This window comes from Triticum aestivum, chromosome 3D (assembly GCF_018294505.1).
Source record: "Triticum aestivum cultivar Chinese Spring chromosome 3D, IWGSC CS RefSeq v2.1, whole genome shotgun sequence".
NCBI lineage: Eukaryota > Viridiplantae > Streptophyta > Magnoliopsida > Poales > Poaceae > Triticum > Triticum aestivum.
In genome coordinates, this window is record NC_057802.1 from 610,410,834 (window position 1) to 610,482,922 (window position 72,089).

Genomic DNA, 72,089 nt, shown 5'->3' on the forward strand with positions numbered 1-72,089 from the left:
CAGCTCGCCGTGGCGGGTGGAGGGCTGGAGGCAAGGTGCCAGAGCGGATGTTGTGTGTGTGTGTGTGCGGGGAGGGGGGGGGGGGGGGGGGTGGGTCATCAATGTTGCGCAATGGAGTCGACGCAGCCAAGGCGGCGGAGGGCAGTGTCATCACTAGAGAAGACCATCTTGACAGCGAACATGAACGCGAGCAGAGATGCTTTGTTTTGCAACAAAGGGCCTGTTTCAATTGCAACAACGATCTTGTTGCAAAAGAGCCCTGTTGCAGCCTCGCCAAAAAAAAAAACCTCGTACAAAAATTCTGCAACAAAACTGCTGCTGTGAAAATTTTCTGTTGCAAGAAATACAGCTATAATGCCACATTTGTTGCCAAGATGGCTTGTCACGTTGGTTGATCAGATGGCAATCCGTAGCTTCATCCAATAGTGAGGGAGGCGGTCGAACTATATGAATTTTATCCGCCGGCCGACGGGTTGTGTCCCCCTAAAACATAGCGTACGATAGATAAATAAACAGTACTGGCAATTTGGATGGATAGTTCAATAACTAAGTTTTATGTTACTTTCCCTCAAGAAACAATTCCCTAAAAAAAAGCAACTATATGTTACTTTCTCAGATCAACAGCGCCACACCTCCAGCTAGCGTTCTTCTCATCGTAGGGACCCATACGGGCAAGCACCTCCATCATCATCCGAGTATGGTTTGTACGTACAGGAAGGTTATTTTCTTCTTCTTTAATATGGTGTCCGAGTAGTGTGCAGTATCAAAGTCCGATTCGATTCCTGCGTGGCATCAAACAAATAAATTATCTCCGGCCTTTACTGGCCTGCTCGTCGCGACCTATTCGTGGTGGCGAGTACCTCATCAACTACGCACAACCTATCGATCTACAATCGGATCAAGAAGCCTAGCTGGAACACGGATGGAGGAAACGACGCAGACAGCCGCCGGTATCCAAGGGACCTCGGCGATGGCGGCGGCGGAGCGGTGGTCCATGCTCCCCGACGACCTCCTCCGCCTGGTCCAGGGCAGGCTGCCCGGCACGGTTGACTGCGCCCGCTTCGCCGCCGTGTGCACCTCGTGGCGATCTGCGGGCTTGGCCACCCGGAGCGTGGATGGACAAGGCGAAGATTCGACGGCGACAAGGTCGTGGATATCACATTCTGCGATGGCCATCTCTATTGCCTCCTGGGACCTAGCAAACAACTTGTCAAGTGTGAGGTCAGCTTGACTGCATATGGTGTGGCGGGGTTCGGAGCTGTCCACTGGTTGGCCAAGCACAACCAACCATTAACGACTGAGACGGATGCCATGTACATTCTTGAGCTGCGTGGCAAGGTTGTGATGGTGGTGAGAACGACAAGTATGGGGAGCGAACAACCATGGCCATGCGAGCCTTTTTTTCTCGGTGTTAGTACTCGTTGATGCTGATACAGATGGAGTGGGGACGCGTCACTCATACAAGTGGGAAGAGGTGAGAAGCCTAGGCAACCACGCCTTGTTCTTAGGGCCGACGTGTGCCAAGGCAATGCACGTGCCGATGAGTAAGCGTGACTGCCCACGAAGAAACCACATCTACTACATTCACAATCGATACTACACACAGAGAAGTTTGGTGCCTAAAGATGCCAAGGAGTTCTTTACAAGTTCCAACAAATATGGTTACGGTCGCCGTGTGTATTACAAGAAAGAAAAAAGGAATGACAATGGCGTAGTTCCAACAAATATGGCTACGGTCGTCGTGTGTATTACAAGAAAGAGAAAAGGAATGACAATGGCGTGAATAAGATTACATCGGTAGAGTACTATTTATCTGGCAGTGGACATCCTCCCATGTGGCTTTTGCCTCCTGATCTTTAGCCAAGTTCTCTTGATCGATTTGGTGTTAGTTTTCCTATTTTATATCATGTGTTCTTGGTTTTCCTTCGCAACAATTATGTTACCATGAAAAGTATGCACTCGACAGTTTTAGGTTATCACCTCAGGCAACTCTTTGCAGAAATTTATGTTATCCAGCCTGTATATGTTTGGTCTTCTGTATAATTTTCAAATCTCCTTTTTTTTTACTTCTGTACAGGTAAAGAGAGTCTCTTTTTTCAATTTTTTATCTAGAGATGTAATATAGATATAAATCATCATAACTTAATTTTAATTCTGAAGTTAATTTTCATACATTCATGGTATAAAATCAATATCACTCATGCGTGAAATTAATTTTCATAATATATAACTTCACTATTGTAGACGTTGATATTTTTTATATAAATTTGGTCAAACTTTGCATAGTTTAACTTCAAACAATTTTTTTATTCGGAGTAAAAAGAAATAGGAGGGAGCACGTGTTTAGCTAGCTAGTCACACGGATGCATGCATGCATGGCGTGTGATGCAAACACAATTAGCAGCTACCCAACAGTTTATTTTTCTGTTCTGGAAATAAGCAGCTAGCTAGTGTTGGATCGTTTCTTGTTTTCGATCACAGCGAGTGAATGTGATTGGCAATTCGTTCAGTCTTGCGTGTGTACGGGCGTACGTAGGAATGACAGGTGCACTTAAATAAGATTGGATTGGGTTTTAAATTGGTTGATGAATGGATGGTTGATTGGGAAGCTCACTTGAGTATACAACAAAAACGTAAAATAAAAAGTGAGCTCGATCGGTACTTAAATGAACAGTTGTACCCTCCAAAGAAAGATTTCGATATCCTGGAATTGTGGAAAATATTGCATGCTCCACCTCTCAATGCAGAAATAATTTCAGAGCCAGCTTCCATGATGTCACCATCAGAGCTAAGCCTAGTATCAAAGAGGGGATATTATCCTGGCTAGACAGTATCTAGATTGTTATTGTTTTCCTTTTCTTTATCTTCTTATCCTTTTTGTGTATATACTCTCCCTATGTAAAGCATATCCTTTACATTATTAATGAAAATGATAATAAACTACTAGTAGTATAGTACTCCCTCTGTTCCTGGTCTTTCTAGATATTTCAACAAGTGACTATATACGGAGCAAAACAAGTGAATCTACACTCTAAAATATGTCTATATACATCCGTGTATAGAAGTCCATTTGAAATGTCTAAAAACACTTATATTTAGGAACGGAGGGAGTAGTAGGAAACTCCCTCTTAATAAATTTGTAGGAAAACGTTCCCTCAAAAAAAAAAACTAGTAGGAAAACGTTCCCTCAAAAAAAACTAGTAGGAAAACGAAGGGATGCAGTGGGCTGGGCTAAACCTTGGTAAGACAAGATGTGCCCAGAGAATGTAAAGCCCGTCCTAGTCCTTTACTGCATGCGCGTCGTGGCCCGTTAGGTTATCTCATCCTCCAATTCCTACCGGGCCAATAGTTCCTGTGCGACACATTTCACGTGAATTGGAAGGAGTGCGACGTGGTTGACGAAAATAGCCGTTTGCAACGCTTCAGAAGCCCAAATAGCCAAGGCCCACTCGGGCGATTAAAATGGTCGTCAACGGGAGTGAGATTATGTTTAAGACATGTGGGTCCCAGTTGACAGAGCATCTAGTTACGGCCCCACTTGACAGTGCATCAGGTGAGACGTGGCTCCGTGCCTGTCTGAATCAGGTGAGCAGTGACCCGTTGCTCCCTCCTCTTCGTTCTCGGCGGTGAGCCGGCAACGGCGCCGAAGCTTTTTTTCTCGGTGACAGCAGCGGCGGAGCTGTCGTTCTCGGTGACGGCGGCGGCTGTGGTGAGTAAATCCTGAACCCTTGTCCTGTTCCCCTCCTTGTCGAGTTAGATCTCACTGCATCGCCTCTGTTTCCTCTGTTTTTGGTCGATTTGATCCAGATTTGGGTGCGGGGGAGGCGGGCTGACCGCGATGGAGCCGCCAGAGACAACAAGGTCGACTAGGTATGTGCATCCTTTCCAACCTATGCGATTTGTGTGTCGTCCGCTTCCGCTAGCTCACACTGCCTACCATTGACAAACAGGGGTAGGACATTTGAGTTCACCGTCGAATTCTTTCCTTCTAAGGCGAAGCTAGGTGATGGTAGCGTGCGGGACATAGAGAGAGATACAATTGTGAAATGGGAGGTTGAATGTGCAGAGATTGATCCTCAGGAAATACAGAGCATGGAAGAGAGGGCCGTGCGAAATTTCGCGGAGAAAATTGGGGAGAGCATTTTTTGGGGTCCAGAGCAGGAGGTAGCATTGCTACGGTTTGATAATTGGAAGGGTGAGTATGTGAGAATTAAGAATGGTGAAGAAATGGTTGATGAAATCGATCGGCAAGACGGCAGTTTGGAACAATTGGAAAAGTCTAAAAACGAAACCCTTTATTTTGAAAAACAAAGGGCAATGAATCAGGTCCGACAGTAGCCTGTAAGAAAAGAAGTGTGCCTGCATCGATCGCATCAAGATTAATCTATGTTATTTTTCATACGCATTTCATTTCACTGGGCTGCGGTTGGCCGGTCACCCTTCTCTTGCCGTGGAAGGACTTTTGCCTGTGGTGTGGTCCAACCCGTGGGCGGAGTCGCCCTCATCCCCCCATTGCTCAGTGCTCCCTGCAGCTTCGCTGGGCTTTACCCGCGGTAGCCGGCATTAGGTAAAAGGAAAAGCTTCTCAAAAGCATCCAGAAATATCATAGAATGGTGATCGAGCTCTTCTCTTTCAGTATTATGAAATTCCATTCCCATTAGAATATTCATTCACAGATAATAAAAAAAGGAAAACTCTAATATAATAGAAAATGAAATGAAACGGTCGACCCAGACATAGAAGGTAATCGTTTTAGATAAGAATCAATCAGCAGGTGAAAGGCAAGCACTTCCTTCCCTGAATCCTACTCTTGCCCTAAAAAAGTACTAACTAAAGCCAAATCGAATGAAATATGCCTCTCTACGCGAATAAGCAGAAGTGAGCCCAATAGAACAGATCAGGAAAGGCAAACAGACTACCTTTCATGCAGAGCTCGTTGATCTGAAATTAGATTCTAAGGTTGGATATGTGCCCTCAAAGTTGGCTTCACAGATGGTAGATGATGATTGGGCTTCACAGAGACAGATAACGCCCATGTTTACGGGGAAGTGACAGTAATAGGGGGGTGGGGGTTGATCAAGATGTAGAAGAGGGTTGTGATGGTGCTGCAAGGGTTGTTTGTGTTGATTGGAATTCAGTACAATTAGAAGACACTACTGATTTGGTCATTGCACCAATGGCTGACACTGAGATGGCCAAAAAATTTGGCATTCCAGTAGATCCAGTAGATGATCAAGATGACGAAGAGAGGGATGAGTCTAGTTTGCCTAATGATGCTAACAGAGATGCTTGTGAAGATGTGGATGGACAGCTGATGAAAGATGCTGCCGATGATGCACATGATGATGAGCTTGTAAGTGTGTATGACAAAGAAAATCCTGTTATTGAAGTAGGCAGGTTGTTCCCAAGCATGAAGGAGTTTAGGATGTGTTTCAAGACTTATGCAGTCAAACATGAGTTTGATGCCAAGACTATGTGGACTGGCAGAAAGAAATTTTATGCAAGGTGCAGAGGTTTTGATGGAAGCCTCAGGCCTTGCAAGTGGTACATATCTGCTAGAATTCAACCTGATGGAAGTACCATTAGGGTTAATCAAATCCCAAATCCACATACTTGTATTACAAGTTCACAGAGAGTATCAACCATGACATCACTGCTTTGGATTGCAGAAAAGATCACTCCAATTTTAGCCAAGAAACCAAACACTACAGCAAAGAAACTTAAAGTGGACTTGGAAAAGCAGTACCCCATTAAGGTGAGGTATACCACAGTGTGGAAACCAAAACAGAGGACAATGAAAGAATTATATGGTGATTGGGCAAATACTTTTAGGATGCTTTATAACTTCAAAGCAGAGGTGGAAAAGAGGTCACCTGGGAGTGTTGTGGAGCTGGATACTGAGGTAACAGAGGATGGTAGAGTTCTTTTCTCCAAGTTCTTTATGGCTTTAAAGCCTTGCATAGATGGCTTCAAAGCAGGGTGCCGTCCATATTTGAGCATAGACTCATCTTTTTTGACAGGCAAATGGAATGGTCAATTGGCAGCATGCAATGCTTTAGATGGACACAACTGGATGTTCCCTGTTGCTATTGATTTGTTTCAGTCAGAGACAGAGGTTTCATGGACATGGTTCATGATGCAGTTGAAAAGATGCATAGGGCCAGTGTCACCTTTGGCAGTACACATAGATGCATGTAAAGGGCTAGATAATGCAGTGAAGAATGTTTCTCCTCATTGTGAGCAGAGGGAGTGCTTTGGCCATATGTGGATGAATTTAAATCAAAAAATTCAGAGGGGAAGAATTTGGGAGAATGTGGCCAGCAGCAAGATCTTACACCAAACAAACACATTCATATCATCTTGATAAGATAAAAGCAGCATGCAATGAGTGTGGTCCATGGTTGAACACCTATCATTCTCTATTGTGGTACAGGTCAGGATTTAACAGTGCCATCAAGTGTGATCATATCAACAATAACTTGGCAGAAAGTTTTAACAACAAGATAAAGCAGTTAAGGAACTTGCCTGTGCATGACATGGTTGACCAGATCAGGATCATGATCATGCGCATGTGGGAATTGAGAAGAAGGATTGGTGATTGTCTGCAAGGGGATAAGCTTCCTGCAGTGGTACAATAGGTGGTGAACAGGAGCAGGAATCTTACACATTTGTCTGTTGAAAAATCTTCATTGTGGGGTGCTGAAGTTAGAGATACCAAGACTGGAAGGAGGCATGTTGTTAACACTGAGTTGCATGACTGCACTTGCCTCGAGTGGCAACACACTGGAAACCTGGTGACCATGCCATACTTTTTCTTGGCCTCCCAACCCAAGATAAACATGCACCCATACTTGCATGAATACTACTCAGTGGCAAGATTCAAGGTTGCATATGCAACTCCAATTCCAGCACTTACAGATCAGTCTCAGTGGCCTGAAGTGGAAATTGAATTTTCCATGTGTCCTCCCTAACAAAAAGAAAAGCTGGCAGACCTAAAGAGAGTAGATTCAAGGCATGGTTTGAGAAAGGTGGGAGTAGTAAAAAGGGGAGGGGGAAGAAGGATGCAAAGCCAAAAAGGTCCCAAAAAGGTAACAAAAATATATGCAAGCTGTGCCAGGAACTTGGGCACCGAAAAGGATCTCCAAAATGTTGTTACACTCCTGAAAGGCCAAGTATGTTTACGTTTGTGTTTTTTTAATTTGGTTGTTGTATTTACTTACTAGCCAAATTACAAGCTTTGTTTTCCAGGAGGAAGTGTGGAGGTCAACCCCTTGTTGTTGAAGATTGCTGGACAATCAAAAAGGCAAGAATCAATGGCTGTAGAAAAAAGAGAAGTTATGGTGATGAACCCGAGTTGGATGATGCTGCGGTGCAAAATGAGCAAGAGTTGGATGATGTTGTGATGCAAAATGAGGCAGTCTTTGATCTTGTGATGCATCATGACCAACATTTGGATGATGATGTGGTATAGAATGTGGTGCAAACTGAAGCTGTTGTGGCAGATGTTCTGAGAACTAAAACTGAAACTGAAGATGTTCCGCAAACTGAAGTTGTTGCGGCAGATGTGATGCAAACTGAAACTGAAACTGAATATGTTCTGCAAACTGAAGCTGTTGTGGGAGATGTGATGCAAACTGAGCCTATATTGCAAGTTGTATTACCAATTGAAGCTACTGGAGTTGTTGTTGTGCAAACTGAGCCTCATGTAGTTGTTGTGGTGCCAACTCCAGCTGTCCTAGCTAGTCTAGTTATGAAAATCAAGCGTTTGAGTGAACTAGGTGTCGCACGATCAAAAAGTGGTACCAAGAAGAAGAAATCGAGTGCTAAGAAGAAGAAGTGAAAACTTCATTTGTCAAACTTGTGTAATGGTGATGTGTGTTGTAGAATAACAAACTTGCCTCAATTTGTGTAAACTGATATTTGTGTAATGCTATTTAAATTCTGGCCGAATTTCAAATTTGACCCAAGATTCAAGTTTGACTCAAAATTCAAATTCAAATTTGTTTAGTATGTGGTATTGATGGTACAATGCTTTAATATTAGTCATATGCATGTTAAGCGATCAATCCGAGCACTTATTGTTGATGTGAAAAACTTGCCTCAATGAGCTCCGAAGCTAGGCTAAACACACCATTCCTAAGCAAAAAAATTCGAACTTTTATAAATGGTCCAAAAATCAGAACTTGACATCTAGTGTGCAAATATAGGGTCCATGCCAAATATAGGATCATTTGGATAAACCATGACAAGCTTAGCCCTAAACCCTAGCTTGAATCACATGCAACCTCGTTCATGATAACTATGTTGTGTGAAGGGTTTTCATGAAAATACCCATAGACCAAGTTTCTTATTTTCCCAGCAACTCACTCACATAATATGATGATGGGTGAAAGTTTCATATTTTTATGATTTTTTTTAATTAGTGCTCAACCCTAGCTTGAGTCCTATGCAACCTCGTTCATGATAGCTATGTTTTGTGAAGGGTTTTTCATGAAAATACCCATAGACCAAGTTTCTTATTTTTTTCAGCAACTCACTCACATAATATGATGATGGGTGAAAGTTTCATATTTTTATGATTTTTTTTTTGAATTAGTTATGCTCAACCCTAGCCCTCAAAAACCTCTCAAAACCCCTCATAACCCTGAAACCCTGCATCCTTCCGAGCCGCTAGATCTCTGTTAGTGAACGGTCTGGATCAGGCGATAGGACCACGTCACTGATTCGCATGATGCTCTGTGACTGGCTGCATTCGACAACACTGGATAACCCCCCCCCCCCCATCTTCTCTGGATCGCTGGATCACTGCGCGTTCAACGGTGTGGATCAGCATGCAGTGCCACGTCAGCGATCCACGGGCTATGCTCTGATTTGCTGTAGTGGTTTTTAGAGGATGCAGTGCCATGCAGTAGCCGTTTGTTTTTTACGCTGCGGCGAATGGGCTAGTCGTTGTGCTCTGGTAAAAGAAGCCCACTCGTTAGACCTTTGGACCGAACGTTGCCTCCTCTAGCCAGGCCCTAGCCAGCAGGCTACATTGCCATGCATGCATGCACAGGCGGCACACACAGAGAAAACGGGGCAGGCGTGTCCCCTTGACCCACGACGGCACAGACGCGTGCGGGACGTTGCAGCATGGCAATTGATGCACGAGATAGAAGAACGGGCGGACATGACCCCTTGACCCGCGACCGATGGCACAGACGCGTCGCATCCTGGCTATTGATCCAGCGTTTGATGGCAGCCTTGGTTTCTCATGCTCGTGTACACACTTCGATGGCACGGACGCCGCCCGCTCATTAATTCGACCCGGTGAAACCACTCAAAGAAATCAAAAACCACATCGCACTTGGGCTATTTAAGCCACACCTATCGTCTTCCTCTCCCTCCTCATCCATACCCCTTCCCATCCTCTCCCATCTGCCCCCCTTCTTCCTTCTTCTCCACAAATCAAACCCGATCGAGCCACCATGCAGTTCACCAGGGCTACCTACCATGTGCCGTCCACCTTCCCCGAGAGGCTCTACCCTGCCGGAGTCCGGGTGGAGAACACCCTACGGGTGTGGGCGATCTCGAGGTGGAGGGGGGCAAGGGGGCTGACCGACTTCTTCCTCTCCTCCGGCTACCGCCACCTCCCGAGGGGCTCTCCGGTCATGTTTCGAGTCGAAGAGGTCAGTCACAATGGCTATCCTATCGGGCTCATCGTGAAATTCACCAATGCCTTCGACGCCTACTACCTCCTCGGCCGTGTTTTTTGGTGTGGATGTGAGTTCATTGCATTCACCATGTACAACATCTTCACCGACTTCGACAGCACCTTCCCCGCCGATGAGCGCATGCACACCCTCCCGTTCCCCATCGACGACGACGAGTGAAGGAGTTGGCCATGGAGGAGTTGTCCTTGGAGCAAGCAAGCAAGCTGGTGGTGTTTTATCTTATCTAGGGTGTCGTTTTATTATTGTAGTGTTGGGTTGAACTATGAACTTTCTATATAAGTTGTAATGGTACTATGTATGTCGTGCTTGGGACCCGTTTATCTATCTTAGTTGTAATGTGGGACTATCTATCTCATGCAATGCTACTACTTATGCTACTATATTGTGATGTGTTCTATCTGTTTTGTTTTTCTATCTAGTTGATATTGGTCAGTTGATATATATCGTGCTTGATGTTCTATCTAGTTGATCTATGTGTTACTAATAAAATGGGATAGATTCCACTATGGACATGCAAGTGTATGTGTACCCAATTTTTTTGCAAAAAAAAACATATCTTGGTGTGCTGCATGTGTGCATGCATGTATCTAGGCCCTGGCTAATAGGATCACCTTAGCTAGTAGGTGTAGGGTGCAAATTTTTGTGCAACCATGGACATGCAACTAATACAAATATATATTGGATTAACTGAAATGCCCAAAAGAAATATTTCTGTGCTCCTAAAAATATTGGTTTGAATTTTACCTCTGGCCATTATTTTTAGAGCAAAACATGAAAATTTTCTTGGACCTATTTCAAGCGAATTTTAACTTGATGATTTCCAAAAATGATTTCTGAGGCTTTCACAGATCCCCATTTAATTTGGGTTTCATGGAACCATAGACATGCATAAAAAGAATCACAAAACAATAGTGGGCAAGCAACAAATATGTAAAGAAAAACAAAAAAGTACAATACATACGGCCCAACATTTATTCGACAGAAAAATTTGGCTAAAGAAAAAACAAGTAAAGAAGTATATGAATGTTAAAGGTTTATTTGCCGAAGCAACATTTTATTCTGAGGTTTTAGTCGAAGCATTTTTATAAACATGGGTGCCTCTATGCTATAAAACTGGGCTGGTGCCCCTACGCGGGAGGGCTTGTCTCAATTTGGGTCTGCTTATTTTCTCACGGCTCAACATCTCTTCGGCAGCAAGATTTGTTTTTCTGAATTTGGGGGTTGTGCACTCTGTTAACTGAAGTTATGGCTATCCGAAGTGGTTTGATCCTAGCAGAAAAATTGGGTTGCACTAAACTCATCATCGAGTCTGACAGTATGTTGGCATTGGAGAACATCTCTGATCCAAATGCCTATATGGGAACTGATGTTCCAATCATTGCAGAGTGTTCTATCATTGCCATGGAGTTTGCTAGTATTGATTTTGTCCATTGCAGCAGAGAAGCAAATATGGTAGCAGATTGCTTGGCAAAACATTGTTTTAGAATTAATAAGTCTGAATCTTGGGAATCCAATGTCCCTGACTTTATTCTTCATCACTATGTAAACGACCTAGCTATTATTTGATGAATAAAGTTGTTATGATAAAAAAACTGAAGAACAAGAACAAAGCATGAACACTGAATATTTCTGCTTGGATTCAGTTACAAGAACTTGGCATGGCGCACATATTGCATCCTATGCCCTGACAGACCTAAATGCCCCCTCTAATGACGGATGAATAGCAAGTAAAACATAAATAGAGCAATGACACAACAATAACCCCCCCCCCCCCCTGCCATGATATTTGCTTGTTTCTGCAAATTGATCACCTCCATTTGATTTTTCTTGATCTTCTTCAGTTCCTCGGTCAGTTGAGACTCCAAGTGCGGTTCAGCATGGGTAGCATTGCGCGCATAGCTCGCCATCGGCACGACTCTGCCCGCCCCTCTGTCCGAGCTCCCAAAATTCTTCATCTGCGGCACCCCGCCCAAATTGAGCTCCCAGGTTGCGGCCCCGCTCGAATCAACGTAGCCCTCGAACTGAATCCTCTCAACATAATCATCCATCCACTCGAAATGTGTGCATTTCTTCAGGATCTGAAAACAACAACATGAACCCTAAATTCAAAATTCGAGGGGAAAAAACAAAATATGGAGAAATCAGAGCAAACGGCAGTGAAAGTACGGGCTAAGAACTGAGATCTAACCTTGCCATCCCTTCCTGCCATTGATTTGCTCAAGCACTTCACAAATTCCCGCCCAAGATTTCCATTCTCATTAGTCCTACTAACCCACTGTTTCAGAGGCTCTGCGCGTGGGCATGACGGGCACCTTGTGAGCGGCACTGGACCATACTGACGCCATTTTGAGTGTGTGGCGGAGGAGGTGGACATCTGGACTAGGTCGCCGGAGAAGAGGAAGAATGGGGAAAGGGGAAGCAATGGGCGGCGGCTGGCGGACGGGCACGGGCGAAGAGGTGGGTCCCGCGCTTACTGGACAAGTGTTGGGTTCCGCGCTTACGTGGATAAGTTGTGGGTCCAGCCCATAACAACTAATGAGGGCATCAGTTCAGCTTAAGGGACATGTTGTGTCTGGGCTATTTACTCGCTCAAAAGTGTCGCATCAAAGCCATTCCGTCGAACAACGTCTCACTCCTTTCAATTCCCACGAAAGATGTCGCACAGGAGCTATTCGCCCATTCCTACCATAGATCGAGGATGGAGCAGCTGACGCACACGGCCGCCGGTCTCGTCGGCTGCAGAGGCAGAGCGGTGGTCCAGCCTCCCCCATGACCTGCTCAACATAATCTACCTCCGTCTCGTCGCTGGTCCGGTGGACCGTGTCCGCTTTGCCGCCGTGCGCACGTCGTGGCGCGCCGTCGCATCAAGGCACCCGCCCCGCCACGTCCTCCCATGGCTGCTGGCGCGACAAGGCGAAGTACTTGTTGCCTCCAAGCTGCTGGCGCCGTCCTGCCACGCTTCCTGCTCCCAAGCAAGGCCATCGGCAAGCGCTTCGTTGGCAGCCACGACGACGGCTGGGTCGTCGCCTCCTGGGGTGGGACCGGTTGAGGGTCGTGAACCTATTCTCCGGTGCCGAGACGACGCTCACCCCATAGCAAATGAAGATCATAACGCGCCAGAGCTCCGACTCTGATAACCAGTTTGTTCCGCTTAAGGTAATAATCTCCTCGTCACCAACCTCACGCGACTGTATCCTCGCTGCCATCACCCAAAATTATGAACTCGTAATTTGCACGCTTGTCCGCCCATGGTGTGCATCGATGCCACAAAGCTTTCTTCAAGACAGGGTCGTGGATATTGTCTTCTGCAATGGCCATCTTTACTCCCTCATGTCAGTTACGACTTACGAACGAGATAGTTTGACATCTTGGACCAATATGGTGTGCTCATGTTCAGTCCCTGCCGGCTGTACATACAAAACAAGCTAGTCATACAGAAGCGCTACTTGGGGGCCGAGTATGATCCTGACGCGAATGCCATGTACATTCTTGAGCTACATGGGAAGCTTGTGGTGGGGACGAGGAGGACCATGGGCCCGCCGTCGTGGTGCTGCGACATCCGTGGTCCTTATTTTTGGTTTTTGATCTCGCTGATGCTAACACAGAAGGGGCAATGGCACACCGTACCTACAAATGCGAAAAGGTGACGAGCCTGGGCAACTATGCCTTGTTCGTGGAGCCGATGTGTGCCAAGGCAATTCACATATCGACGGGCGAGCGTGACGGCCTGCATAGAAACCGCATATACTACTCGCACCATGAATGCTGGAAACAAAATGAATGTCTACCTAGCAACGCCAAGGAGTTCCTAACGCGCTCCAACAACAATGGTTGGCGTGTGTACTACAAGGACGACGAAAGCTTTAACAATGGTGTTAAGGGGATCACGTCGGTAGGGTACTATGTGACAGGTGGTGATCATCCTCCCATGTGGATGTTCCCTCCAGATCTTTAGTCGAGTTTGTTTTGGTCTTACTTCTATTTTGTCATTTCGTGTTCGTGATATCAACAATATTATTATGACGAGATGTATGTCCCTGCCACAGGCATTCAGCCTTTTCGGTTATCTCTTCATGCAACTCTTACGGAAAACTGAAGTGTTATCTAGCTCGTACATGTTTGGTCGTTTGTGGATGCTCCATATTTTCCCTTTTTATTTTGTACATGTCAAGACTCAAGTGCTTCTGTTGATTGTTTCTTTCAGATATTTTCTAAGTTCCACCACTCGTTACTTATACCAATAAAAAGCCAGTATTCCATAAGTAGGGAACTTGACGACAACAATTGGCTAGTGGAACACGACCAGCTGCAAACCCAACCCGACAGCTCGCTTCGAGCCGGCTACGGGAAGTGTGTGCCTGCATTGCTTCTTCTTACTGAAAATACCAAACTAAATTGGTAGTTTGAAACCCACCATAGCCCCCGTGTCGTTTCTCTCCGCAGGGGCGACCTGGGCGGCGATATTTACTCCCCGGCCTGCTACGCTGCTGCTCCCATAGGAAGAAAATGAATAGGGTGATCTTTAAAATAGACTTTGAGAAAGCCTATGATAAAGTGAAATGTCCTTTTTTTTCCTTCGTATGAAAGGTTTCTCACCCAAGTGGATATCTTGGATCGAGTCTTTTGTCTCAAGAGGAAGTGTTGCTATAAAGGTAAACGATGATGTCGGATCTTATTTTCAAACGAAGAAGGGTCTTCGACAGGGCAATCCCATTTCCCCTATGCTCCTCAACATCATAGCTGACATGTTGGCCGCTCTAATTGATAGAGCCAAAGCAAATGGACAGATTAGTGGAGTAGTGCCACACCAAGTTGATGAAGGCCTATCTATTCTTGAGTATCACTACTAAGGAAAACGTTATACACAACATCTTAGTAGTAGCGCTGGATAAACAAACCGCGCTACTGCTATAACTTTAGAAGTAGCGCGTACTGGCAAAAAGCGCTACTGCTATGTCTGAACTGGGCGCACAAGGCTAGCCCAACTTAGCAGTAGCGCGTATCCTCGACCAGCGCTACTGCTATTCTCCTTAACTGTAGCACTTTTATCTGACCCGCGGTACTACTAACCCTACCTTATCCCCCCACGCGGCCGACCCTCTCTCTCTCACTCACTCTCCCTCCCAGTCACTCTCGCCCGCGCGCGCCGATACCCGTCGTCAGTCGCCTCCGCCGCCGTCGTCCGTCCGCCACCGAGGTACTCCCTCCTTACGTCCCTCCTCCTCCCACCGCGCCCTCCTCCCTCCTCCTCCCACCGCGCCCTCCTCCCTCCACCTCCGGCCGCCCCCTCCTCCCTCCTCCGCCGGCAGCCCTCCTCCCACCGCCCCTCCTCCAACTCCTCCAACCGCCCCTCCCTCCTCCTCCTCCGGCCGGCCCCTCCCCCTCCTCCTCCGGCCGTCCCCTCCCCCTCCTCTCTCCTCCCTCCCTCCCTTGTCTTTGTTCTTGCAAATCGTAGGTAATTTAAATGTAGATTTTAGAATGTAGACATCGTAGACTGTAGGTTTTTTAATAGAATATTTTTTTGACTATTTTAGGTGTTTTGAATAAAATAGAAGTAAGAAAATTTAGGGTAGAACTAGGGTAGTACAATTTTTAGCAAGTGTTTAATAGAAATAGTTTATTTAGTAAGTGATTAATATAACTAGTTTATTTATATTAAGTGCTTAATAGAACTAGTTTATTTAGTAAGTGCTTAATAGAACTAGTTTATTTATAGTAAGTGCTTAATAGAACTAGTTTATTTAGTAAGTAGTTAATAAAACTAGTTTATTTAGTAAGTAGTTAATAAAACTAGTTTATTTAGTGTTAGGATTATATATAAGATATTTTCAAATGTTTTTGTTCATATTTTCAACCATTGAAATGCAATGACCATCAATAAGTGGCCTATGTTTTGCCGGAGTGTTGATTAATTTCTGTTCCAGCAAATTTTAGGCGCTCGATATGTCCTCTTTTAGCAAAGGTCATGCCGGATATTTTGGGTTTTGCCGGATATTTTAGTTATAATCTTTGGATTTTGAACACAGGAGATGTCTGATGACGATGGGATCCCGGAGTGCGGGTACTGCTACGATGACCGGGGTGTGTGCGACAGGTTTCCTCACCCGCAAAATGATAGGTTTTTCACCGTGAAGCTGGAAGAGACCTTTGATGTTTGTATGGTACGCAACGACAAACATTTCATCGTAATTAATATCATCACTTGTGCTTCTTTTGTTCAACGTGTAATTTATGGATTTTTTTTCAATTCGATTAGTACATCCCATGCCATGCTAGACCATATGTATTGGAGAAGCTTGGTTTTGGTTTAGATGACTTTGAGAATGTGGAGACGAGGAGGGCTCACTTAAGAACTAAACATGGTTATGAGTTTCTGGTTAAGTTGTACAATGCGGTCGATCGCTCCCATTTCGGTTGCTCTAATTGGGAAGCTCTCTGCAAGGCATATGGATTTGAGGAGGGAATGCGAATAAGATTTGATACTCGTCCCGAAGATTATGATGATGATGATAATATCGACATCTGGGTGGATGTGGATATGCCTCCAGTTTTGCCTAGATGTGAGTTTGTCAAACTAGTTTGTTAAGTTCAGTAATTTATGTTGTTAATTTTAAAATATTTGGTGTTCGTCCCTACTAAACTTATTTATTTATAATTGTCAGCTTATTTCTTATCTTAAAGAAATACTCGGAAGGTAGTAGACATCACATACTACAGCTATGACTCCAAGCTTAATTGTGAGGAGAAAGGTTATCTTGTCTCATTCATAGAAGATGTTGAGGCCTTCAAAACCAGTCACTCTATCAGACCAAATTATACTAGATACGTGCCACTAGTCCATAAATTGCTTGATGGTAACTTCATTGCCAAAAACTTGGTAAGATTTTGTCAATGATGGTAACTTCATTGCATACATTATTCTTAAGTAAACTACATTGCTAACTATATATGTTACTATTACGTTCTTGAACAGAGGCTCCCGAAGCAGGTTGTGCCTGACATGCTATTTACCGAAGGTGATATGCATATGGTTAGCTTACGACCAACTCCTTCGAAGGCTTACCATACTGCATACTTGATATCTTCAAATGATGGAAGGCTCAAAATCAAAGAATAGAGCAAAGTGATGAATGCGCACACGCAAATAATTGGAGACAAAATGAATGTGCGCAAGCCACAAGTTGGAGATAGGTTTATGTCCATTCTCCATTATGGTGAAGGACCAGTTTATCTGTTTTATGGTATTTTAGCTAGGAGAGAGGAGTAGGTCCTAAGTATTAAGAACAATTAGTTAGTGTTGATTATATATGACTACAATGTCTTAGACTTGATGGTGATGCTGAGTAGGAGTAGTGATTATGAGTATTATGATGATGATGATGAGGAGTTGTTATTATAACTAGTGACCAAGTTGTTATATGATGTCTCATGGACGAAAATGATGATTATGAGGAGTTATATGACAATGATATATTATGATGATAAGTTGTTAATGATATGATGATGATGATGATGATGATAAGTTATTATGTCATTGGGTGAAAGAACCGCGGATTAATTTCAAATGGATGGATCCAAAGTGACCATTGATTACTTTGGATCCATGCACTTGAAACTAATCCAAAGTTCTTTCACCTAGTGATTTAATAACTCATTATAATATAAAAACAATCTCTAAGTTGCTATTGTATGAAAATTTGTATAAAGGTGTATGAATACGACCTAAAATTCAAAAGAAATAGAATACGGAATAATAGTAGTAGCGGTTGTTTTCGAAAGCGCTACTAGTAATTAGCAGTAGCGATTGATTTGGAAAGCGCTACTGCTAAGCTTTAGCTGTAGCGCCGTATCAGTAGCGCGCTTACCCGCGCTACTGATAGGCCAAAAACCAGCGCTACTGCTAGGCTTTTCCCTAGTAGTGTATGCAGACGATACAATTCTATTTATGGATCATGACCAAGAGAAGGCTTGCAACATGAAGATACTACTTTCTGCATTCGAGCAACTATCAAGTCTTAAGATTAATTTCCATATGCGTGAGTTATTCTGTTTTGTAGAAGCCCAAGCTATGGAGAATCAATACACCAAGACTTTTGGTTGTGCCTGTGAACTTCCATTAACGTATTTAGGTATATTCCTATTCATTATAGGAAACTGACAAATGCTGAATGGAAAGGGGTATCAGAACAGTTCGAGAAAAGACTATGTAGTTGGAAAGGAAAATATCTTTCTTCAGGAGGTTGCCTTACAGTGGTTAACTCGGTGCTTAGCAGTCTTCCTTGTATATGATGTCCCTTTTTGCTATACCAAGGGGTGTACTTAAAAAATGATTATTTTCGCTCTAGATTTTATTGTCAGAGTGACGATCAAAAGAAAAAATACCGATTGGTTAAATGGAACATTTTGTGCCGCCCTATAGAGGAAGGGGTCTGGGAATTCATGATTCTTTTGCGAGGAGGAATTCATGATTTGGACATGAAGAATGTCTCCTTATTAGGAAACTGGTTGTTTAAGCTACAGACAACTAATGGAGTGTGGCAACAGTTGATATGTAATAACTACTTATTTAGTAAGCCTTTTTCGCAAGTCATGTAGTCAACCTGACACCCATGCAAGTCAAAACTGATGCAACATGGATAGGACAGTGGGTGACACACTTAGAAAAAATTTAGAACCCAAATGTGCATTTTCATAGCATTAGGACTAACTTGACACTCCTCGAATAGTTTTAGGACATATTGTGTATTTTACTCTGTTTCGATTATGTCTTGCTGTGTCGCATGACCAACATGAATTATGTCAATGCCATAAGCATGTATGAGGCTGATCACGATGCTGCCTACCAGATGGACCTGTACGCGACTTCATGCAGTGCATGCGACTTATTCCATGTCCCGAGCGTCATCGCCAACATAGCGTGCACGCGACTTATTCCATGTCCCGAGCGTCATCGCCAACATAGCGTGCAAGCAACTTATTCCATGTCCCGAGCGACTTATTCCATGTCTCGAGCATCATCGTCGACATAGCGTGCATGGAACTTACTCCATCTAGTTTGAATAAGGTGCATGTTTATACATATATAGTAGAGGTCACACCAATCTGACTCAGCGATGTAGTGGTTCATGAATCAATACAACCCAAAGAGTCATCACTTTGTTCAATATATGCAGTTCTATATGGGTACTAGTAGGTTAGTCAAGATAAACAAACCTTCATATAACATGCACGCTGTCCAGCAGTAGGTAAATGTCTGCATCCCACACTCCTCAGCTAGACATGATTGATTGTGCCAAAATGTAGCTAGGTAGTAGATAGTCGTCATATGTATTGATCTTCTTCTTTTTTACGGGTAGCAACTAGTATATGTTTTGATTAAATAACCATACAGATATGGAAGTTAAGAGATGAATATTGTCATGAGGATTTTTGTATGCAAAGTCTACTTTAGGCTTGACATACGTATACCCAGGTGGCAATTAGTCAAATATCATCCATTTTTTCTTTTGTAAATGAAAAAAAAGCTAGCCGTTGTATCGACTGCTACACATAGCCATCATTTATTGCGTACTTTTAACATGAAGTTATATAAACGCGGATAGTTGAGGGTATTATTGGTGACATGCCCGTCCCATCCAGAAATTCTTGGTTAGTGGAGAACCAAACAACTTCTATAAATTTGTGATGCTAGTACTGAGTTGGGCCTCACAAACTATCATACTATCTTCTTGTTTATCAAGATGATAAATCTGTTTCTTTCCGTGTTTTCCATTGGCCACCGGAAGAAAATAGTGTGTTGTTATCTCCCTCTTGGATCTCTCTAACTTTAGCGCATTAGGACCGCTTATTTTCTTATTCTCTCATCGATCAACCACTCTCTTAGCAGCTCACGCTACCAAAGTAAGGGGATAGTGTGCTCTGCCTTTATGTCCAAGCCACTGATAGTGATAACAATCTTTATTGCTGTTCCTTATACTAGCCAACCGAGCTTTTGGCCCACTCCCAGGAGCTGTCTACGATATCTATATTTTTCAGCACCTTTCAATATATGAGTGAGGAACATCTATTCTCTTCAGCAATTTTGGTAGCCACCAAATCATAAAAGCCTTCCATACAGAGGCAGAATAACCCAAACGAGAAAGCGGCATAATTAGAGACATGTCCTACCGTGCGCGCCCGACGAAACAATTTCTCTCGAGCCAATGATCTCAGGAATTGTGGTATAAATAAAAAAGACCTCTAGCTTCGGAATTATCATTACTAGTTTCTTCTTGTGGTCTAATCAAGTCGATGTCACCCCCCCCCCCCCCCCCCCTACTACCACCACCAATTCAAACCCATCTCCTTTGGATCGAGTCAAATATCATGTGTGGTAGTACAGGCCATGACGTATGAGGGAAAATAAATAATACTACATAGTAGTTGGTGTCGCTTGTCAGCTGGTGCTAGTTTTGCTGAAAAAATGAATTATATCCACGTCGGACAAGCGGCACCTTCCTTTGCTCGCACTCAAACCACACTGGTCAACTTTCTGTTTTCTACAAAGCCGTAGTACATCGGGGAAGCATAGCATACACTTGCCTTCTGAAACCTTGCTCTCCTCTCATTTGGGCTTTGGCTACTTGATTTCTTCATCATGGTGGCCGTCCTGGATGCTTTCGCGGCCAAGCTGGCTATCATCCTAGCAGGTATGGCAAAGACTGAGTTAGAGATGCTCCTGGGTGTACCTGGCGAGATCACCAAGCTCGAGGCTACGCTCGGTGATCTCAGCCGCATCACGGCCGACGCCGAAAGGAGGCGCATCCACAACCCTGACTCGGGTGCAGAGGAGTGGGTCGGGGAGCTCAAGGATGTCATGTACGACGCCGACAACATACTTGACCTCTGCCAGATCTTGGAGGGAGAAGATGCATCCAAAGCTCCTTCTGGATGCTGGAACATCCCAATGTTGTTATGCTTCCACAACCCCGTTGCTGCACACAAGATTGGGAAGAAAATCCAAGCGCTCAACCAACGGTTGCTGGACATTGAGAAGAGGAGCACTCGCTATGCATTCATCTCCCAAGCAATGAACTCTTCATCAAGCAACTCTATTGATGGAGTTGACAGTTCTTTTATCAAAAGCAACCGCACAACTGGATCGGGCATCATCCGGTCTGATATTGTTGGAGAGAAGATCAAGGAAGATACAAGAAAGCTTGTTGATATTCTAGTCAACAAGGAAGAGATTCGTGCTGGATCAAGCAGTGACAGGTTTCCTGTTGTTGCTATCACTGGTGCTGGTGGGATAGGCAAAACTACCCTTGCTAGGATGGTTTTCAATGACACTGTGGTGAAGGATCACTTCCATAAGAGGATTTGGCTGAGTGTGAATAACAATAAAGAGGTCAACGAGATGACAGTCCTAAGAACCGTCTTATATGCTGTTGGAGGTAACCACAGTGACCTTCCTGACAACAAGGCCCAGCTGGAGAGTGCTTTGAATCTAGCAGTGAAGCAAAAGAAATTATTGTTGGTGATGGATGATGTGTGGAGCGCTAAGGTGTGGAATGAGCTACTTAGAGTCCCGCTCAATGATGGTGCTTCGGGAAGCTGGGTATTGATGACCACAAGAAATATAGAAGTTGCTAATATGATGAAAGCACATCACCTCCACCGAGTTGACAAGCTAGTGGGAGAAGACGTTTGGAACCTGCTTAAGAAACAGGTCAGCATCAAGAACCTTAACCTTTCAAGCATATTGCAAGTTAGGAGAGGCAAACAAAGTTTAGAGTAAACACACGGAGACAACAAATGCTTCTGTGAACAACACAAACAGTAATACCTCCGTGTCCTTCAGTTTTCTCTATCATTTTAGCAATATCATAATACTCCCTGAAGCCAGGTTTTGGGTCCCCTAGTATTTGTGTCAAACTTTAACCATCTATATAATTAAACAACTGGATTTGTATTTGAAAGAGGTTTCCCCAAGGTATAATTTTTGTGACATATCGTTTACATTTTCTTACTTAAATTTATGGTCTAACTTTGTCACGAAATAAGATAACACCTAATAAAACCGGACGGAAGGAGTAACAATAAAGAATTGGTATATATTGATCATTTAGATGTTTTACCCTATTGAAATAATATAACCTCATCCCTTTTTTTGCTGGTAATAATATAACCTTGTCTTCAATTCTATATACTAGCACATATGCCCGTGCGTTGCAACGGAAGAAAAAAATAATATGCATTTAAAGTTAGTGAGAATTCTATGTGCAAGCAAAACCCTGTGTGCACGTGAAAAAGGAACATTTAGCTTCTCGGTTTCGCCGGGTGTGAAGTAATCAATCCGCTATTTTTTCATTCATTGATCAAGGGCATTTAAGAGTTTTGTTACGTCAACGTACGCCAGAGAAGGCCCATGAATTATTCAATCGTCTTTTCCTTTCAATCAAGCATATTTTAAGGTATGAAATTTCTGAATATTGTACGAAACATGAACCATTTTTTAAATCCTGAACAGGTTTTTGAAAATTATGTACACTTTCAGAAAAATATGAACAAAATTTTAAACAGGAACATCTTTTCAGATTCACAAATATTTGTTGAAAACACCAACTTTTTTTATGAAAGCATGGACATTATTAGAATTCGTGAACATTTTTTTTGAAACCAGAACTTGTCTTGAAAATTCATAACATTTTTCGAAATTGTGTATCTTTTATACGCGAAAATTATTTTGAATTGTGAAAAAATCACTAAACCAAAAATATTTTTCGAATTTGGAGCATTTTTAAAATGCCATTTTCTTTTTAGAAATCTCGAACAATTTTATTAAATAATAAACAAATGTAAAATTTGGAAGCTTTTTTCAAGTTCAGAATATTTTTCAAAATAAGAACCAGATTTTGGGATTCTTAACATTTTCCAAAATTTAATTTTATTGAAACTCTGAACATTTTTTGAGAATTTTGAATTTATGAAATAAATTATATAATAAAAATAAACTTTGACGGGGAAAAGAGATACGGGAACGAGAATAAAAGTAGAAGTAAAACACAGAAAATGAATAAATGGGCAGCCCATTATTGGTTGTCGTGTCAAAGCTCTGACTATTTGTCGGCGCATGCGTAAAATAGTATATTTCTAGCTGCATGAGCTGAAAAATAAGTGGGGTGGCTTTGCTCGGCCACTGCACGTGGCCCACGTATTAATTTCTGGAAAAACCTTTTTTTAGCAGACAAACGCATAAGAATTTAGTACCACCTTGGATAGAAAAAAATTCTTTTCGGCGGTGAACCGATGAAACATTTTTCGAATTTGGAGCATTTTTAAAAAATGACATTTCTTTTTAAGCAATCTCGAACAATTTTACAAAGTAATAATAAAAATTAAAAAATGGAAAGCTTTTTTCATGTTCTGAATATTTTTCAAAATAACAAAATATTTTTGGGATTATTAACATTTTCCAAAATTTGTTTTCTTATTCTGAAAGTTATTTGAGAATTTTGAATTTATGAAATAAATTCTATAAGAAAAATAAACTTTAAAAGGGAAAAAGGAGATACGGGAAGGAGAATAAAAATAGAAGTAAAACATAGAAAACAAAAAAACTGGGCCAGCCCATTATTGGTTGTCCTGTGCGAAGATCCGACTATTTTATCGCCCTATGCGGAAAATAGAATTGTTCCAGCTGGGTGGGCAGAAAAATAAGTGGGCTGGCTTCGCTGGGCCACAGCTGGAAAGGCCTTTTTTTTCTAGTAGACAAACGCATAAAATTTAGTGCCACCTCGGATAGAAAAAAATTTCTTCGGCGGTGAACGTTGAGAAAATTGCCGAAACACACCTTGCTTTATTAGTAGGTATAGATATCGATATAGATTACCAAAGTAACCGAAATCGTCCTTGCAAAGAAGTAAATAATAAACATTATTTCATCAAATATGTTTGTTTATAACACTGAAATGGACAGTTACTTGCAAACTGAAGCCAACATACTAAAATGAGGTCTAACTTGTGGCTAGAGTTAGTATATTTGAAGAACAATATTTTAAGTTAAGGATCCCTTGGGACTCTATCTATGCTTATCAAATTCGCTGCCTTGCCGTTTTATAATTAAAAATGCAGGTGGGCAGTTTTCCCCAGTGTTTCAGAAAAAAAATACTGATTTTCAACATGGATAGGAAAACAAGTGCTAATGCAAGGACAGATCTCGGAGCTAGACCAACTAGATTTGTAAATTTGTGGCCCATGTGTACCATGGTGGTTTTGTAGTTTGAAGAAAAATAAATTAAAACTCACGGGACACCAGTGACAATTCCTTTTTTTCGGGTTCTGTTTGCCACATTTTGCATTGTATTGAGCATATCAACCACGATTTCTGCAAGTTTTTCCTTCCCCCCCCCCCCCATATGGACCATTCATATCTAAATTATCTCCTACGCAGCATAGATACTTAGTAATATAGTTGATCCATAATTCATAGTTGCTTTGAGATTCATTCTACTTTTCTGGTTGTTGTCAAAATCTATCTCATTTCAAAATGTTCATTCGGTTTTAATGCACTTGTTCTGGATCGGTTTACTGATGCACGATAAAACATTAAGATACACTCTGGAATGAAAAAAACAAACAATGTAACGCTTTGAAATGAGACAAATTCCAAAAACAGTCCAATAAATAGCACGAATCTCAAAGCGTCCACGGACAGTGGATTTTGTGCACAGGATATTCCGTGCACGGTAGAATTGCTTTTCTCTACTTAATAATACTTGGGGAGTTGTGATATACCTTTTAGGTTGCTACCGCCGGTAGTTGTGGAGCCTAGAATATGGAGGCCTAGATCTAGTCATGTGGGGCTCACCCTTGGGTAGGCACAATGGCTTAGGTACGTCGCCGTGGCATCAGTGAGTTCCTAAGTGAATGCTCTGCTATCAGGTGCTGATGGAGGCGATGCCTATGAGTGTCATGACCCTTTTCGAGGAGCCGTTGTGGGCTCCTTGCCCCATGCTAGGGCTTCACATGAAACTCATATCTAGTCGGTGGGACCCAACGGTGATGGTGTTTTGTGGTCTTACCCTCTTTGGGGTGTCATCGTGGAGCTCAATATCTTCTATTTTCAGTGTGGTGGCCTCTTAATAAACGCTTGCGTCATGGTGTAAAGCATCTACAGACTTAGCAGGGGATAGTGTTGTTCGCCAAAAAACATCTATGGGGACTCCAATTGGAGAGGTTCATGTAATGCTTCAATCTGACTGGCAATGGCTTCCGAGGATTGCCAACAACTTCACCAGCTACAAGTGGTGATTTATGGCCCAGTCGTTTTTATTCATCAATGGTTCGCAACAATTACTCATGACGAAGGTTTTAGATCCCAGATGAAATAAAATACTCATGGGGCATACAGATTTCCGGTTACCGAGGTAACTAGAAAATATCGGGCGGTTACCGAACAATTTTTTAGTATGATTTTTTTAAATGCTTTTGAAATTCAATCAAATTCATCCAAATTCAAATTTTCGGAATTTTTGCTCTGTATGGCGATTTCTCGTTGGTTACCAAGATTCACGGTTACCGCTATAGCTGAATTTTCTGCCCAGTAACAAGATGCCTGCTCCTGACATTAGGATTTAAAAATAAATGCATGCCTCCGTAATGATGCTTGCATTGGGAAATATTGAGGCACTTCTTTAATTTTGCAAGGAAATAGCAAAATGCCTGTGGGTCTTTTTGATGATTAGTTATCAGGCCAACTTCTTTGAACTTAGCTAAAGAGGTAACAGTTTCTCGCTAGTCAACAAATCCTCACAACAACGTCTTGATCACGCAGCTGCCACCTCCCCTAAGAAAAGCTTCGGTTTTCTCCGCCTCCCGTCGGCACCGCCGCCGGTCCACCTCATCTCCGATGGCCTTAGGGCCATGATGGTGTGGTGGATCCCGACCCTTGCCGGCGGGAGGGCTCAGTTTTTAGATGTCCCTTCGAGTTTAGTTAAGATTTGTATCCTGCTCAGGAAGATGAGATGGCGACGGCTCCCTAAAGAAGGAATAAGGTTCTCCCCGCTAGCGCCGGTCCTGGTGGGGTGTCTAGCATCGTCGGGGGGCGTGTGAGGGTGTGTCTCCGGCGGATCTGTCCTCGGTGGATTTGCTCGGATCTGGTCATTGTACGTCTATGTTTATGTGTCTTCAGGTTGGATCCTTCCGATCTACACCACTCTTCATCGGTTGCGGTTGTTGTTTTGCTGCGCTGGTCCTATGGGGCCTTAGCACGATGATAACTTCCCGTTCATCAATTACAACAAGTTTTGCCCGGGTCTGGCGAGGGAGGGGTGATGATGGCGGCGCGCCTTTGGCTCACTTGATGGTCTATGGATCTTTGTAATTTTTCTTATTTTTGTGCTCGTTGTACTACCATGATTGAGGATGAATAGATCAGAAGTTTTCTCGCAAAAAAAAGTTCGAGCTATATAGGATGAGACTTTTTTGGAAACAATATATGCACCACCTTCAACTCTTGCCAAAGACTAGATTACATCCCTCGACTATAAATCCAGAAAAAGTTGAGTTCATCCCTTAATACCAATCACTTCCATCCTTGAGATAATACCATTATAGTTTTGAACGACATAGCAGCTACATGCAAGTCAAATGACAAAGTGTTTGCCATATCAACTATATCCTCAAAAGATATATTAAGCATTCATGTAAACTGAAATACGTTCAATTTTTGTAAAGCTTCTAAATCAAAATAATTTTGGAAAAAAAGAAATAAATATCATAAAAGATCCAAAGTACCCATACTTAGTATTTTTTTTTAGATTTTTCATGTCTAGTTTTGTTGGATTTTCTCTTGTGCTACGATAATGTAGTAGCTTGCTCATGTGGCAGAAAATAGATTGTGATGTGGCCTGCACATAGGTGGCAGATCAGTGAAAATTATTGTGGTAGTATTATCCCACAGATGGATAATGCATGGTGTTGATAACTGCGGAACCAATATCGTTTTGGTTTACAATTATATGTTTTGTTTGTTGTCCTGTAACTCAAACTTATATAGTCATAATTAATGTTGTAGGTAGAATATTCATCTTCTATTTAAAAAATCTATATATACGTTCTATGTAGACAAAAAAATGTTAGCAAGGGATGATGAGCACCAGAGCTGCGGAGCTATGCGGCAATGCATCAAATAAATATTTGTAGTTTTTATTCTACAAAACCCTGCCTCTCAATCGCCTTTGCCTCTCTAATGTTCTAATTTTGTAACAGGTTGTTTTGAATGATAATGACGAATCTCTTGTTGAGGGATTAAAGGATATTGGGATGGAGATTATAGAAAGATGTGATGGTTTGCCACTTGCAGTTAAGGTGGTTGGAGGACTTTTGCTAAGCAAGGGAAAAACAAGAGGTGATTGGCTTGATGTTTGTAGTAATGTTGCATGGTCAATGACTACAATTAGCGATGATGTCAACCAAGCAGTGTATGTGAGCTATGAGGAATTACCACATGTTTTGAAGCAATGTCTTTTATATTGTTCACTCTTTCCTAAGGGTGTATTGATCAAGAGTGCGGATATAGTCAATATGTGGATTGCTGAAGGTTTCATACATATCACAAGTATGAAACAGCCAGAAGATCTGGGAGCGGAGTACTACAAACAATTAGTCTCACGGAATCTTCTAGACCCGGATTATCGTTTTTATGATCAAAAAGCATGCACCATGCATGATGTTATCCGCTCATTTAGTCAGTCTGTAGTGAAACATGAAGGTTTGTTTGTTGAGGAGGGGCTTAATCCAAGTTTTACTTCAGGTACTTCCAAGTTGCGGCACCTGTCCATATCAAAGAATGTAACTGAATGGGCTGCTTTTCACAAACAAGCCTCTCTACAAACACTGATATTATTCGAAAGCCCCAGGGTTGATTTAAAAGGTTTTTGGAACAACCTTTCTCTCCTACGAGTACTTAGTCTACAAGGTGTAAATGTTGTCGAGCTACCTGACTCGATAAGCAACCTCAAACATTTAAGGTACTTGGGACTTGCAGGTACAAGCATATCTGAGATCCCACAAGGAATAGGTGATCTGATGTTTATGCAGTTCATCGAACTTGCAGATTGTGTAAAAATTTCTCATGTTCCAGATAGCATCTTGAAGCTGCGAAAGCTAAGGTATATCAACTTTGCTGGCACCAACATAGCATCAATTCCCCGTGGATTTGGGAAGCTGGAAGATTTGGTCATGATATCTGGGTTTCCAACTCATTCAGATGATAATACAGATCAAGTATGGTCCAGTCTGGAAGAACTAGGGCCTTTGTCGAGACTCACAATGCTTGCCATAGAAAGTTTGGAGAAGGCATCTTCTGGTTTTGTGGCCGCTAGAGCAAAACTTAGTAGTAAAGCCCACCTAAGAATTTTGAACCTGGGATTTACTATTAGGCTAGCACAGAATAGGGAGGTGGAAGAGCAAAACAATGGGGAGCAAGAGAGAGTCGAGGAGGTTTTGGGTAATCTCTGTCCTCCAACCTGCATAGAACAGCTTGCCATCATTGGATACTTTGGACACAAACTTCCCCAGTGGATGAGAATGGTGTCAGTCTTTACCTTCTTAAAGCGGCTTGAGCTATCAAGTTACGCTTGCTATGAGCTGCCTTCCGGCTTAGGCCAACTCCCCTCTCTTGACTATTTTTGGGTTGACCAAGCTCCATTCATCCAATATATCGGTCATGGTCTTCACATGCCCTCAATTGGTGGTCGGGGCATCGGCCTAGATAAGATGCTTTCTGGTGGTGGTGTTGTTGTTGCATTTCCCAAGCTGAGGAAACTTGGGTTTCAGGGGATGTTGGGACTGACAGAGTGGGAATGGGAGCAGCAAGTCCCAGCTATGACAACTTTAGAGGTGCTTACAATTGTCAATTGTCAGCTCAAGTATCTCCCTCCTGGACTTGCACATCATGCAAATGCACTGCGGGAGTTGGATCTAAGAAACCTCTCGCACCTGCTCTCCATACACAACTTCCCTTCACTCGTTGAGCTTCGCATAGTTGACAACCGAACACTAGAGAGAATCAACAACAATCCAAATTTGCAGCACATTTACATTGTTAGCTGCCCAGGGCTAAAGGTATTGGAAGATTTGCCATCACTCAAGAGCATCGAATGGGTGGATGTGACTGCTCAAGTGCTCCCAGATTACTTCCGGCACTCAAAGTTAGATAAGTTGATTGTACAATGCTACATAAGCTTGCTCAAACTGATATCCTTACAAGATGCCAACTCTTCGGGATCCGAGTGGGGAAAGATCCAGCATGTTCAGCAACTAAGAGCAACTGGGTACATATCAGCGGAAGAAACACGATATATCTCCTACACCAAGGAGCCCTACTCCTACAAAACAGACATTGGTACGTAAGATCATCGATTAAATTGTTTTCATCGTGATGTTCTCGTTCTTCCTTTTCTGAAAATATATCATTTCGTTACTTGGTTGTAGAACGACTGGATGAATGTGTAAATGTGGTGGTTGAATAATAGAGAAACAATATCATGAAGGAAGAACCGTCGGCCTTTTTTACTTATGTCGTGACATATCATATTTTTCAAGCGGTGCATATGGTCAAAGGGCATGCATTTTTTTACTGGTATATGCAAAATAGCAGTGTTGTGCATCATTCTTTTTATGTATTTTGAATTCTCCTTGTTTTGCAGTGTCTAGCTCTTAGGCCATGTTTGTTTGGGCTTTTGCTTCTACTTTTGCAGCTTTTCCACTTTGGCCAAAAAGCCATAAAAGCTTCTAAATTGGTACTTTTGGAGCTTTTATGGCTTTTGATGTATCGATATAACAATATTTAGCTCCAAAAGCCATGAAAGCTCTAAAGCACCTATCTAGGAGCTTTTATGACTTTTTGGCCAAAGTGAAAAAGCTGGAAAAGCAAAAGCAAAAGCCCAAACAAAGAGGGCCTTAGTATTGCAAGTGTAGTACTGGACTCACTTTTTGTTTTCTGTCTTAAATATGTCCACAGTGGCCGGTGGCTGTGTCCACGTGGAGGCCTGGAGGGTGATCTTTCTTCAGGCGATAGCAGACACGACCAGGAAGGGTCTCTGCATGGTTTGTTCCCCGTACAACAGGGTGGACGACGCGAGGTTGTGACACAGATAGGTATAAGGATCTCCTGGACATCGCCTTTCATAACAATGTGCTCTATGGATTTACGTACTGTAGATTGTTCACATACATCTTTGAACTGCATGGCAAGCAGGTAGTGGTGGTGATGGTTAGACTGGGAGGCGCCAGCCGCCAGCTATAGAGCCCAGCATGTCGGGCCATGTAATACCACTTGGCCATAAAAAGAAGGGAGAAGGAACATTCTCGATAAACTCGTAGGTTCCTCCAAAACGTCTATCTTCTTGCAAACATGTGTAGCGATTGATAATCCAATGGTCAAAATCTGTAACTAATTAAGTTCAGGTCAGACGTCAATATGGATTGTAAGCATGTGTCTTGGAGGGTGAACAATTCAAAATTTTCAGAGACTATATATATTTTCAGAGATTCACACATACATGGCTTGATAAATATATGATCACCAAATAATAGTGTACTCAGTTTAGCGCATGATAGTTTGGGAGCCGAAGATTGTGACGATGAGTGGCTGGGAGGATGAGCGGGGAAAGATGTGCAATATATTGCACATTCTTTGAGCTCCTCTCCAACGTCGGCAAGCGGCGCCTAGACAAGGCCATGTCCGGCTTCCGGCTAGGATCTATGGTGGACGATGGATGTGAAAGACGGATAAGATAGGGGCACGGCAAATAAGCTTGCCGATGTACCAGATTGAGTCTGGGTCATGGATTTTATTTTGCGAACTAGATTTTTTGAAACCGGCCAGTTTTCGGTAATTTCCATGAAGTCCAAACATATTGAATAGCTTCCGGAAATGTCACTTTTTATTGAACTTTAATGTCTGAACGAGGTAAAATAAAGCTTGCATGTATACATGACAAAATTAACTTATTGGCCTGGCCCCTTGAAAAAAAATTCTTGGCCTGGTGGTAGATGCGGTATCGACTCCGGTCTAGGTAACTAGATTTTCTAAGAGATTGTAAGCCATTCTTTTTTCTTTACTTTCTGTAATATAGTTCATGAACGTAGGAGCTCAAATTTTGAAGCTCACAATTTAGTGAAGCATGCACTTACCCTGGGAGTTGGCCGCCATTTTGGTTGGGGCACCCGGGGAATCTTCCGTGCGTCCCTGTAAACATTATGACGAATTAATAAAGCTTCGTGGAATTGTCTCAGAAAAAATGGTAACTAGATTTTCTTTTTATCACTACTCCACTAAATAAAAAAAATAGGCCCACTGCAATAGGCAGGATTCGAACCGGAGCTCTCCAAAGTAGAGTACTCCGGGTGCACCAGGGATAGCAGAGGCGTTGGATGAAATATGTACTTGCATGGTGGAAGCTGAATGCCTCTATCCTGTGAAATTTGTAGAAAGCACCTCATATAAGTACAAAACAACTATAACTCTCTAATAGATTTGCTCCAAAAGATTTGCTGCCCCAATGTTGGAACAGAAAGACACGCATCTGATGTTCCTATGTACTGGTCGTTTCATGCTTATGCTTTAAGCTTCATCCAACAGATATAAATATGACAACATCTCTACAGGTCACACAGATAGGAGCATGTATTTTCAAAAATGATATAAAAGAATAAATACCGCACAAACATTTAGCGAGCTGATTTAACAAAGCTAATTGAAAGAAAATGAAAAATTATTAAGCCCCTCCCTTGCCGGAGCCGGGCAAACCTTGTTCTAGTAGATAGTCAGGAAGTCGTCGTGCTAAGGCCCCATAGGACCAGCGCACCGGAGTAGCAACCATCACCGATGAAGAAAGTCATAGATCAGAAGGATCAAACATGTAAACACCCAAACAAAGATGAACAAAGACCGCATCCACAGAAGACCAACACCGAAGACACTATCTTTTCCTTTACGGGTCGACTATGTAGTGATGTCCACCCGGCTAAACTCTATGGAGCCTAGTGTCTTGAGTGGACTATGTAGTGACTAGTCATTTTGTTTTCCTTTACGGGTCGATCCCCATGGATTGCCTTGGCAGTTGTTTGTACCTGGCAATGTATAATCTACCGTGAAGGGATATCCTGTGCATGCATCTTTCTGGGACATGCACTATAGTTGTGTAATATAAATGGTATAACCCATTGCACGTATCTCCCTTTTCTCTCATCCACTCCATTCCTTTTCCAAAAAAATTCCATGTTAGTATTATTTATATCTTTTTATATCAGAAGTACGATTTTATGATCTCTTTGCATATTTGTATTCCTGATGACAGAGCTTGGAAATGAGACCAATGTCGATTTTGACAAAATTTTAAATATAAATTTTAAAAACTGATGAAACTGTATGAAACTAGAAACAACAATAGAAATTTGCCTAGCAGATTGTACTTAATGTATCAAAATGTCACATAGGGATTTATTGTGTGTCAATGAGCATCGAAGTGATACATGGAGAACTTGGGAACACTTGGTAAATGTGCTTCAAACACACTATTATGAGTTTGCATTTAACATTCGTTCTTATCAAGTTTCTGTATAATTTTTCGTGTTCTAGAGTACATCAGTGTGTTCCATAGAGTTTAGCATGTTGCATGAAAAGGGCATAAGTTGTCAGCATTATGCCGAAAAGGTTCAATGTGGTTCTTCATGTTCTAGACAATATCAAAATATTTCTTTCGTATCAGTGTGCTTCAATAATAATATTGCGAGTTTGTATTATCAAAATATTGACATTCGTGCTTATCAAGTTTTATTAGTGTTTGACGTGTCCTGGAGTGCATAATCATGTTTCATAAAGTTTCACCATCTTTTAGAATTGAAATTTAAACTTTTCAAAATTTATCCAAGAGTGGTATTGCTTCAAAGCTCTTATTTTAAGGAACACAAACATTCAAACCGTTTATATACTAGCCTCTCTGTTTGAAAGATAAAATGGATTCAAGCTTGAAAATCATATGATAAAAGCATGGGTGGGTGGAGCATAGCTTGAAATCTCTACCACAAAGTTGTGGAGGAAATGTGGATATGCATGTAATCGTATCTCCTTATTAATACCAATATGGCCAGTGCCGTCGCGCGCGCGGCGCCTCCCATGCCACTGCTCCCGTGGCTTCTCCTATCGAAGTACGACGGCAATATAACCAAGTCGGCTTACTGCCCTGAGGACGGCACTGTCGTGACGGTGCCCAGAAAGTCCGTGGTGAGTTGGATCATCGGCGGCCATGACGGCGGCTGGCTTGTCTACTACCTCCTGGCTCTAAGGATCGTGAACCTGTTCTCCGGCGTAGAGGTGACGCTGGCCGAGAAGCAGAGGCAGGTCGTCCGTGCAACCCATGTCCATCTTTTGAAAATTGTATTCTCCCAGGCGCCAACCTCGGGTGACTGTATCCTCGCCGCCATGACACTCAGCTGCGGCGTTGCCCTCTGTAGACTTGGTTGTACCGAGGGCGGATGGACGATACAAGGATCTCCATCGGGAAACCTTGCCGACATCACCTTCTGCAACGGGAATCTCTATGCCCTATACTATCAAGGTGTACTCGTCAAGTTTGAGATTGGCGTGAACAAGGACGGTGCGCCCATGATCACTGATGCCCGTCCGTTGGTGGGCAACCATCCTAGAAGTATAGACTATGTCAAAGATTACCACATATTCGATATGAACGGAAAGCTTGCTCTGGCCTTCAAGACCACATGGTCTATAAGCTCGGAGCCTTTCTTCAAGGTGTCCCTGCTTGTTGACATCCATGATGATGGATCCAAGGCACATTACAAGCACAAGTGGCTAGAGGTGACAAATTTGGATGACTACGCCTTATTTTTAGGGAAGACATTCTCTAAGGTGGTGCACGTGCCAGCGGATACACATTGCAACATAAAGAGAAACCGCATATACTACACCCGTCATGGTTGCTTAGATAAACACGGTGTCATCCCTAGAAGCACCGTATTCTTGGCAACCTGGAATGACGGCGACCACCAGATATACTACATGGAAGATGACATGAAGAAAGACGTGGCTGGTGATGACCTGAAGGGGATCAGGTCGATAGAATACTTCCTGAAGGGTAGTACTAGTACAAATGGTGGCATGTGGGTTGTGCCTCCGGACATATAGCTAGCGCTAGTCTGGACTCTCTGGCTTTAGTGTATTGAGCTGTCTACAAATGTCGCGCTCACAAGTAATGAGCCTATTAAGGAATAATCTGCATCACATTAGCTTCCTTAACCTTTAGTCCTTTCTTAGATTGTTAGTGTTTTTCTTAAGTATCGTAAGGAGTTATAGGAGTAGTATCTTCTTTCCTTGTTATAGAAAAACAGCAACCTTGGAGGATTGATCAGTGAGGTAGGATCTTTGTCAAGAGAGAGCGGGCTTGCTGGGTTGCTGTTCACACATAAATGTTAGAAAGCTCACACGATGACTGAATGTAGTTATATTTTTTTGCGACGAAGGCACAAAGCCAAGTGTTAAGGAGCCGTACTAGGCTGGTTACAGTCTTCCAATAGTAGAGCTCTCAACTCAGTGGGGACGTCAGCAAGAAGCACCAGATGACCACATCCCCATGCTTCCTTGCATGCACAGCCAATTCGTGAGCAAACTTGTTATTGCTCCTTAACACTTGGGAGCAGTCAGACTCAATGCAGAGAGGGCCTTGTTAGACTCGCTTCAATTCTGTCAGCCCGACTTGCACAGCCAGCGCCTAAGCCTCCTCAACTTCCTGACAATGCAACAAACTCCTGCGGACCGACAGCGCAACATTATACCATCATTGTTCCTGACAACAATTCCGACACTAGAACTTGAATGGCCTGCGTCTTTGATGAATGATGCGTCTGCATTTAGTTTTCATACTCCTGCACTCGGTGGTGACTGGTGACCACTGATTGGCCACATCAGAATCATCATCATGCACTGAGCTTTTGCATTGTAGCATCCCTGTCTTCCGTCGGGAGTCTCCCTTCAGTGCTTGAGCTTGATATATCTCCTCCACGAAACAGATCACGAAGTTTTCTGAAATGGTCACAGATTCTTTACCATCCTCATGTACACAAGTGTTTTCTTTTTTGGGAAACAACAGGACTCTGCTGCGTATATTTTTTTAATTTTCAAACAAGAGTACAATGTAAAATAAAATAAACAAGAGAAAGAAAGAAAGAAAGAAAGGGCTATACACAAGAAAAGAAAAGCTAGGCTACCCTAGGGAGAAGGAGAAGAAAATACAATACAACAGCAAGGACCCAAAGGCCCATGAGGGGAGCTATCTAAAAGCTTCAGCCTAGGCTTCAAAGGTTGAATTCTTCTTCCTTGTAGCTGCCCTGTATTTAAGCCATTTGATCTCCTCCTTGAAACGCTGCCGACATATGTAAAGACTACGGGTGATGCCATTGAAGATGACACCATTCTTGTAAGTCAAATAGTCCAAGAGGCCAGAATACAATTTCTAGGCTGAAAGGAACCCCTATTAAAGTCTTTAGTGAGCAATTTCATCCTGAATTCCAGTGAAAGTTGGAGACCAACTTCGAATGAGATAAGTATAACAGAGCTTAGCAAACGAGCAGTGGAAAAAGAGGTGATCCCTGGTTTCAAGATTCTGCATGCTACACATAACACAAGAGTGGTTGGTAGACAGAAGGTCTATCTTTGAAGCATAGCACGAGTGTTGAGCCTATTGTCACTACTGGGAAAAGGCTGGTAGTTGGGCTCGCATTAGTTGCGGGTGAAGTTTAGCTCCTGCTAGGGGTTTAAAACCATGCCCGCTGCTTTGTCCTGCCTGCAATATATCGTCCAGATGAGGTATTGCAAGAGCAAAGTAATAACAAGAGAAACTGAGGCAAAGGGTAACCTGCCATTTTGTTCGGCTACAAAAATTTGATTTAACAAGAACCAAGAATACAACTTTGATTGCAGACTCATGTCAGATAATTTACCCCTAAGCGACGAGCACGAGAATAGAAGTTCAACTTGAATGTAACAAAGAAGACCAAAGAAATAATCAATCCAAAGTAGAATACAATACAATAGAAAGGAAAATAAGCTACTCCCTCCGATCCATATTAGTTGTACAAAATCAACGACAATTAATATGGATCGAAAGGACTTCATTTGAATTGGATAACATGCAACATTAACTCAACATCAATCGATAAAATCAAGACATCTTATATGAAGATACAGCTGAAAGCAGTAAGGATACAGCGGAAGCAGTGGTGCAAGCAGATTTGACGGACCAATTAAACAAGGAGAGAACATAAATGTTCCCATAGGTCCTCACGACCAGCATGGAAAAAGTGGCCAGCCAACAATGGAGAACCAGGATATCAATCTCCGAGCACTATAATGACTCCAATGCCATGAGAAACAGAGGAAAAGGGTAAGCGGCCAATTTTCTCGTCTAAACTATCACTAACTACCCACCTAGCCAAACCAAAAACAATCAAATATAGAAGTAACTTTGGTTGCTAGTTCAATTATAATCATTTTCCCAATGAGAAGGCCGACAAGAAAATTGGTGTGTCAAGCGCTCAATGAATTCGGCTAAAAATATAAACAGTTTCTAGGTACACAAACTGAGAGTAGACCACTAACATATTTTCCAGGTCAATGTGAGTCCAAAAGAATTCAAATAGTAAATAGAAATGAAACAGGGTAACCATATCCACAATACATTTTATTAATGCCTATCATCATAAAATGTGTATCAACCATGACTTTAACATAGTACCAATCTTGATTTGGGAACCTTATGACACTAATTGCTGATCTTGTAGTTGATAGTTCATACAAAAATTAAGGCCCATGGGTTATTGATGCAGTAATTCATGAGTTTCTGGATAATGCTGGGGTTGACCTATTCATCATTGATTCAGGACAAATCAATAGGATCAGAAGTGATCCACACTACTCTATTTCGTTGTTAAGGTTGTACATGTAGACACCGATGCCGTCTTCTATTCCGCAGAAGTAAAAAACACAATTGTTGTCGATAGAAAGAAACTTGTCGGCGTCAACATACACACACACCGGTGCCAAAGAAAAGTGAACGGCCAGACAAACAACTCACAGGTTCGACTGCCTTTCATTCAGTGTTCACCTTGAAAACGTTCATGCCGGGAATTGAGGGTTCATGATGAGTGAAAAGCAACATCTCCACTGCATATTCGAGGATGTAATACCCATTGTCATACACGAAATACTCTACATGGGTTAGATACGGTAGAAAATGAGTCTGGCTGAGAAGAGGTTTGATGTCCTCACGAGAGGACCGACCATCTCCTAATCTTGGGAAACAATGCCCTAAATGGTGCTTAGCACGTCCAGCAGGTTGTGCTCCACCAGGCTAAAACACTCGGCGCAAGGCTGGCCAACTTGAGGCCGAGTGTTTTATCTTGATGGAGCACAACCTGCCGGACGTACTAAGCACCAATTGGGGCATTGATTCCTAAGATCAGGAGATGGTCGGTGGTCTCGTGAGGCGCATCAAACCTCTTCTTGGCCGAACGCATTTTCTACCGTATCTAACCCCTATAGAGTATTTCGTGTATGCCAATGGCTATTACATCCTCGAAGCTTCAGGGGAGATGTTGCTTGTCACTCATTGTGAACCCCCAATTTGCAGCGTGAGTAGTTTCAAGGTGAACGCTGAAAGAAAAGTTCTCGAACCTATGAGTTTTTCGTCTAGCCGTTCACGCTTCCTTAGCAATAGGTGTGTATGTGTTAACGCCGACAAGTCTCCTCGCGGCGCCTTGCCCAGAAGGCTTCCTCGTTGGCGACGTCCTCCGGGTGGCGCCGGCGCCACTCCGCCATGGCCCGCTCGTCCTCCTCGGCGACGAGGAGGCGGCGCTGCCGCCGAGCGTGCTCCGCACGGTCCTGGTCCGTGATAAGACGAGGCGGAGGGGCGACGTCCTGCGCCTGCTGGCGCGTGTGGACATCCTGGAAATTCATCTGCTGGCGCGGCCTGTCCAGGCACCACGCCACCGCGTCGTAGGCGCGTGCGGCCTCGTGCGAGGTCTGGAACGTACCGAGGCCGAGCCGGACGTCGCCGGACTGAATCTCGGCGGAGTACCAGCCGTTGGGGCGCTGGCGGACGCCGCGGTAGCCCGATGCTCCTCGGCGGCGCGGCGCTGGCGGGGCGCTGGAGCGGCGAGGAAAGGAAGCGGTGGAGGCGTCGGAGCGGCGAAGAAGCTACGAGGCGCGCGTGGTAGTGTGGATAGGCGCGTGGCGAGCACCGCAATTTATAGGCGCGCCGGAAGCGGCACGCCAAAAGTACCGCGCGAGCTGCCGCCATTTCCCGCGCGCGCTTGTTTCCAGCCATCACTGGAGCGCGCGAAACCGTCCCGCGCACGCTAAAAACCAAGTTTACCGCACGCGCGCCTTTTGGTGCGGCGGTTGGAGATGCTCTAAGCGCGCGCATACGACACGGCAAAGCTGGTCGGCCACGTTTCCTGACGATCTCCTCGCAGTCGTCTACCACATGATCGCCTCCCAACTCGGCCGTGTACGCTTCGCCGCCATCTGCCGGTCGTGGCGTGCCGCCGCGCACTGTGCACCGCCCGTGCCGGCGCTCCCGTGGCTGCTCCTCTCGCCTCGGGACTGCAGCGGGACGAAGGCTCACCTCCACTGCCCCGAGGATGGCGCCGTCGTGCCCTTACGGCTCCCAAGAAAAGCCGTGATAAAGTGCATCGTCGGCTGCCACGATGGCGGCTGGGTCGCGTCCTCCCTACCGGACCCGTTCAGGATCATGAACCTCTTTTCTGGCGCCGAAGTGACGCTCAACAAAAAGCAGGCGATTATCTCCTGCACGAGCCGGTACCATGGCTCCGGCCAGTTTCAAATCTTGAAAGTTGTTTTCTCTGGACCGCCCACCTCAGGCGAGTGTATCCTTGCCGCCTTAACATACAATTGCGGCATCGCGCTCTGCAGAGTTGGATGTCCGAACACTGGGTGGTCGGTGGAAGGATGTCCTAACAAGCCGATTGTCGACATCTTATTCTGGAACGGCGAGCTCTATAGCCTACTCTCCGATGGGCACCTCATCAAAATCGAGATTGGCATGACTGAGGATGGTGCACCAGTTATCGCGGCTACGCATTGGTTAGTCATTCAAAGGATCGGCCGTAGCATCAGCGAGGGAAACTACAGGGACTATGTTAGTTACATCTTTGATCTAGAGGGCAAGTTTGCCATGGCACTGAGGCGCCAGTGGTTGCCAAACCATGACCCTTTCTTCAAGGTGTTCAAGCTCGTCGACATCCATGGACCATATGCATGTTACAAGCACAAGTGGTTGGAGGTGACAAGTTTGGGTGACCATGCACTGTTTTTGGGGGAGACATTCTCGAAGGCGGTGCACGTTGCAGGGAATATGCCAGGCAGCATAAAGATCTACTACTCACATAATTGTTGGTTAGGTCAGAACACCGTTGATCTCTAGTGACAAGGTATTCTTCACAATCTCGAATGACAATGTTGACCACACATACTACAAGAGAGACGACACAAATAATGAAGTCACTGACGATGGCGATTACGCGAAGAGGATCAGGTCAGTAGGATACTTCAAGAAGGGCTGTTTAGATGGTGGCATGTGGATTATCCCTCCAAATTTATAGCTAGTATTGACTTTGTGGTATTAGCCCATAATTACCTATGAGGTTGATATAATAAAAATGTAAGACAGATAACCAGGTTGTGTGTCACTTCATAGACAGGCTATAGTGTTATAAGCTCTTTTTTTTTTGAAGAGGGGCAAAAGATTTGCCTCATTCATTAAATAAGAGGAATAGAGTTTATATTCGTGTTACAACACAGACAGCGCCGCAACAACCAAAAAAAAGGTGACCAACTACTCTCGCGTCATCAAGTATCCCAACTTTCTAGCACCCGCAGTTACCCAAAGCGAGGCCTCCTTCTTGATGTTGGCGAGTAGTACCGTCGGTGGAGCACTCTTCTGACGGAACACCCGCGCATTCCTCTCGTTACAAATGGTCCAGGTGACGAGCATGGTGAGCGAGGCCATCGCCTTCCTGTTGGGGGAAGATGTGTCGGAGAGGCCCACCCACCACTCTTTGATGTTGTCCGAGAGGTGCCATAAGGAAGTATCGATGCAAGCTTATGGAGTATTTCTTCTTTACTTTGTACCCCCTCGGTTCGAAAATATACCAGTATTTGTGTTTTGTCTCATGCTCACAATTAAGTACTCCCTCTGTTTCAATTATCCTAAATCAAAAAAAATAGGTTTGACCAAGTCTATAGAAAAATATACCAATATATACAACACCAAATTAGTTTCATTAGATTCTTCATAAAGCATCTTTTCAAACATATGGCGGACGACTTGGCGATTCGAAGACTAGAGGAGGCCATTGGTAACGCTCGTGACCAAATAAAGGTTGCTGAAGGGTAGCTTCGCGTGCTTTTGTACCATCCGTCGGGTGCGTGTTGTGTTGTGTGTGGTCTCTGTCTTTTTGCCTTTTCCCTTTCTATGTGGCTGCTTGACCGGGTTATTGATTGCAGCTTGGTTCCTAGCCTTGGATGAGGAGGTCATAGGGGCTTCGTTGTACCTTCAGCAGCTCCATGACGTAGCGTGTTTTCCTCCCAGGGACTATTTTTTTGAGTGTGTCGTCCTGGGGCATGTCGTCGATCTACTCAATCGCGCTCACCAGGTTATAGGCTTGCAATGCTGGCGTAGACTCAAATGGGAAAGTTGATGGCATGTATCTATGTAGTGGGGGCTGCTCCTAAGGAGGGCATCTTTGATCTGTCCGTCCGGCTTGGCTAGGTCAATGCCGAAATGGTTCGACGGTGATGATTGGCTACATGTGAGGGAGCTCGGATAGCTTTGGCGCACTTTAAGGACATAGACTTCCACCACATCTCTTGGATGACGTTGTCCGATACGGATTGCTTCTTCTAGGAAATCTATCGACATGCCTTAAAGGGAGAGCAGCGTTGCAGATACGAGGAGATCTTGTATATGCAGTGAGCTGAACGCCCCATTTTTTTTATTTGGTGGCACAGGAAAAACTGATGGCAAGTTTGGGTGTTTGTGTTTTTGAAACCCTATAATTTCTTAATTGTTGAGATCACTTCCTTTATCTTTGATTCGAGTTCGTTGGTGGGCATTGATAGAAACACAATGTGCCGAAAGACCGGGCTCACATCTCCAAACACGTCGACCATGTGTGAGTGCCTGGCTTGGCAGGCGCGTCAGTCGCATCCTGCGGGATGTTTGGTCCATGCCCGGTGGTTGTCAGGTCGTGCCACGGCCTCTTGCCACCGCATGCCCTTGGCAGGATACCATGCTTTCATATGTCTGTCCGGTATTTGGACTTTGTGATCTGCCCGGATGCTCCCGAGTAGTCATTTAGTAGTTTGGAGTATTGATACCCGATTTCGATGGTTCGGGTCGCGTATCATCGGGACCGTGGCCAGCCTTTCTATCAACCAGCTCGTTCGGTTGCCCTGATCGGCCAAAGAAAGACATGCACAACGATCGTCTTTTTTTTGTCATTGGTAAATATACAAGGCAGATACATATGCAATACGAACATACTCACTTGCAGACCATTCACGAGAAACATCCTTGAAATAGCTAACCTAAATTTTTGCTGGTATTAGATGCTTCGCTTCTTTGCTGAATTTGGTCTTTGTGTCGATGGTTGCAGTTGTTTTCCTCAAATAGTTCACTTAACTTTCATTTTATGTTTCAAATTCTTTACTTCCGGGTAGAAGTTGGTCTTTTCGCCAATAACGCAGCAGGCCATCTGTCAAAGACAAATCATTAAAGAAAGCTATGGGCAATGATCATTGTCAAGGAAAATAAAAATGTAGTATGAACATAATCATTTGCAAAAAAATTGAGGACAAAATTCTTCAAATAGTTTGCTTAACTTCTGGAATGCAGTTGGTCTTTGCGCCAATTGGTGCAACGGGTCATCTAATAAAGTAAAAAATGGAATATATCTCGGAATGGCTATGAAAATGCCATAATAGGTAGTATGGTGGATGTTTTGAGGGGATAGGTGTTTTATGTACATGAGAACAAGAAGGGGTTCTTCCATAGAGTTTGGATATACCAGCCACGATTAGCACCATGTCTCGAGTTCAGAGCGGGCGATGCACGGTACCGTAGAGGCTAGCAAAATATGGATAGGTGGAAGTGTGTAAAAGGTCAAAAACTCATATTAGTCATAAAGAACCTAAATACTTATTGCAGGAGCCTAATAACCCCAAAAAGGTCAAAAACTTCGCACGCTGTTGTTTCTAGGGGCCGGCCCTTTTCGGGGTTTCACCCCCAAACGGTTTTGCAAAGATTCAAGAACTTTCCCTCCACCGGGTTTTTCTATTTTTCTTTTATTGTTTTCTTCGGCTTTTTTTTTCTTTTCCTTATCTCGTTTTTCCTTTTTCTTTTTGATCATTTTTCTCTTTTCTTTTCTGTTTTTCTTTTTAATTTTTATTATTGTTTTTCAATTTTCAAAAATCTTTTAAATTCATGATTTTTCAAGTCATTGTTTTTTTTGAAATGATGAACATATTTTTCGAAATCGTGGTTTTGTTTTTACACAAATTGGTGAACATTCTCTTAAATCATGAACATTTTTTAAACTCACAAACTTTTTTTTTGAAATCGTGGACATTTTATAGAATTCATGAACATTTTTTAGAAATTTGTGAACATTTTATTAAATCATCAAAATATATTTGAATTTGTGAACATTCTTTTGAAATCATGAACATTTTTTTGAATAATGGACTTTTTTAATTCAAGACTAATTTTTTGGAATCATGAAATTGTTTTACAAATTCATGAACGTTTTTCGAGTTTGCAAACAATTTTTTTTGAAACCGTGAACATTTTGAAATCATGAACATTTTTAAAATTTGTGCAGTTTTTTACAAATTTGTGAACATTTTTTGAATTCCCAAGCATCTTTTTGAAATCATGAATATTGTTTTAAAATCATGTTTGTTTTATTCAAAATTAACAACTTTTTCTGAAATTTAGAACTTTTTGATATCCCAAACTATTTAAAGAAAGGGAAAAACAAAAGGGAAAGAAGATTAAAAAAACAGCCGTCGGCCCGGCCAGCACATGGGCCGGCCCAGAAGGGCGCAAGGGTAGCCAGGGGTGCGCGCTGGCTTCATTCGCAGCGCGGTATGCGCGCTCCCCAATTATTTTCTTATTGATATTCCCTTCATATGATTTGCCTCTACTTTAGTCCAATTTTATTTATAGTATGGAAGTAATATTGATCAGAGGGAGGGAGTAATATATTTCTGCCATTGTTTCGAGCAGCATCTAGTATGCTCGATCTTTTTCACGTGCAGTAGAATCATGGTGGGTCTTACAGTATAAACCACAGAATATGATAACAAAATTTGCACGCAGGAATCATAATGAGGACTTACGAGAACAGAGGCTTACTGTAAATCTGATTACAAAATTTGCACGCATGAATAACTAATTACCACTTAAAAGATCAAATTCCGAGGGCAAGACGCCCGTCTCCCGTACATCGCCTGGATTTTCCAACATAAGGGGCGTTCATCCCGACCCATCCCATCACCTAACTTCTTACACCATATATGTAACATAATTATTTGTCAGGAAACCATACACAGCATGAAAGAATGAAACAAATGGTGAGGTTTCAAAGAGGGCGAGGAAAAAGCATTGCAAGCTCACAACCAAACCGGTGACCTTGGAAAGGAAAAAATTAGGGTGTGTGACCAGGACCGCCAATGCAGCGACCCGGCACACGACATGGAGAATTCGTCAGTGGACAACACACAATTCGGGGGCATGGGCAGCTCAAAACTCACTGCTCCAGCCCCTCAGACGCCTACTGAGGGTCCCCTTGACCCAGATAGGCTTACACTTACCGATGTCTCTTCTTAACATTGCGACGTGTGCGAGAGAGATCTTCATGTCTGAGATTTGCCTTTGAAAACCAATCTCGCCGTCCTTGCTTTCACCAACAAGCAGACATAACTACTGCATATTTGACAGCATAAGATTTTAAAAGAGCTGAAGAGCGATCTTGAGCCTATTCTGCTTCCACTTTGGTAGCTTTGCAAAAGCCTCCTTTGTCATGCCAAACTTCTCCCTGAACTCTGCCGAAGATAGATACGTCTGCAGATAAATGTGTCAGTGCCGTAGTGTTAGACTGTTAGGTTTGGAGGAGGCTTTTAGATGATTGAGTCAGAAGAACAGCAGCAGCATACCTCACGCCTGGTACTATCAATGTCTGTGACAGGATTGCTTGAAGATGTCCTCAAGCGATCATACGGATATGTAGGAAGCCCTTCCTCGTCTTCGGGTTGATCCTCCTTTACATCTTCCTGTATTGTCGGAGTCACAGTTTGCCCATCCTTCGCAGCAGGGGTACTTTCTTTGGCGTCTTCCTCTGGCTTAGGTTTGCTTGCTTCAGATTGTGGTTTCTTTACCTCAGGACTCGCTTGACATCAAAAAAACATAGCAGGTAAGAGAATTGTGCTTGCGACGCAGAAATGTATCTACTACTTGCTGAGGATGTTAGCATACCTTTAATTGACTTTGGTATCAGAGTTTGTCTAGGCCGCTCGAAAGAAGCAGACATTGCGGCGATCGAGGCAGCTCTCTGGGGTGGCTTCACAGGATCAGGGGAGGAAGACTTCGAAAATGATTTTCTTGCAACTGGTGGAGGGGTTGATAGATTTCGGGCATTTGAATTCTCAAAGGTGGCAGCCAATGCATTGAATGCCGGTGACCTTCCTCTAACTCTTACACGATCGGGGCTGAAAGACGTACTTCTCCGCTGAGATTTATCAGGCACACTTGATCTTCCAGTGTGCGATGATGTTGTTGTTCTTCTTTTAGGTTTCTGCAAATTATATAACCAAGAGTTAACCTTACTCTAAGAGAAAAAAAAAATTGGCTATTGAGATGATGAAAATGCATGCATTTGCCACCTGATAAGGCCAATCAGTCACCTAGTATGTTTATACACAATACAAAGTGGCCATTAAACGTTCAAATGTTACATCTGAAGATAGCATTTTTATCCTGGCATCTTTGTGGGTTTGATACAAAAAATGTATAAATAACTAGCAAATAATAGACACTCAAAGATGCATGACCAATGGCATCATGAGGTTATTTCAATGAGTTATAACTAATGAGTACCACCAGTCAATATCCTTTCCTTACTAATGTACCAATGGGGAATGCTGCAATAACTTGGGAGAAAGATACGACAGCTATGCTGGACATGCAGATGCAGCCAAGCTAGCCTTTGTTCACAACCACCTAACATACCAGGTTGAGAGACACTTTAGGAGGTTAAAAAAAATCAGAAGGTACGGAATCTTACATCTCTTCTTGGTTTTATTCCATCCTTCAATATAGACAGCCTCCTTTCAAATGAGTTGCCATGCATCTGAGACGATTTATAAGACAAAACACAATGAGGTTAGGTCCTGAAGTTACATGAAAGAGAAAACACACAAACCTACAAGGGAAAGGCTTACGGCTGTTTTTGCAGAATCCCAAGTGAAGAACCTGGTGAAAAATTGGGGCTCACTTCCTTCATTGATCACATAAAGTGGTGTTTCTCGTGATAAGTTTTCCATTGGAATGTCAAGTTCTAGAAATTTCTGGCAGAGAAGTAAGTTTTATGAATCCAACATAAACTAAAAAAAAGGAAATTTGCTTTCTCCACACAGAAAACCATGAAATTATAACGTACCTCTCCAATGCTCAAAGCTTGTGCACGTATTTTTGTGTCCACATTTTGTCCAACCCATATAAATACACATGAATGACAGTCCAAAATAAATATGTCCTCTGTCATCATATCATCTTGTGTGAAGTTGAATATCTCTCTAACCTGCAATATCAGGCGACTGCCATTAAATTTCATCACATTATCTTATTTTAGTCAAAGTACATATGAACTTTAGAGTTGCTCACCTTAAGCACCCCTTCATTAGCCCAATGTACGCCACAGAGAATACCAATTCAAAAGGAAAACACAGACCATTACATACTGAATGATAATGAAGACAAATAGATGCAAGAAATTTTATAAACTCTTTCTTACCTTTCAAAAAAGTACAACAAAATAAATGAGCGTCACTTTCTGGATCTCTTGCAATCTTCTGGCTGGAGTACTCGGATTTTATTCCAAGTATCTTCCAGAACTGATCATATTCTGATCCTTCCTTGAGCATTCTGGATTGGAGATTTGGCTGCACATAATATATTGGATGAGAAGGATGGGAATAATCGAAGTTTTGGTATATTGATAGTGTGGAGCAATCAGAACTGAAACCATGCTAGCATAAAGTACAAACATACATTACCACAACAACATGCATTTAAGGTGATACTGAAGTTGGCCAGATATGACTAGGAAGCACATGTCAGATGGCGAATATTTACTGCAATAACTACATAAAAATTGTGGAAAAAGCACCAGCAAAATCAGGAAACATAATTTATGTTTTATGAATATGTAAATCACACTGTACTCACTCCGTTCTTTTTACGCTGCATATTAGGTTTGTCTGAATTCAAACTCCAAAGTTTGACCAAGTTTACACAAAATATTATTAACATTCACAATACAAAATATATATAATTATATCCATCATGAAACATATTTTTTCATATTATATTTATTTGGTATTGTAGACGTTGATATTTTTTAATATAAATTTGTTCAAACTTTACAAAGTTTGACTTTTGACAAATCTAATACGCTGAGTAAGTAGAAACTTAGGGAGTACAAGATAGTCATGTACCAAAGAAACAAGAAAATATGAATAATTTTAACATGACATAGATGGATTTTAGTGACTATAGTATCCATATTATTTTAAAAAATGTTCAATCGCACTGATGATCATGAACACTTAAGTTATTTACGGTTGACAAACAAAAAACTGTCATATTGAATATAAGTCGATCATGTTGATGTGGCAACAGCTACATGAACGATCAAATGCATTTGCATGAAATGATTATATTGAAGGGCATTTCCCATAAGTCATACCTTGATCACATCTAGTTGCCTCTCAGCGAGCTCTTGGTCCATTGACGAGCTTAGATTCCCAATCCACGTAAATACCGTATCTCCATCATGCAGTATGTAACAGTACGACGAGTTCAGGGATGGTGCCACCTGGTAAGAAAAACCATATCATAGTTAAACATGTACAAGTACGGGCTAAAAAAAGTGGTCATAGCATTAGTTACAAAAAAAAGTGGTCATAGCATTAGTTACAAAAAGAAGTGGTCATAGCATAAACACAATGCCCTGTGCAGTGAAGATAGACCGAAACAGAAAGTACCGCATCAACTTGAATTGCTTGCATATTATCTGGTCCTGAACCTTGAACCCGGAACAGTGCAACCCCACTTTCTGAATATGTATCATCCTGACTGCCATTTTCTGAGACAAATTTCTTATACCCAGTGCTAGCACCACCCTGTGTTATTGAGTTTTTTCAGAAAAAAAAATGTAAAGGTGTGCAGCAGAAAGATATGTCCAGCAAAAGGTAGCACAGTGAAGCTTAACCAAACAAATTAGAAGGCTGACCTTGAATATAACCAAATTCTGAAATATTGGGAAAAACTCAATGGGCTCCTTTCCTTCATAAAGGCGAACCTGTGATAACCAGATTTATTGAGATTGAGAGCCAAGCAAGATTTTACGGATTTTTGAGTCTCAAACAAAGCTGAACTTTATTTACCAGAACTGCCTGGAATTTTAGAGACTCAACCATCTTATTAGCAAGTGAAGTGGCTGCAGCCCTCTCCTCCTGTCCTCACCAAAACAAAACATGTGTTTAGATAATTATTCACCAGCTTGAGAACTTGAGAGTACAAATGTGGCACGCTCATATTCTCATTACAAAAGAATGCTAAATACATTTCCATTTAAAATAGAATGAAGGCATCTTTGATACAGTACTGGTTTGCACAGCATGACAAAAACATATCCGAATTCGCAAAGAACAGAATGATTGCTGTCATAAATCTAGTAGATTATACTGTACTATACAAAGAGAAAACAAACCCGGGAGTCAACATAACTCACTATTCACTGATTCCTCTCGATCAGTCATCTATCTAGTACATTTACAAAAGATAGTAAATGTTAAAGATTACCTCAATACTCTTTTTTCCAAACCAAGTACCAATAAGGCATTCCTCCCCATCATCACCAGGGTAGCTATATTGGAAAATATAGCAATCTCCACTGTAGAATTTGCATTGTTCGGAGAATGAAAGAAAAGTTTTTTCGCTGTCATTTACGCGCCAAACCTGTAAGATTTACTCAACTTCAGATTATGTATGTCGAAATGGAATTTTAGCAACAATCTTGTTACAGGGTAGAAGTGTTTTTCTCACAACAGTTCAACAAACAAGAATGCGACAGCAATAACTGTTTTGGGTCTGGTTGCAAAACCATTAGCAAGAAAGGAAATTCAACTGACCTGCAAGTTCCCTGTGCAGTCAATCTGAGGTAGAGGCTCTTCCTTCACAGGAGCAGATTTTGCTACAGCCTTAACATTAAATCCTTGGCGTTTAAGAAGGGCTACAAAAGGAAATTGATGTGTCAACAAGTTTTAATAATGATAAGGAAAATAAACAATAATAACCGTGACTAATAACAAAAATAACCATCAATGCTAACCTGCAACTTTCCCTCTGCTCTCATCTGACACAACTGCCTCAGCTTTCTTGGGCCATTTATTAAACTTTGATCGGAATATAACCGTCTCAAATCCTTCCATGAGACGAATAATGTGAGATTTTGGTCGATCTCCTTCACGAAGTAATTCCTACAGAAGTGACAATACACCATCATGGAAAAGTGGATACTTGCCAACGCAAAAATCAAATTACAAATGGGCCTAACCAAAGCAATACGCCGTCACAGTTCCAGAAACAAAATGTTTGGTACATCAGCATAGTGATGGCATGTCTATCTTTTCTTAAGTTGTGGTAACTAATTAATATGGCTATGAACCAGAATTTCTGAATAATGTATGGCATGACATTAATTTGAGCTTGTAAATTATCAGCAACCATCAAAATCGTCCTGTTCAGAAGCAGAAAGGAGAAAATCTTACCTCAGCTGCCAATCCTGCTTGTTTCCGATCTTCGAGCGCTGTTTCTCTACCCATCCAGACATAAATTTCAGATCCGCAATCTAGAAGGTAGCATTTTGTTGAATCTAGCAGCGCTTTTGTTAGAACTTCATAATCCACAGAAACTGTTTGGCCCTTGTTGACCCTGAAAATATCAAAGAATGGAATATTGTATCAGAAGGGAAAACAGATACACAACAGAACTACGTGTTTAGAAGAGAGTGCATTGGGTAGAAGAAATGAAATTTCTGGGATTTATTTCCAGTGATATATTACCAGAGCAGCTTTGGAGGGAAAGCGGTATCTTTTCCATTAGGCTCAGAAAAGGTCTTTCGGGGAAGAGGAGCAAATCCCCCAAAGAGACCCCAGAATTCACCAGCATCAGCGTCTGCCATCAACTTTCCATCCTCTGTTTGAAAGAGTAAATTATAATCCTGGAAGAAGAATATTACTTTGTCCATTTAAGAAGTGTTTTCTGAAGAGTGAACTTACCAACTGCAGCTACATCACATTTTCCTTCATGGTTGGTGTCTTTGAGATATTGCACAACCTCAAGGGCTTTAGCCCTCTCTTGAATACTAGAATTCGATCCATTGAATTGGAATATCTTGGACTTTGTATCTAAAATAAATATGTCATCATGGTTGAGTGATGATCTTGCAAAAGGAACCTGTTGAGGAAAAGCGCAATGTGACATACATATTTGGTAGTCATCACCATGAAAGAACAGAGTGACAAATACATTCAGAAAAAAACTACAGGGAACACAGAAAAAAGTATCCACCTCTTTGACATGGACTGTATGCTTTCCTCTGCAGACAAATAATCGTGTTACATGCTCCCGTTCATTGATTTCAGTGTGCCTGAAACCAGATGCAATTCCACCTTCCTCTGGTATAATACAGGGTTTAAAGTAGGAAAGAAATTTCTCAGTCTCATTTCCCTGTACTTCACGGTATTGAACACCACGTCCGCCAAGAGCAACATCCAATTCCACAGTCTTGATTGCAGCTGTACCAGATTCATCCTGTTCATTAATTAAAATGCAACAAATAAGTTTGATATTTCATTAGCTAGGGTATCGACAAAAAGGATGAAAGCTTAAATGTAATAGCATACCTGACTGGTATCTTTACCAAGCCAATAATGGATATCATGCTGAAAAGAACCATTTTTACGGGCAGTTGTCTGTTCCAATGACAATGACAAAATAATTATTAGTCTTAATCAACATTATTACGCTGATGACATTAGCATCAACATTATTATGTTGCATACATAATATGCAGAAATAAAGAAATATAAAAAGGGAAATAATTCCTTCAGGTATAAAGGATCACATCATTATGGTAAGAAAAGATGCAGGATAAATCGATATTTAGTAAGGTTACAAGTTTATAAAAATGAAGGGATGAGACCAGTTGAATTGCTGACCCAAACAGCTCTGAACAACAGAACTAATCATGGACTTGGGCGCGCCTATAATTTGAGAAGGAGTAGTAGTACCTTTAGTATTATGTAGGAATCTCCTGCGAAAAATTTCCCATGTGATTCTCTGGGAACAGGAACGGCTTGCAACTTCTCAATCCGCCATATTTCCAGTCCACTGAGGGTTGTTAAGAACAACTAGGCAGGGACAACCTATATGTAAGCAATTTCAACACAATGCTGGCCTAACATATTCACTTACTTTCAGTGCAATATTTTCTCGCAGACTTTCATTCATCAAATGTGAAGCTGACCTATGTGTACTAAACATTCCCTACTGGGTGTGCATCATTAATTTAGAACAATTGTGCATGACAGTAATGAGAGATGGAGATATATGACATTCATAGGATAGAACGATATGGTAAAGATAAGTGAACATGACAATGTAAGCCGGTGGCGAAATAGGCAACCGAAGGATACTCTTTTTGACCAGCCCCTTGAAAAGCAGGATCTACATCCCTCATTGAAATCGCCATAGTACCCCTGGATCTCGGCGGACTAGTCTTTCCTGGTTTTTGCTTCAAGAGCGAAGAGAAGGTGTGCTGAAAACAGAAATTCATAGATAACTTAGTAGAAATTCCATTTTCAACAACAACAGATTTACAGCTCCAGGCAAGATCATTTACAAAAATCTTGAAGAAGAATATCCATAAAGAATGTAAACAACATTTTTATATATATTACTAGCTAGTAAAATAACCCAGATGAGGCAGACAACAGATGAATGGAAAAGCATACAATTGTTTCCAACTCAAACAGTTAACCAAGAGAAACAGAGCACCAAAAGCTTGAGATAATAGGGGCGAGCGGGCAGCAGTCCACAAGACATCCTTGGATATAATCAAATGTTTGGCAATTGCTAAACATCAGGCCTGATCCAATAACAGGAGTTGGCAATTGCTAAGCTTCAGGCCAGCTCCAATACATCTCCTGAGATGATGTAGGTACCGTACAATCAGATCCAATGTCAACCGACTTGAAGCATACACCAAGAGATGCTCTGATATCCAATTGCTAAAATTCACTGAACTATTCCGGACAGAAGTGGGCATCCTTTGCAGTGTGTCTGTAACACAGACAAGATGTGAACGCATCTCCAGTGTTCAATGAAGCTGCTTCAATCAGACTCTGCTTCCTTCCACCTGTGGCAACAATATGCAAGCATGCTCCCATCGGGCTCTGTATATGGACATCGTCGGAAGCCCACTTGCTATCAAGACTTGCGTCAAGAAAGTCGACTTGACAGGTTCTGGATATCCTTGTGCTGAAGCCAGAAGGTATACCCATTCCAGAAGCCGAGTTTGATCAACACAAGGAAGAAAAGTCAAACCAAGCAATGTGTCGTCGTTTGCACAACTCCAAGGCAAAATCCAAGTTAGCACTAAGCATGGCACCCTAGGAATGGACAAGCAATCCATCCACGTCAATCTCAGTAGCAGATAAGAAAGCCAGCCACGAGGAAAATGGGAACCAACACAGTACATGATCCCGGTAGAAGCTCCCGAGCACAGAATCCTCCTGACGGAACCATCTCTGCTCCTGGCGCGGTCCTGAGTTCCAGACGGGCAAACCAGATGGATAATGAGCGGAATCTGCACGCGAGACGAACAGGGGCGGCGGATCTGGACCCGGAAACTGCGGATCGAGGGATCTACCGAAGCCAATGGGGTTTAACAGACTAATCGCTGACAATCTAGCCCATTGCGGGCGGCAGAGCAGGAACGCGGCGCGGCGACTGAGGAAGAGGGGACAGCAACGGCGAAGAGGCGGCGGGATGGCGGGATGGAGGGGAGCTACAGCGGGGCGGCGGTAGACTAGTAGAGAGGAGTGGGGGAGAGATTCGGAGCGGCCCGGGGGTGGCAGATCGGGCGCCCCCGTTGACACGGCAAATCACGGGAGGGATCGCCGCTGGTACAGACAGACACGTACCTTACTGGCGGACCCCGGCGCGGCGGCGGCCATGGCGGCTCAGATCGGCCGGCCCCAGAGCAGAGCGGAGCAGAGAAGCAGCAGAATCACCACCCGCAACGGCCGGCGCGGCGAGAGATCGAGCGGGCGAGCTGGCTGAACAACCCCCACCCCGCACCCGGCGCTAAACAAAACAAATCTCCCACCCCATTCCGGCCCGAGTATATAAAAAAAAAAGGCGGGGGATGAGCTCGCGGGAGGCTCGGATTTGGTCGCACGCACGCACCTGGGGCCAGCCGTGGTCGAATCGTGGTGCGGAGTTGCGGTTGCTGTCGCTGACCGCCGCTGGCGGTTGCGCTTGGTCGGTCGGGCTCGGGCCGGGTTTACCCCGTCAATCATCCACCCATGGGTATGGAGAGGGAGGCGGAGGGAAGGGGTGGCGAGTTACTGAGGGTTAGTCGGAGGCGTGCTCGCCACTACGAAGGAGGACGGAGGAGGACGACGAGGAGGTGGCAGGGGGGTGGCGGAAGGTGGAATTGTGTGGGGGTCTGCGCTGTAATGTGGTTTTGTTTGGGAAGAAGAAAACAAAGAATGAAATCAATCAGACGGCCGCGGCGCCGCTGTTGTTGTGCGTTGTGTGTCGTGCTTGTGCGTGGGTTTTTGGTTGCTTGCTTCCTTCCTTGCACGCTGATGCGATCCAGTGTGGAATAGAAGGAGGAGTTGGTAGAAAAGGGCTTGCCAAAGTGAAAGAAAAAGGGGTTGTTGGAATTCTGGAAGTGGGAGGAGAAGGCATATTTTTCATTCATGATACAAAAAAGGCTTCACCAATTTGGTTAAAATTGTTTGGATCCTTCTTAACATGACATGTGCTACCATGTTAGTCAGCATGACCCTCCAGACAACCGCCGGCGTGACACAGCGTCAGAGTCGGTTGGTCCGGCGTGAGAACAACGATGGCGATTGCCGGCCGATGTGTGGTGCTTTCCGCACGACGATGCGGCTGGCATGGCGCGGAAACACGGCGATCATCGACGTGCATCGGTGAGTGTGCGGCTGCCCATCACACGCGTGGCTGGCATGGGGCCAAACCACGCCCACAGCTAGTGCCTTTGCGGTCCGTTGTTATGCGATTAGTAAGGCGCGGGAAGCAGTTTAAAGCTAGTACGACCGCTGGTGTCAGAATTTATGGACAACATTGCTGATACATGAAGGACGGCTGGGCTCCTGACGACTGAACACTTGGACACGACATTGAGTGGGCATCAGTTCCACAACTATGTGTTAATGGCGCGAAATCTAGTCTAACCTTGTTTGGTAACCATTGAAAATTTTGGAGCGGTACCTATCCGTCAAAATAATGAAAAACAAAAAAACACCATTCACGGTCGCCTTCCTTCGGCATAGATGTGGTGTTCAATTGGATCAGTTTCAACTTGATCCGTTGTCTCTGCTATTATTATTTCGTAAACAAATATTCCGAGGATCTCAAATTTTTCAAATGCGCTATGAAATCTTCAACGACGTTTTTCATTCATGTAAGGATTACCCATGATAGGTGGGTTTATAATTACATTGTAGAGCTAACACCTTGAAGATCCTGAAGCGGACCCTGAAGCCGCCCGCAACCGTTCGGAACATACGGTCCAGACGTGTTTTACCATTCCACCCGGCCCTGTATCAGTCTACTGGCTCGTCCGGACGACCTTTTTCCCGCAAACCAAAAGTGGACTAGGGGGCTTTGGGAGAATGCGGTCTGCAACCACTAGGACTCTCAACACCCTCGGCCCACCCAAAACCCCTCTCGGCCCCCGCGTCTCCATCTTTCGCCTTTCTTTGCATCTATTTTCTCTCTCGCCGACGTCGCCGCTGCACTTCCCAGGTTGCCTGCTAAACCCTTCCCGGAGCTCCACGACCTCCATCGCAACACTCGGCTCCCACGCTGCTTTTCCTCCGCTGCCGGTCCACACCTCTCCTCCATCCACCGCGCAGGTATCATCCGCCTCTACGATACTCACCGTGCCCAACAAAAGTGTTTTGTGAAATGCCTGTGCTAATTCTTTTTGTCCCTCAAGCAATGGCTTCGGATATGGAGTACATATACAAACACTTCATTGAGTCATCCAACGAGGAGGATCAGGCGAATGAGACAACGATGATGCAAGCGCTCCTTGCAGATGCAGGGCGTGCGAAAAAACATGTTCTCAATTTCAATGGGTGGATCTAGGGCCGTCGAGTGCTCAACCGGAGGAGGGCACGCTACCATCTGACGCTGATGGACGACTACTTTGCCCTGATGCTTTATTCGCTGACAATTTTTGCCAACATGGGAGATGATGACATATTGTATGATCATGCACAAAATGATCGTGGAGCATGAGGGTGATGATGTTGTCGCAACTCTTGAATTTGAGAACATGGTTGATCCTATTGAACTTTCAGAGCAGAATCTGGCCATGTTTGATGAGTTTGTTCAAATGCATTTACTGTTGGGAATCGTAGCATAATTTAAAATTTTCCTACGCTCACCAAGATGCATCTATGGAGTCTACTAGCAACGAGGGGAAAGGAGTGGATCTACATACCCTTGTAGATCGCGAGCGGAAGCGTTCCAATGAACGTGGATGACGGAGTCGTACTCGCCGTGATCCAAATCACCGATGACCGAGTGCCGAACGGACGGCACCTCCGCGTTCAACACACGTACGGTGCAGCGACGTCTCCTCCTTCTTGATCCAGCAAGGGGGAAGGAGAGGTTGATGGAGATCCAACAGCACGACGGCGTGGTGGTGGATGTAGCGGGTCTCCGGCAGGGCTTCGCCGAGCTTCTGCGAGAGAGAGAGAGGTGTTGCAGGGGAGGAGGGAGGCGCCCAAGGCTTAGATGTTGCTGCCCTCCCTTCCCCCCACTATATATAGGGCCAAGGGAGAGGGGGGGGGGGGCGCAGCCTTGCCCCTTCCTTCAAGGAAGGGTGCGGCCAGGGGGGAGTCCTTCCCCCCCAAGGCACCTCGGAGGTGCCTTCCCCCTTTAGGACTCTCCCTTCTTTCTTATCTCTTGCGCATGGGCCTCTTGGGGCTGGTGCCCTTGGCCCATATAGGCCAAGGCGCACCCCTTACAGCCCATGTGGCCCCCCGGGGCTGGTGGACCCCCTTGGTGGACCCCCGGACCCCTTTCGGCACTCCCGGTACAATACCGATAAAGCGCGAAACTTTTCCGGCGACCAAAATAAGACTTCCCATATATAAATCTTTACCTCCGTACCATTCCGGAACCTCTCGTGACGTCCGGGATCTCATCCGGGACTCCGAACAACTTTCGGGTTTCCGCATACATATATCTCTACAACCCTAGCGTCACCGGACCTTAAGTGTGTAGACCCTACGGGTTCGGGAGACATGCAGACATGACCGAGACGCCTCTCCGGTCAATAACCAACAGCGGGATCTGGATACCCATGTTGGCTCCCACATGTTCCACGATGATATCATCGGGTGAACCACGGTGTCGAGGATTCAATCAATCCGTATGCAATTCCCTTTGTCAATCGGTATGTTACTTGCCCGAGATTCGATCGTCGGTATCCCAATACCTAGTTCAATCTCGTTGCCGGCAAGTCTCTTTACTCGTACCGCAATGCATGATCCCGTGACTAACGCCTTAGTCACATTGAGCTCATTATGATGATGCATTACCGAGTGGGCCCAGAGATACCTCTCCGTCACACGGAGTGACAAATCCCAGTCTCGATCCGTGCCAACCCAACGGACACTTTCGGAGATACCCGTAATGCACCTTTATAGTCACCCAGTTACGTTGTGACGTTTGGCACACCCAAAGCACTCCTACGGTATCCGGGAGTTGCACGATCTCATGGTCTAAGGAAAAGATACTTGACATTGGAAAAGCTCTAGCAAACGAAACTACACGATCTTTTATGCTATGCTTAAGTTGGGTCTTGTCCATCACATCATTCTCCTAATGATGTGATCCCGTTATCAATGACATCCAATGTCCATAGTCAGGAAACCATGACTATCTGTTGATCAACGAGCTAGTCAACTAGAGGCTTACTAGGGACACATTGTGGTCTATGTATTCACACATGTATTACGATTTCCGGACAATACAATTATAGCATGAATAATAGACAATTACCATGAACAAAGAAATATAATAATAACCATTTATTATTGCCTCTAGGGCATATTTCCAACAGTCTCCCACTTGCACTAGAGTCAATAATCTAGTTACATTGTGATGAATCGAACACCCATTGCGTCCTGGTGTTGATCATGTTTTGCCCTAGGGAGAGGTTTAGTCAACGGATCTGCTACATTCAGGTTCGTATGTACTTTACAAATATCTATGTCTCCATTTTGAACACTTTCACGAATGGAGTTGAAGCGACGCTTGATATGCCTGGTCTTCCTGTGAAACCTGGGCTCCTTCGCAAGGGCAATAGCTCCAGTGTTGTCACAGAAGAGAGTCATCGGGCCCGACGCATTGGGAATCACCCCTAGGTCGGTAATGAACTCCTTCATCCAGACTGCTTCCTGTGCTGCCTCCGAGGCTGCCATGTATTCCGCTTCACATGTAGATCCCGCCACGACGCTCTGCTTGCAACTGCACCAGCTTACTGCTCCTCTATTCAAAATATACACGTATCCGGTCTGTGACTTCGAGTCATCCAGATCTGTGTCGAAGCTAGCGTCGACGTAACCCTTTACGACGAGCTCTTCGTCACCTCCATAAACGAGAAACATATCCTTAGTCCTCTTCAGGTACTTCAGGATATTCTTGACCGCTGTCCAGTGTTCCTTGTCGGGATTACTTTGGTACCTTCCTACCAAACTTACGGCAAGGTTTACATCAGGTCTGGTACACAGCATGGCATACATAATAGACCCTATGGCCGAGGCATAGGGGATGACACTCATCTCTTCTATATCTTCCGCCGTGGTCGGGCATTGAGCCGTGCTCAATTGCACACCTTGCAATACAGGCAAGAACCCCTTCTTGGACTGATCCATACTGAACTTCTTCAATATCTTGTCAAGGTATGTACTCTGTGAAAGACCAATGAGGCGTCTTGATCTATCTCTATAGATCTTGATGCCTAATATATAAGCAGCTTCTCCAAGGTCCTTCATTGAAAAACACTTATTCAAATAGGCCTTTATACTTTCCAAGAATTCTATATCATTTCCCATCAATAGTATGTCATCCACATATAATATGAGAAATGCTACAGAGCTCCCACTCACTTTCTTGTAAACACAGGCTTCTCCATAAGTCTGTGTAAACCAAAACGCTTTGATCATCTCATCAAAGCGAATGTTCCAACTCCGAGATGCTTGCACCAGCCCATAGATTGAGCGTTGGAGCTTGCATACTTTGTTAGCATTCTTAGGATCGACAAAACCTTCCGGCTGCATCATATACAACTCTTCCTTAAGGAAGCCATTAAGGAATGCCGTTTTGACGTCCATCTGCCATATCTCATAATCATAGTATGCGGCAATTGCTAACATGATTCGGACGGACTTCAGCTTCGCTACGGGTGAGAAAGTCTCATCGTAGTCAACCCCTTGAACTTGTCGATAACCCTTAGCGACAAGTCGAGCTTTGTAGATGGTCACATTACCATCTGCGTCCGTCTTCTTCTTAAAGATCCATTTGTTTTCTATGGCTCGCCGCTCATCGGGCAAGTCAGTCAAAGTCCATACTTTGTTTTCATACATGGATTCTATCTCGGATTTCATGGCTTCTAGCCATTTGTCGGAATCCGGGCCCGCCATCGCTTCTTCATAGTTTGAAGGTTCACCGTTGTCTAACAACATGATTTCCAGGACAGGGTTGCTGTACCACTCTGGTGCGGAACGTGTCCTTGTGGACCTACGAAGTTCAGTAACTTGATCCGAAGCTTCATGATCATCATCATTAACTTCCTCCCCATTCGGTGTAGGCACCACAGGAACATTTTCCCGCGCTGCGCTACTTTCCGGTTCGGAAGGGGTGACTATCACCTCATCAAGTTCCACTTTCCTCCCACTCAATTCTTTCGAGAGAAACTCCTTCTCCAGAAAGGACCCATTCTTGGCAACGAAGATCTTGCCTTCGGATCTGAGGTAGAAGGTATACCCAATAGTTTCCTTAGGGTATCCTATGAAGACGCATTTTTCCGACTTGGGTTCGAGCTTTTCAGGTTGAAGTTTCTTGACATAAGCATCGCATCCCCAAACTTTTAGAAACGACAGCTTAGGTTTCTTCCCAAACCATAATTCATACGGTGTCGTCTCAACGGATTTCGACGGAGCCCTATTTAAAGTGAATGCGGCAGTCTCTAAAGCATAGCCCCAAAATGAGAGCGGTAAATCGGTAAGAGACATCATAGATCGCACCATATCCAATAGAGTACGATTACGACGTTCGGACACACCATTTCTCTGAGGTGTTCCAGGCGGCGTGAGTTGTGAAACTATTCCACATTTCCTTAAGTGTGTAACAAATTCGTGACATAAATATTCTCCACCATGATCTGATCATAAGAATTTTATTTTCCTGTCACGTTGATTCTCAACTTCACTTTGAAATTCCTTGAACTTTTCAAAGGTTTCAGACTTGTGTTTCATTAGGTAGACATACCCATATCTACTTAAATCATCAGTGAGAGTGAGAACATAACGATATCCTCCACGAGCCTCAACACTCATTGGACCACACACATCGGTATGTATGATTTCCAATAAGTTGGTTGCTCGCTCCATTGTTCCGGAGAACGGAGTCTTGGTCATCTTACCCATGAGGCATGGTTCGCACGTGTCAAATGATTCGTAATCAAGAGACTCCAAAAGTCCATCTGCATGGAGCTTCTTCATGCGCTTGACACCAATGTGACCAAGGCGGCAGTGCCACAAGTATGTGGGACTATCGTTATCAACTTTACATCTTTTGGTATTCACACTATGAACATGTGTAACATCACGTTCGAGATTCATCAAAAATAAACCATTGACCAGCGGGGCATGACCATAAAACATATCTCTCAAATAAATAGAACAACCATTATTCTTAGATTTAAATGAGTAGCCATCTCGAATTAAACGAGATCCAGATACAATGTTCATGCTCAAAGCTGGCACTAAATAACAATTATTGAGGTTTAAAACTAATCCCGTGGGTAGATGCAGAGGTAGCGTGCCAACGGCGATCACATCGACCTTGGAACCATTCCCGACGTGCATCGTCACCTCGTCCTTTGCCAGTCTCCGTTTATTCCGTAGTTCCTGCTTTGAGTTACAAATATGAGCAACCGCACCAGTATCAAATACCCAGGAGCTACTACGAGTACTGGTAAGGTACACATCAATTACTTGTATATCACATATACCTTGGGTGTTGCCGGCCTTCTTCTTGTCCGCTAAATATTTGGGGCAGTTCTGCTTCCAGTGACCACTTCCCTTGCAATAAAAGCACTCAGTCTCGGGCTTGGGTCCATTCTTTGACTTCTTCCCGGTAAATGGCTTACCGGGCGCGGCAACTCCCTTGCCGTCCTTCTTGAAGTTCTTCTTACCCTTGCCCTTCTTGAACTTAGTGGTTTTATTCACCATCAACACTTGATGTTCTTTTCTGATCTCTACCTCAGCTGATTTCAGCATTGAATATACCTCGGGAATGGTCTTTTCCATCCCCTGCATATTGTAGTTCATCACAAAGCTCTTGTAGCTTGGTGGAAGCGACTGGAGGATTCTGTCAATGACCGCGTCATCCGGGAGATTAACTCCCAGCTGAGACAAGCGGTTGTGCAACCCAGACATTCTGAGTATGTGCTCACTAACAGAACTGTTCTCCTCCATTTTATAGCTGAAGAACTTGTCGGAGACATCATATCTCTCGACCCGGGCATGAGCTTGAAAAACCAGTTTCAGCTCCTCGAACATCTCATATGCTCCATGTTTCTCAAAACGCTTTTGGAGACCCGGTTCTAAGCTGTAAAGCATGCCGCACTGAACGAGGGAGTAATCATCAGCACGCTGCTGCCAAGCGTTCATAACGTCTTGGTTCTCAGGGATTGGTGCTTCACCTAGCGGTGCTTCTAAGACATAATCTTTCTTGGCTGCTATGAGGATGATCCTCAGGTTCCGGACCCAGTCCGTATAGTTGCTGCCATCATCTTTCAGCTTGGTTTTCTCTAGGAACGCGTTGAAATTGAGGACAACGTGGGCCATTTGATCTACAATACATAGTGTAAAGATTTTAGACTAAGTTCATATAATCAAATTATTTAATGAACTCCCACTCAGATAGACATCCCTCTAGTCATCTAAGTGAAACATGATCCGAATTCGACTAGGCCGTGTCCGATCATCACGTGAGACGGACTAGTCAAGATCGGTGAACATCTCCATGTTGATCGTATCTTCTATACGACTCATGCTCGACCTTTCGGTCCTCCGTGTTCCGAGGCCATGTCTGTACATGCTAGGCTCGTCAAGTGAACCTAAGTGTATTGCGTGTGTTCCGAGGCCATGTCTGTACATGCTAGGCTCGTCAACACCCGTTGTATTCGAACGTTAGAATCTATCACACCCGATCATCACGTGGTGCTTCGAAACAACGAACCTTCGCAACGGTGCACAGTTAGGGTGAACACTTTCTTGAAATTATTATAAGGGATCATCTTACTTACTACCGTCGTTCTAAGCAAATAAGATGCAAAAACATGATAAACATCACATGCAATCATATAGTGACATGATATGGCCAATATCATCATGCTCCTTTGATCTCCATCTTCGGGGCACCATGATCATCTTCTTCACCGGCATGACACCATGATCTCCATCATCATGATCTCCATCATTGTGTCTTCATGAAGTCGTCACGCCAATGATTACTTCTACTTGTATGGCTAACGCGTTTAGCAACAAAGTAAAGTAAATTACATGGCGTTATTCAATGACACGCAGGTCATGCAAAATAATAAAGACAACTCCTATGGCTCCTGCCGGTTGTCATACTCATCGACATGCAAGTAGTGATTCCTATTACAAGAATATGATCAATCTCATACATCACATATATCATTCATCACATCTTCTGGCCATATCACATCACATAGCACTTGCTGCAAAAACAAGTTAGACGTCCTCTAATTGTTGTTGCAAGTTTTTACGTGGTTTGTAGGTTTCTAGCAAGAACGTTTCTTACCTACGTATGACCACAACGTGATTTGCCAATTTCTATTTACCCTTCATAAGGACCCTTTTCATCGAATCCGTTCCGACTAAAGTAGGAGAGACAGACACCCGCTAGCCACCTTATGCAACTAGTGCATGTCAATCGGTGGAACCTGTCTCACGTAAGCGTACGTGTAAGGTTGGTCCGGGCCGCTTCATCCTACAATGCCGCCGAAACAAGAAACGACTAGTAGCGGCAAGAAGAATTGGCAACATCAATGCCCACAACTTCTTTGTGTTCTACTCGTGCATAGTAACTACGCATAGGCCTGGCTCATGATGCCACTGTTGGGAATCGTAGCATAATTTAAAATTTTCCTACGCTCACCAAGATGCATCTATGGAGTCTACTAGCAACGAGGGGAAAGGAGTGGATCTACATACCCTTGTAGATCGCGAGCGGAAGCGTTCCAATGAACGTGGATGACGGAGTCGTACTCGCCGTGATCCAAATCACCGATGACCGAGTGCCGAACGGACGGCACCTCCGCGTTCAACACACGTACGGTGCAGCGACGTCTCCTCCTTCTTGATCCAGCAAGGGGGGAGGAGAGGTTGATGGAGATCCAACAGCACGACGGCGTGGTGGTGGATGTAGCGGCTCTCCGGCAGGGCTTTGCAAGCTTCTGAGAGAGAGAGAGGTGTTGCAGGGGAGGAGGGAGGCGCCCAAGGCTTAGATGTTGCTGCCCTCCCTTCCCCCCACTATATATAGGGCCAAGGGAGAGGGGGGGCGCAGCCTTGCCCCTTCCTTCAAGGAAGGGTGCGGCCAGGGGGGAGTCCTTCCCCCCCAAGGCACCTCGGAGGTGCCTTCCCCCTTTAGGACTCTCCCTTCTTTCTTATCTCTTGCGCATGGGCCTCTTGGGGCTGGTGCCCTTGGCCCATATAGGCCAAGGCGCACCCCTTACAGCCCATGTGGCCCCCCGGGGCTGGTGGACCCCCTTGGTGGACCCCCGGACCCCTTTCGGCACTCCCGGTACAATACCGATAAAGCGCGAAACTTTTCCGGCGACCAAAATAAGACTTCCCATATATAAATCTTTACCTCCGTACCATTCCGGAACCTCTCGTGACGTCCGGGATCTCATCCGGGACTCCGAACAACTTTCGGGTTTCCGCATACATATATCTCTACAACCCTAGCGTCACCGGACCTTAAGTGTGTAGACCCTACGGGTTCGGGAGACATGCAGACATGACCGAGACGCCTCTCCGGTCAATAACCAACAGCGGGATCTGGATACCCATGTTGGCTCCCACATGTTCCACGATGATATCATCGGATGAACCACGGTGTCGAGGATTCAATCAATCCGTATGCAATTCCCTTTGTCAATCGGTATGTTACTTGCCCGAGATTCGATCGTCGGTATCCCAATACCTAGTTCAATCTCGTTACCGGCAAGTCTCTTTACTCGTACCGCAATGCATGATCCCGTGACTAACGCCTTAGTCATATTGAGCTCATTATGATGATGCATTACCGAGTGGGCCCAGAGATACCTCTCCGTCACACGGAGTGACAAATCCCAGTCTCGATCCGTGCCAACCCAACAGACACTTTCGGAGATACCCGTAATGCACCTTTATAGTCACCCAGTTACGTTGTGACGTTTGGCACACCCAAAGCACTCCTACGGTATCCGGGAGTTGCACGATCTCATGGTCCAAGGAAAAGATACTTGACATTGGAAAAGCTCTAGCAAATGAAACTACACGATCTTTTATGCTATGCTTAGGATTGGGTCTTGTCCATCACATCGTTCTCCTAATGATGTGATCCCGTTATCAATGACATCCAATGTCCATAGTCAGGAAACCATGACTATCTGTTGATCAACGAGCTAGTCAACTAGAGGCTTACTAGGGACAGGTTGTGGTCTATGTATTCACACATGTATTACGATTTCCGGACAATACAATTATAGCACGAATAATAGACTATTATCATGAACACAGAAATATAATAATAACCATTTATTATTGCCTCTAGGGCATATTTCCAACATTTACAAATTCGGCATCGAGCAACTAAGAGCATCTACAGCCGGACATAGCAAATATGACCCCTTAAACGCCCGCGAACGCGCCTGGTCAATGACCGGGCATGTCTGTTTTGAGCCCCTATTTATCCGTCCGTGCAGCCACACTCCTCATTTTTCTTCTCATATGTCCGGTCAAATTGCACGTGATTAGTGAAGATGAAGAGAGAGAATAAAAGAATGAATAAATAAAGAGAAAAGGTAGTCCGGTGGGCCGCTCCTACGTGGCGGAATGCCCGGGCGCGTCTGCGAGCCCACATATCCTCCCCATATTTGAGATGGATATGAGGGTTCGCGGACAGACCTGGCGTATAGGGATGATATGAGGGGTCCGGTTGGGTCATGTTTTTCCTTCTCTCCTATCCGGTCACTGAGCGGGCGCGGCCGCGGGCGCATGAGGGATGGTTTGAGGCATCTGGCTGTAGATGATCTAAAGTAAGATTTGATTGAACATCTGTTGACGATTTAAGGAGACAACTAGTACATATGTGCTAGTTGAATTCAAGTTTGAACTACTCTAGTTTCAAAACTCTGTTGGATTGTAATATTTAAATTAGAATTACTGCTGCATTTGAGCATTTTTAGCTAAACTATGATTTGATATGCCATTATTTTGAGCTTGCGGGTTTTAGAAAAAAGAGACGACGTTTGCGGGCAGGGTTGGATGGCCTGCTCCCGTATCACTGTTTGACGGTCCGTGAACGTATCCGGTGTCCGATTTGGGGTCGCCGTTGGAGATGCCCTAACCCCTTGTTGCCCTTTCCATTATTAATAGAAGAGAGAAAGGGGATGCAATGAAAGGATGTTGCTTAGAGCATCTGTAGCAGATTTGCTAAAGCATACTGCATAATTTAAATATAATAATTCCGGCCACCATACTTGGTCGGAATTTAAACGTAGTTCATCACAAACTTGAAGCATACTAGATTAAAACCTAATTTAACTACTCGTCCTTGTTAACATGGAGGTGAAACTCTATCGCGGAGCTGAGAGGGCGAAAGCGAAGTCGTACTCTTCCTTGCCCGCCTCTGGCCGCACGGTGGCCCCTTCTTCTCCGGTGGCGACCGCCTCCTTCGCCTCGCGGAGGCGCTTGGTGGTCGGCCAGAGGATCTCGTGGAGGCGGTCGAGGTCCCTCCACACCTGCCGGCCATCGCCGCGCTCCCGTGCCTGCACGCGGTGCCATTCCACCGGCGGGCGAATGGTGGAGCTCCCGGCCTCGTCGTCATGGTGGGCCCGCTTGTGCGGCGGCGAGCTGGCGCAGCTCCCTTGGCCACCGCTCGACATCCGGGCGGTCCTTTTTTGGCTGCACGCGCGAAAAGGTATGGCCGGAGAGAGAAGGATTTGTCGCTGGAGAGCGAGAGAATGGGGCGGAGGAGGATTGGGGATTTGCGTCATGCAAACTCTAAAACGTGGGCTTTTTACAGTATCTGCTTGGGCCGGGTTTTTTTCCCCGGATACCATAAATCTGCTAGTATAATTTTATGGGCCGACGAGCTTTTACGGATTTGCTTTGCACAAGGCTTGATTAATTAATTAATTTTAGACAAACAAGGCTTGATTAATTGGTCGGCTGGTTTGTTTTTGCTTTCGATTGATATGAGGTGGCTAGGCTTGTGATTGCCAAGGAAAGCAAAAAAGAGATAGATGCGCTGGATGGAGTGGCACCGCACCGTCGTGGTGAGCTGAGCTGTTTGGGCCATCAATTCATTCAATCAAAAAGGGAGAGGGAGAGGAAAAATGGTGCGGGACGGACGGAGCCGAAAGGTGGTGCTGGAGTAGGAATTCATTAGTAGGCCGTGCGTGCGTCCATGACTTGGACCGAGAGACACTGACGTTGGCTAATCTAATTAGAGGGAGAAAGATGATAGGCCGGCCACCGGCCACCGCCCACACGGAGGCGACCGAGAGCGACAGACAGGCCGCCGCCCGCGAGAGAGCTGATGATGATGATGAGCAGAGAATAGATTTTGCGCTTGCCGGTGCGGAACAAATCCCGGGTGCTTGGGTTGGGTCGGCTCGTTGGGTTCCGCACCACAACAACCAACGCCCGTCGTGTTTCGCATGGATGATGGTCGAACCAACGTGCGGCCATGTCCACCCCTGCTCAAAAGAAAAAACTTTCCCCACAAAAAAAATTGTTTTTTATTTTTATAGAAAATACTGCCGTGCCGTGCCGTGCCGCGTTGAACACTTGAACCTGTGGATACCAGCAGCTGCTCTGCTGGGAGTACTACGTATGTCCGGTAGTTGGTGCTAAAATTTGCCCACCCGAAATTTTGACAGCCGACTCTTTGCTCGGTTGGCTTGGCTGGGTGCCCGCTCGTTCGTACTCCTACTCGTACTCGATCCAAATAATCAAACCCACTGACTATTTGGAAGCCAGCGCCATAGGACCATGCATCGACTCATCAGGCATCATGAATGAGAACTGACAACTCCAGGGCCAGGCGAGGCCGATGCCGATCTGCCGGTCCTCGACCCAGTATGTTCGTACTAGCACGTGATATTGCTACGGCGACCCACCTAGAACTGGCTGTAAATGCCAGAGGAACGTACGTACGTGGCCAGAGAAGTATTAACCAAAAATTAATTTAAAACTATCATCTCCATCTTTTCAGGCAAACTACCATCTTGCATACACAAAAAAACAAAAGGGATGGCAAAATTCAGGATGCTTTCTGCCAAAAAATAAGGAAGACGCAAAATTAGGATGCAAAGAGAAAACAAATATACGACACTGGCCGGCCCCGTAAAGATGAACGCGGGGTGGGAGCATGGTTGGAATGGGCCTTTGCTACTGCAACGAACGAGCGAGTGAAAAAAACTGAGCATGCATATTGGCCCATAAACTCTACGAGTTGAGCCAACTCCGCAAAAATGATGCTACTCCCTCCGATCCAAAAAAATGTCGCTTTGAACTAAGGTTGAACAAACCTTGGTTCAAAGTTACGGCACTTTTTTCCAACCGAACGGAGTAGAATTTCTACTTTTGAATAAAAACATTTGGTTATTTCACTTAAAAAAGCCCTTCAATATTTTTGCGGGAAAACAATAACCATTGTTAACGGGTCGCCTGAGTATGTTTGTATATTTTTTTAAAAAAATACAGCAACTTAGATAGTTATATTTCTAAAGTAATGTTATTTAGCTTTTTTTGGTTCGTCCCCCCTCCTGGCACTCGTCATCAGAATTCTCCGTGCCCAAACTGTGTGCGATAAACTAATGTTCGATGCTTGGTAACCATACTTTGTTTTTCATTTAGAGTCCCATATATATCCAACTCCACAAAGTTATATTTAGGACAGTAACGCCTTGTTCGGCATCCCTCCGCTCTGCAACTCCGCTTCGGAGCGGAATGGCATGCTATAATTTAGGGAGCGGTTAGAACCGAGCTCCGCGCGCTCCGCTCCGTGGATGGTTTCCGAACAGGGCCTAAGACTGCCCCTAATCCCTGTTCCCTCGTGCCACTAGCATCTGGATCCGTCTGATTTTCTTTTTGGCCGTCACTGTCCATTGGATGAGCGTATAATTATCTTTAAGCACTACCGTCGCCACTCCTTGCAAAAAAAAACACTACCGTCGCCACTACATGAGCCTAATAATATCCAAAGGGCAACTATTATGGTGCTGTAGTTTTTTTTAGTATTGTGCTTGATTGAACTATGTGGGCCGTTATGTGTAGCAAGCCCATCGGAGCAACCTGTCAGAGCGCGTCTCACGTCTCAAAGGAGAAAAAAAAGGCCAGGCATCAAAGGGTCTTCTCTGCGGCGGCGATTTGGAGAGGAATGGAAGCGTCGTAGATGAAGAGACGCTCCGACTGGTGTTAGTATACATAGTTTCTACAACATTTGTAATCAAATACTTATTCGTGGTTGTCAACGTTTCACCATAGAACATTGTTTGAGAATGGTATTTTGCATGCCTTATTTCAGTGAAGATCATACTAATATGGCGTTGTAATTAAGCAAATGTTATTTTCCGTACAAGCGGGCTGGTAAGGCTGGAACTTTACCAATTGGAAAATCAGCAAGGACTAGCGAATTAAGGTTTCCTTTTTTAGTTGCACATAAATACATAATTCTGCTGCTCAAATGGTATTCAGCCACTCCTTTGATAGTGAACAGAAAGAAAAACCTTTTTAGCTGACATTATGTCCTTGAGAATTGCATCTAATATTTGGTATAAACCAGGGGAATGGGTTCTTTCTTGGATTCCACACAATAGTTTTCTTGTTTATCTTGTGTGACTTAACTGAGGATGAAACATTTCACGTGGTCTACTTCCAAGCCAGCTATTAATCAGACAATCTCAGACTTCTCAGGAGAGAATACGAGACTCCGTCGAATGAAACATGCATGTCACTATTCATGAATAGAACATGTTTTCTATTTCATCAAGTTGACCCACTGATATCATGGGCCTTTAAGAGGCCTAAAGCTTAGTACAGGCATCAATGGGCCGAATTATACAACAGGCCTTTAACAGGCCCAAAGTCACGTTGGGCTGGATTGTTGTGTAACACCCCGAGAATCATGCTACAGTAACTCCCTGTGATTAAGCTAATCATGTTGCTAAACAGGGCTTGATCACATTTGAATCACATTTCTTTTCAAACTCCTAATTCAAACTTCAATTAAATTTAAAGTGGAAAATAAAAGTTTTCAAAAATTTAAACAAAAATGTTCGGGCCATGCCAGATATTGCACTGATAATTATTGTGGAGAAAACACATTTTTATAAAATGCCTAAATACTTTAAATGAAATAAAACAGAAAAGAAAATAAATAAATAAAAAGAAAATGCAAAAGAAAACAGAACAAACAAAGAAAAAGAAAGAGAAGGAGAAGCCCCCCCCCCAACTGGACCCCTGGCCCAACTGGGCCGACCCCAGGCCCAGCCGGCCTAGCCCACCTCCCCGGGTCGCCCTCCCCTTCCCTGTTCCCCCGACCGGGGTCGGAACAGGGGAAGGTCCCCGCCGCACCCCCTCGCCGGCGACGGGGGAGGATAAGGCCGCCAGCGCCCCGGCCCCTCGGGCCCCTCTCCCACTCGTCCCCCGCTCACCTCTCGGCCTCTGCGCCTCCCCCCCCAGATCCACGCCGCTCCCTCCATCCCCACGCCCGACGCGGTCGCCGCCGTTCTCCGTCGTTCACGCGGCCACCGAGCCCCGTTCTCCTCCCCGACGTGTCCACGAGCTCCGCCGCGTCGAGCCCGTCCTCCCCGGCCACCTGCTCGAGCCGGGACCCCCTACATCGCCCCCCAACGCCGTCGCCTTCTTCCTCGGGTCGTCGCCGTCTTCTTCGACTCCGGCGACTGCTGCTGCTACTAAGCCACCCACGGGCCTTTCTTGCGCCGCGCGGTGAGCTCCTCTACCTCCTCCCCCTCTCCATTAGCTAGCTAGCTTGCCGTAGCCACCGCGCCGCGTTAGGCCGCACCCTCCGCCGCCTAGCACGTCGCTGGCGTCGTTCCGGCGACCTTTTGGTCTTTAGCTAGCGCCCATCTTGCTCGCGCGTGCACGTAGGCCTCGCCCCGCCCTCTGGATTGCCTGATCTCGCGCCGTACCACCGTTCCCGTTGCTCGCCCGAAGCACCTCGCCGCCGGCGAGCTCGAAGCGCTCGCCCCCGTCCGTTCCAGCCACTCCGGCCACCACCGTTGGACGCGCGGCGCCGAGCCGCATCGAACGCGCCCAGCCACAACCCCGCAGACCCCCCGTGCACGAAACCCGCGCCCCTCCCGAGCCGCGCCGCCGCGTTTGGCTCGTCGGAGTCAACTCCGGCGCGTCTCCGGCCAGTGGCCGACGTGGCGCCGCGTGGCCTCCCCTGTGAGGCTGACGTGTGGGCCCTTGGGGCCCTGTTGACTGGGTTGACCCCAGTCAACTGCTGACTGGGCAGGCCCAGCCACTGACATGCGGGCCCCGCCGCATAATTAACAAAAAAAATGTTTTATAATTAAAACTAATTAATTAATCTAATTAGGCAGTGACAGGTGGGGTCCAGTAGTAAATTAACTAAAATTAGTTAGTTTAATCTTCTGTTAGCCCACTGTCTATGACAGGTAGGGCCCACTGGTCAGTTTGACCTGGTCAGCCGCTCTGTTGACCTGCTGACGTCAGCATTACCTCATGCTAACGTCATAATTCATTTTTGCTTAATACAAATAATTCCAGAAATTTAAATAAACTTTGAAAATTCATATCTTCTAAACCGTAACTCGGATGAAAATGTTTTCTATATGAAAGTTGCTCAGAACGACGAGACGAATCCGAATACGCAGTCCGTTCGTCCACCACACCTCCCTAACCTATCGAACTAGCAACTTTCCCCCTCCGGTCCGTCTGTCCGAAAACGCGAAACCTCGGGAATACTTCCCGGATGTTCCCCCCCTTCGCCGGTACCACCTACTGTCGCGTTAGGACACACCTAGCACTGCTCATTGTCATGTCACGCATCGTCATTCTTATGTTTGCATTGTATTTACTGTTTCTTCCCCCTCTTCTCTCCGGTAGACTACGAGACCGACCCTGCTGCTGCCCAGTTCGACTACGGAGTCGACGACCCCTCCTACTTGCCAGAGCAACCAGGCAAGCCCCCCCCTTGATCACCAGATATCGCCTATTCTTCTCTATACTGCTTGCATTAGAGTAGTGTAGCATGTTACTGCTTTTCGATATCCTATCCTGATGCATAGCCTATCCTTGTTACTACTGTTGATACCTTTACCTGCAATCCTACATGCTTAGTATAGGATTCTAGATTTCCATCAGTGGCCCTACATTCTTGTCCGTCTGCTGTGCTATACTATCGGGCCGTGATCACCTGGGCGGTGATCACGGGTATATACTTATATACTATATACATGACACATGTGATGACTAAAGTCGGGTCGGCTCGTAAGAGTACCCGCAAGTGGATCTTTGTGGCGGAGCGACAGGGCAGGTTGAGACCGCCTAGGTGAGAGGTGGGCCTGGCCCTGGTCGGTGTTCGCGAATACTTAACACGCTTAACGAGATCTTGGTATTTGATCTGAGTCTGGCCATTTGGTCTATACGCACTAGCCATCTATGCGGGAGTAGTTATGGGTATCCCGACGTCGTGGTATCAGCCGAAGCCTTCGTGACTTCAGCAACTGAGTGGCGCGCGCCGGATTGGACTGGAACGCCACTAGGCTAGGTCTGCTTCCGGCCGCGTACGCAACGTGCAGGTGTGCATAGGGCGATGGGCCCAGACCCCTGCGCGCATAGGGTTAGACCGGCGTGCTGACCTCTCTGTTGTGCTTAGGTGGGGCTGCGACGTGTTGATCTTACGAGGCCGGGCATGACCCAGAAAAGTGTGTCCGGCCAAATGGGATCGAGCGTGTTGGGTTATGTGGTGCACCCCTGCAGGGAAGTTTATCTATTCGAATAGCCGTGTCCCTCGGTAAAAGGACGACCCGGAGTTGTACCTTGACCTTATGACAACTAGAACTGGATACTGAATAAAATACACCCTTCCAAGTGCCAGATACAACCCGGTGATCGCTCTCTAACAGGGCGACGAGGAGGGGATCGCCGGGTAGGATTATGCTATGCGATACTACTTGGAGGACTTCAATCTACTCTCTTCTACATGCTGCAAGATGGAGATGGCCAGAAGCGTAGTCTTCGACGGGACTAGCTATCCCCCTTTTATTCTGGCATTCTGCAGTTCAGTCCACTGATATGCCCCTTTACACATATACCCATGCATATGTAGTGTAGCTCCTTGCTTGCGAGTACTTTGGATGAGTACTCACGGTTGCTTCTCTCCCTCTTTTCCCCCTTTCTTTTCTATCTGGTTGTCGCAACCAGATGCTGGAGTCCAGGAGCCAGACGCCACCGTCGACGACGACACCTACGACACTGGAGGTGCCTACTACTACGTGCAGCCCGCTGACGACGACCAGGAGTAGTTAGGAGGATCCCAGGCAGGAGGCCTGCGCCTCGTTCGATCTGTATCCCAGTTTGTGCTAGCCTTCTTAAGGCAAACTTGTTTAACTTATGTCTGTACTCAGATATTGTTGCTTCCGCTGACTCGTCTGTGATCGAGCATTTGTATTCGAGCCCTCGAGGCCCCTGGCTTGTATTATGATGCTTGTATGACTTATTTATGTTTTAGAGTTGTGTTGTGATATCTTCCCGTGAGTCCCTGATCTTGGTCGTACACATTTGCGTGCATGATTAGTGTACGGTCAAATCGGGGGCGTCACATGTTGCCACCTTTATCACGGGCCGTTAGTGGGCCGGATGTCGCGTCGGACCATATATGGCCCATGGGCAGCACGGGCCATTCCCAGGCCGAAAAACACACCAGGCTGAAATGGGGCCATGTCTACATCGGGCCACTGACAAGCCGAAAGTCACTGGGCTGTAATTGGGCCCAAATATTCGGCGAACAATTAACGGGCCAGATCTGGCTTCGGGCCGTAAATGGGCCTTTATTAAACAGGCCGTTATTGGGCTGGCCCACTAGTACCTGAGTA

At 44.5% G+C, this 72,089-nt stretch overlaps 3 protein-coding genes across 4 annotated transcripts; 2 read left to right on the forward strand and 1 right to left on the reverse strand.

Moving 5' to 3' along the window:
* The first annotated feature begins 20,349 nt into the window (after positions 1–20,349).
* Positions 20,350–22,368, forward strand: LOC123076677 (disease resistance protein RGA2-like). The gene is made up of 2 exons (XM_044498801.1): positions 20,350–21,420; positions 22,222–22,368. Exons 1-2 carry the CDS (start codon positions 20,350–20,352, stop codon positions 22,366–22,368), a joined length of 1,218 nt encoding a protein of 405 aa, XP_044354736.1.
* A 3,248-nt stretch (positions 22,369–25,616) lies between these two features.
* Positions 25,617–29,846, forward strand: LOC123076678 (putative disease resistance protein RGA3). Its single transcript, XM_044498802.1, has 5 exons — positions 25,617–25,695; positions 26,310–26,398; positions 26,964–27,507; positions 27,742–29,100; positions 29,719–29,846. Exons 1-5 carry the CDS (start codon positions 25,617–25,619, stop codon positions 29,844–29,846), a joined length of 2,199 nt encoding a protein of 732 aa, XP_044354737.1.
* A 13,344-nt stretch (positions 29,847–43,190) lies between these two features.
* Positions 43,191–52,911, reverse strand: LOC123080954 (villin-3). 2 transcript variants are annotated; one of them, XM_044503906.1, is made up of 23 exons: positions 52,610–52,911; positions 50,836–50,957; positions 50,431–50,530; positions 50,044–50,112; positions 49,709–49,951; positions 49,417–49,594; positions 49,201–49,333; positions 48,907–49,069; positions 48,468–48,615; positions 48,268–48,368; positions 47,939–48,094; positions 47,521–47,589; positions 47,367–47,435; positions 47,119–47,256; positions 46,821–46,949; positions 45,867–46,014; positions 45,737–45,747; positions 45,513–45,653; positions 45,295–45,420; positions 45,138–45,203; positions 44,330–44,648; positions 44,011–44,243; positions 43,191–43,918 (listed from the first exon to the last, which is right to left on the reverse strand). In XM_044503906.1, exons 2-23 carry the CDS (start codon positions 50,889–50,891, stop codon positions 43,805–43,807), a joined length of 2,910 nt encoding a protein of 969 aa, XP_044359841.1. In that variant the 5' UTR covers positions 50,892–50,957; positions 52,610–52,911; the 3' UTR covers positions 43,191–43,804. The 2 variants fall into 2 exon arrangements, with proteins under 2 accessions (XP_044359841.1, XP_044359840.1); XM_044503905.1 differs by lacking the exon at positions 52,610–52,911 and adding an exon at positions 52,345–52,594.
* Between the last annotated feature and the right edge of the window lie 19,178 nt (positions 52,912–72,089).

What these genes read in the sequence shown, in the direction of transcription:
- LOC123080954 (XM_044503905.1), bottom strand. Translation starts at nt 52,377, where the DNA reads ATGGCCGCCGCCGCGCCGGGGTCCGCCAGTAAG. An exon ending in ATGTGATGTAGCTGCAGTTG is followed by an intron (nt 49,334 to 49,416) that starts GTAAGTTCACTC and finishes TCTTTCAAACAG; the next exon opens with AGGATGGAAAGTTGATGGCA. An exon ending in TTCCCTCCAAAGCTGCTCTG is followed by an intron (nt 49,070 to 49,200) that starts GTAATATATCAC and finishes TGATATTTTCAG; the next exon opens with GGTCAACAAGGGCCAAACAG.
- LOC123076678 (XM_044498802.1), top strand. Translation starts at nt 25,617, where the DNA reads ATGATGGTGTGGTGGATCCCGACCCTTGCCGGCGGGAGGGCTCAGTTT. An exon ending in AAGATATATTAAGCATTCAT is followed by an intron (nt 26,399 to 26,963) that starts GTAAACTGAAAT and finishes ATTTTGTAACAG; the next exon opens with GTTGTTTTGAATGATAATGA. An exon ending in TAATCCAAGTTTTACTTCAG is followed by an intron (nt 27,508 to 27,741) that starts GTACTTCCAAGT and finishes TGGGACTTGCAG; the next exon opens with GTACAAGCATATCTGAGATC.
- LOC123076677 (XM_044498801.1), top strand. Translation starts at nt 20,350, where the DNA reads ATGGTGGCCGTCCTGGATGCTTTCGCGGCCAAGCTGGCTATCATCCTA. An exon ending in GGAACCTGCTTAAGAAACAG is followed by an intron (nt 21,421 to 22,221) that starts GTCAGCATCAAG and finishes AATCCTGAACAG; the next exon opens with GTTTTTGAAAATTATGTACA.